This window comes from Equus quagga, chromosome 2, assembly GCF_021613505.1.
Source record: "Equus quagga isolate Etosha38 chromosome 2, UCLA_HA_Equagga_1.0, whole genome shotgun sequence".
In the NCBI taxonomy this organism is placed as follows: domain Eukaryota; kingdom Metazoa; phylum Chordata; class Mammalia; order Perissodactyla; family Equidae; genus Equus; species Equus quagga.
In genome coordinates, this window is record NC_060268.1 from 11,329,842 (window position 1) to 11,401,930 (window position 72,089).

Genomic DNA, 72,089 nt, shown 5'->3' on the forward strand with positions numbered 1-72,089 from the left:
CTGGGGAAATAGGCATACGCTTCTGTTGTTATTATGATGTATGAGAAAGTAGGCTTCATTCTGTCTCACTTCGGCTGGTGCTGCTGCACCTGCGTAATACAAGAGCTGTCACTGTGGGAACCCAAGCTGCTAGAACCCATAATGATCAAATGCTTAAACCAAAGCCCCGTGTTGAACCTCTCACCTAAGATCGTTGACTCTGGGAGCTGCTCTCCTTCACGCACCTTGAATGAAAATATCCATGATCTCATATCGCCTCAAAATACATCTCGACAAGTCTGTTTCCTGACTTTTACCCTCGCCACTATGATCACCCTCCAGATTCCTCTAAGGAACAGGTTGCTATGGCAACACTCACCACCCACACTCGACAGTCAAATTTCATTTCTCAGATACAACTATTAGAAAATAAACGGTCCGTGTAACATTCTTTGTGTTGATTTCCCTGTTCACTTGTGAAGTCTCCTGTCTGCCTGAGTCTTTCATAAATGTAATAAAAACGCCTTTTTAACCGTTTGAACAACAATTTGTTAATTCAGACAAAAACACTATTCGGGTTCTTAAGTGTTTTAAAAATAGCTTTCTGTCAACATAAGGTAAAAAAAAGCACAGTCATAAACTACTTCAGTCCCAGATTTTGTTTAGTCAAACTGTTTCTTATTTTGTAATAGGAACATGAAATGAACTGTAGCATATTCTTTGCTAAAAAGAAACTTTCCTCTTTTAATTTTATACCCCAGGCAAAAATGATTTATTCAACTGTTTCTGAAACAAGAAGAGGGATGGAGAATTTCTACTTCTTTTCAAGAGGTAGAAATCCCACCGAATCCATCCTCATTCCTCCAATCTAAGATAAAGTAGTAACACATGATATGCATACTGGCAGTGGCCAATACCAAACATTTCTAGGATACTTTTCTAGGTGGATTGTCAAGGAAAACCTAGTCCAGGCCCCAACAGTGGGATAGCACGTGTCAATAGCAACCATGTCCATTCCTTTCCATGCCTGACTCCCCAGCCTTCTCCTGGTAATTCCTTAATAGAGCTGTGGTTACGGTTGAGTCTCCCCAATCGTGGAGGCCTGGCAATGGAGGAAAGGAGGAAGCCCCAGTCCATCAAGTCCATCTCTCCACCCTGTTGGGAGATAGAGATGAACAAACAGAAACCCGCCTTCGACCTTCCCTCCATTCTCCCACCTTTCCCCACCTCTGACCTCCTCCCACCCTCTTCCTCCATCTCTGACAATGCCCTTTACTATACTGGTGACTGTTAATCAAAGTCAAAACAGCATTTAACAAGAATATATATGGATATAATAATGCCATGAGTTTAAGAAAAAAAGTAAAGCTAAGAAAGATTTAGAATCATGATCTTGTCAGAACTTTTCAGAATAAAAATATCTACATTTAGGAATTTTGATCCAGTCCCATTAAAAAGTAGTCCATATAATAGGTGATTTTCATTTTTCCAAAGCAATAGGCCCCTTTTTGCATTTTAACTTTATTAGGAAATTTCACTTGCTTCATTTAACACAATAAAGACTTATTTATAAAGGTGGACAAAGGAGACAAGGACAACTTGCAGGAGCATATAAATTAGAAGGCATTTAAAATCTGGCCCTATAAGATTATAAATACGGTATGTAAGAATAAATATGCTGATTTAGCCTCACTCTGCGTTGAGTAAAAGATGCACTCTGACTTTCAAAGGAAGATGCACTTTTTTAATTCAGAGAAAATGGCTTAGGGATTGTTCCCAAAATTCTAAATATCAGACAAGTCCTTCCTGCCATGCTGACATTTTCTATTAAAAGTGAGTAAATATTACAGCCCAAAATCAATGAAGTAATTCCTCTTGGAGACGCAGTGTAGGTAGGTGGTAGGGAGGTGTTGGGTATGTATCAGGAAAAGGGACATCACAGTAAGCAGCATGGGGCCCTACATGGAGCAACTACGCAAAATGAGATAGTTCCCTGTGGTGGACAGTCTGGCTTGCCAGTAATGGAGATTAGTGGGTGGTTTGACTATAATTGGGAAGGAATGGAAAGACATATCTTATTAAAAGTTGTTCCAAGTGGATTTTACTGTTTCTTTTTCTCATATCTAAGGCATTCTACTCCCTGGTAATTATACTCTTAAGCAAGTTAAGTAGCAGTTTAAAGAGAGAAGATTTAAATATAATGCAAAGGAAAAATATTACTTCCTCATGTTTGGGATGGGAAGAAGTTGAAGCCATTTCCTGAGAAGCAGTTGGACATCCACAAAGCAGAGGGAATTCCCTGATGGTGGAATCCGGACCAAACCAAGCATGAGCTCAGGAGCATCTGGACTGCGATCCTCATGAGTCTCAGGTGGAGACAGTTGTTGCCAAATTCAGTCCTTTCTCATGTTTGGCTTTCTTCATTTAAGACCAGAATATTTGAAATTATTAGAAGGTATTAATACAAAATACCCCTGATGACTATTCAGGACACAGCGTGGAAATTCACCAACAGCTTTGCAGGCTTGGAAGTAGGACCTCAGAGCACGTTAGTGGAAAGAGGAAAGAAAGGGATTCTCCTCTCATCTCTTCTCATGGAGCCTGTGTTTTCCAGACTCTTCTCCTTGTGTCCAGTACTAATAAGAGAGACCTCCACTTGAGTTCCTTTGAAAGCATACACAGTTTAAAGCTGTGATCGTATTTAACTTGTCTGCTTTATACTTAAAGAACTAAAAGATTTACACCTTGAGACTATTTTCTGTCCAATTGCTTTGAAAGGAGAGCACATGGGTGCGGTGAACTCGGGGAGCAGTATCTGAAGTAATGAGTGGATGATTTAGTGTGGGGTTAACGCTGCCCTCACAAAAACGACCTCCAGTGTGTACAGACCAAGGGCTCAAAACGAAGAAAGCTATTGCCCACAGGGACCCAAATATTCTGATTAGTCAAATAAAGCAGGTGTTTATTATTTTAATTATGAAAAGGCAAATCACGGTTCCAGCCAGCCACGAGCGATAACGCAGGACACCCATGGACTTAATTTATTAGCTGTTGAAATTAATCAAACAGCCTGTTTATTGCTATTCTATTGCTGTTGCTGTTCTGGAGGGTGTAGATATCGTCCCATTACAAAGTATTACTGGCTTAAGAAATGTAGTTGGGAAGCCGGAACTATCACACAGAAAACTAGGCAAATAATACAAAGCAGTGTGTTCACAGAGCAAAGGCTTTAGTTTTGTGGGAGGGAAATAAGAAGCCATGCAGAGTTTTTTAATTTGGGAGCAAGAAGAGTGGGGAGGGTGGGGAGTGGAAGGTGACGTCAGCGGCTGTGTGCTTTACAATAACCTCAGAGCGTATGGAGGGCAGAGCGTGCTGGGCGGGGCAGGGGGAGCTGCAGGGTGGAGGCGAGACGCCGGTGTGGAGGCCAGTACAAGAGTCTATGTGACTTAGGGCAGAGGTGGCGGGAGCAGAAAGAGCACAAAGGATATAGTCAAGAGACACGTCTAGGGTGGAACCACAGGAAAGAGTGGCCAATTGTTCATGGAAGAGAGGAAGAGAAAGATTCAAGGGTATTTGCAGTTTCTCCTTTGGGGAGAGATCTCAACCGGAAGTAGGCCATTTATGTCATTTTGGCATGAGACAATGGAACTTCAGTCTGAAGACAGGGTCCTTTTGGTGTTAGAAAACCCATGAACTTCTGTGACTGTAGGTCACACTTCTGACAGGACTCAACTGACTGCAGGTGAAATTTGCATAAAAGCGAAAAGCAGGTGCTGCCTGCAGTGTTTCCCCCCACCAACACCCCTGAGAAGGGAGCTCCGACGTTCACGGGGGCTCGCAGACTCCGCTCTGAGCTACCACTCTCGCTGTCTCCTGCAGCAGGATTTGATCCTGTTTCTACTCTCACACCACCTGCTCACCCTGGGGCCTCAGCTGGCATGATGCATCTTCACCCTTCCAGGACCAGTGAGGCTAAGTGTATGCTCTCTGTAATTCGAGTTTATAACTCCCTGTTATTTTCCTTCATAGCACTTCTCACACTTGGTAACTATCCATCTGTTAATTTACTTATGTCTTTCACTAGATCGTAAATGCCTTTAAAGCAAGGAGATGTTTCTATTTTATTTATCACTGTATTCCCAGTTTGGGTCTCAGTGCCAAGAACGTGGGAGGTGCCCAATAATACATGCTGAATGAATGAATGCTTGTTTATTCCTGAATGTTTATCCTTCATCTTTAAAGAAGGATAAGGCAGAGCTTATCCTGCAACATGAAGAGAAAGTCAGAGAAGGACGGGGCGCGGGGGGCAGGGGGGCCCTCACTGCTGGGCTGAGATTTCTAGGTGTAGCAAAGTCAGAGGATGTGTGTCCATCACTTAACAAAGGGGACGCAGTAGAGGCTTTTCTGACTTCTCTCAGTACAGAGAGGGAAAGAGGATTTCCCACTGTGCTGCGACGCCTTCTCTGGGCTGAAATCAGTTTCCACTAGGCTTCCTAGTCCTCAGGGCGCTCCAGGCGTGAGGGAAGAGGGATTTACGCATCCTTTTCCCTGAGATCTTCTGCTGGGTTTCCACGCCACTGGGCAGAAGACCCAGAGCACGTAAAAGGCACAGCCCACCTGCCCTCATGTCTCCCCCACTTCATCCTGAAGGCACGTTTAGACACCATTCCTGCAAGGCTGCCATCACCCCAGACCACCCCAGGTTGTAATGGCCGATGTCTTTCTCAACTCCTTCCTTGCCCTCCACCTCCATGTCCTGTGACTCAGGTGACCCTGTTACATAGAAGACCAGGAAAACTGCAGTTCCGCAGAGGACCCCTCAGCCAGCCTTCCAGTCAGCACAGGGCCAATCAGAGAGTGTGTGGAACGGTTATTATGAAACAATGACATGTTCACGAATACATTGAAAATTGTGAATTCCTACGCTAAATATGAAGGATTGAAAGAAAATTGCTAGAAATTATTCCGATCTGTCAATAATTGTAAAGCCAAACCCACAGTAAGACCATTCACAAAAGGTGTAATTTGGCAAAAATATAATACTGAAGGTCTTCAGTTTTTCACAGACAGAGGTGTGTGTTCTAGAACTGGAATGTAGCAGGCAGCACTTTCCCTCTCCCCACTGTAATAAATCATGTCCTATTATGTGAATTCAGTACAAAATGAAGAGGTAGCGTACCAAGAAAATATATGGCGTCCGATCGTATTGAATAGATTTGCCTAAATCACTGCTATTTTAAAACAAAAATTCATGCTAAATTCATGCTAAATCTGAAGGTCAAACAAAAATCTTCTGAATGTATTTGAAATGCTGTATTATAGTAAGCATAAATCACATCTCTGGAACAGCCAATATCAAGTCTCTTGTGCAGGGGGATGTGAATTTATCAGATACATAGGCCTTAAAATGGGCCAGATATTCAGTCTGGCTAATAATAATTTCAGGGTTCCCACTGCCCCCTACAAGGTAAATGCTAAGATAACTGCTGATTATCCCTAGTTCTTACAAACTGATAACAGATAATCCTAATAGCATTTGAATGTAAGTAGTTGTGACTTTTTTCCTCCCTCTTCCAGCTTTGTGAAGTGGAAATTCTACAGGCAACAGTGGAAAAGGCCCACTTTCATCTCAAGGCATGCCCTGATGATCAAGCACACTTACCACACAAATCCTCCAAGCCCGAACCACAGCATGAAACTCGCGCTGGGTCAGGCGCCACGGTGAGCTGTCCAGAAACCTAAATAAAAATGCTGCCTACTTTGTTGTTATTAGAATGTCTTAACAATAGTTTCTAAACTAGCACATACTTCAGATCAATTTGCTAGGAGACACACTAGCCAGTGGTCCCTGAACTGCTGGCTCCATGGGAAGATAATCTGATTTTTGACAAAAAGCTAGAAAATTCCATGTGTTCAATTACTAACATACAGCATTTTTACTAAATCACTGGTGCTTTATCATATTTGTGTGTACTATGTGTGTGCATGCCTACACAGGTGTGCATTGGCGTGTGTGTGTGTTCAGTGAACTATTATTTCTTGAGTGCTTACTATATATCAGCTACATCACTAGAGACCCAGGATAAATAGTGAAGAAGAGAGACACAGCCACTGCCCCCAAGAAAACACAGTCTAGTGGAGCAGAGCTTCTCAAACTTTCATGTGCATACAAATCGCCTGGGGATCTCGTTAGTATGCAAATGCTGATTCAGTGTGTCTGTGGTAATTCTGCATTTCTAATATACTCCCTTTTAATGCCAACGTTGCTGGCATTTGAGTAGCAAGGTGGTAGAGGACACGGACATTAAATCACACAAATAACTATATACTCACATTTGTGATAAGTGCTATGAAGAATAAAGTCCAAGAATCCATGAGATCAAATAAAGTAGGGAACCCGATCTATAGCTCAGGGCTAGGAGAGGGGGCGTTTAAGGTAACAGCTGAAGGATGGTGGGAATATGGCTGGCTGAGTTATTGAGACCAACTCTAGTGAATGCTACACACACCTTTGGTGTCCTTCTGCCTGAAGATGTTCTTCAGACACCAGAGTGTGCTTGACCTGTGCCCAGAGATTGCTAGAAGAGCCTAAGACCAAACGCCCTGCAGCTTCTTGCTTGGGGGACAGGAGTGTGTAAATAAATACCCCAGCTTTACCGCTCCTCAGTGGGACACACTTAGTTGGGTTTTATAGTCTGTCAGAGGGTTCCCAGCAGGACTGGGCCCTAGATGCCCATAGCTGTAATTCTTATATAACTTTGACTTTCCCCTCTTCCCTGTATCACATCCTACTCCTTGCCAATGACTCTGGTCTCACATCCAAATAAATTACTTGCTCCCAAATCCTTGTCTCAGAGTATGCTTTTGAGGGAACCCAAGTTAAGAAACCAACCCTCTCGGAGAGGACAACGAACAGTGATGAAATATACAAACACATGTACACATGCATGTATATATGTGCATGCACACATACATGCACACACACAAGCAGGTTGAAATCTATGGGGAAGAAAGAACAGAGAACCCTAAGGTGAGCACTGAGGCACTTTTGCCCTTGGAAATTTGCCACCAATCCTGATGATCTTGAATTTGTTTTCAGGACCTCAAGGGGAGAGAGGAACAAGAGTCTAAACCCAGCCCCACCCAAGGAGACCCTCCTACCAATCAGCTGAGCTACATCCTCAATGTCGGGGTAAACCAGAAAGGAGGGTAAACCTCTCCTAATCAAGACAAGTAGCCTTGAGGTTGAGCAGAGCAGGAAGGAAATTTCCCAAAGAAGCTGTAACCATAAGCTGGCCCTATTCTGTTTCTTGGTTTGGATGATGGCTTCAGGGTCGTTTAGAAGACCTGTACGTAACTGTTGGAGGCACTTTTCTATATGTACATTACACTTCACGATTTCCTAAAATGTAATTTAAAAAAATCTGACAGACAGGAATGGTTTAGGTAAAGAGAAATCATGTAAGAATTCTGTAGGTGTTTTGGAGGAAGAGAGAACAGGTCACTGTCGCTGGAGCATAATGAACCAGGGGGAGAATGGTGGAAGATTCATTCATACATTCATTTATACATTTGTGACAAGTACTCTTTTTATGGAGCTTATATTGAGTGGGAGACAGGCAAAAAACAAATAAATGAACAAGGTAATGTTGGAGAGTAATGATGGCTATGAAGAAAACAATAGGTTGATATCATAGAAAGAGCCATAGACTAAATATCAAAGAAGAGACTAGGGGTATAGGGTTGCTCGGTGGGGTAATGGAGATTGGATTACCTTGAAAGAGCTCACTGAGGTGCTGGCAATTGAACTCACACCAGAGGGACAAGAAGGTAAAATTGGAAAGGGGCGTAGGAGCCAGGGCCTCGTAGGTCTCAGTAAGGATTTTGAGCTTTATTTTAGGAGCAATCCAAAGTCATTAAAGGGATTTACACAGAAGAGAGGCATAATGAGACTAAGATTCTTAAAGATCATCCTGATGACTCTGAAGAGTAGATTCCATGGGGATCAGAATGATGCAGGCAGACCAGTGAGAAGACATATAATAGGGTTGACTAGGATGATCAAAAATGGAGACATAAAATTGAATCTATTCAAATTATACTGTAGACATAGAATTGAATATTCTTTACATATCCTTCTGGTACAGACTCTGCCCTCTCAAGGAAATCACTGGTCACTGGGTCCTATATTTTTGGCTACAGTGATTGAGCCAAGGACTTGCAAATTACTGAAGCTGGATCAATCAGTATCCTTTCCTGGGATTTTCCTAATGGAGATAGAGGAGAAGACTTTCCTTCTTTAGTAGAAGGTTATAAAGGTCTGACATGAGAACTGTCAGTGGTCTTGTTCAAGGTCATTTGGAGAAAGGCAAAGGAAACAGTAGAGGATGCAGCCTTGGAGAGAAGAGAAGGGGAAAGAGATTGAGACATATCTTGGTGTGATAGAATCTCCTGGCTGCTGTGGTTTGGCAGTACTCCATTTGACTATTGGAACTACCCCAGAATTTTTCCCATTAAATGAATCATATAATTCCTTTGCATGTAGCTGGTTTGAGTTGGATTTCTGTCAATTACACCTGAAAAAACCTGACCAGTACAAGAGGTGAGGGAGCTGGAGGTGAGCATCTTGGAAGATAGATGTGCCGTTTACTAAAATGACAAAGGCAAGATGAGAAGCTGGCTCAAGAGGGAAGAACCAAAATTCTGTCTAGGAAATGAGAATTTGAAATACCTATGAGACATCCAAGTGGGAATATTAAGTAGATGGTGGACACATGAATTTAGAGCTCAGTCAAAAAGAATGGAGTGTGGCAGTAAGTTTGGGCATCACTGGCATAGAGATGCTATCCAAGACTGTGGGATGAGACGAGATGAGATTACACGAGGGAAAGGCTATTCAGTGGGAAGAAAAGAGGAGCCATGGCTAGGGCCTGAAGAACTTCAAGATTTATGGACTTGAGGGGTGTGTGTGTGTGTGTGTGTGTGTGTGTGCACTTGCGTGTGTGTAACTATGACTTTAACGAGACTGACTTTCAAGCGTGGCTCATAAACCAGCTCTGTAGGCAATTTTGAAAAAATACCTGAGTAGCAGGATAAACATTTATACTTTAGAACTTGTTAGGCATTTGGATTGTAACAAGGCTTTTACGTGCGTGAGTCATTCCTTCATTATTTCTTGACTATAGACTTGGCAATGGGGAAGTGGGCAGATTCCATAATGGCCAGCAGAGAATAATTTTTTCTATTACCTTCCTTGTACCCAGGAATATGGTCAGCCCTGCCTCTGTTTAGAGAGCAGTTTGTATGACGGAGCTGAAAGTTTAATGTTTTTTAAAGTTTCTTATTTCTGTACCTAGTCATGCTGTTCACTAAAGCAGAAGAGGACTCTAATTGTGACATACATTTCTGAAGTGACTGACTGTACGTAAACGTGTGCAGATGGCTTAAATACAACGCCACCTGAAAGAAGTCTTTATCTTTTCGGGTGTATATGAATTTTTTAGGTTATGAGCCTATATGATCTGTTGGATTAGGAGTCAGACCATATATCCTGATTGGGACTTGTACATAATGAGAATTTAGAAGTTGTGTTTTCAGCAAATAAAGTTACCAGATTTTATCACTCATTAAGCGCCCCATGGACACTTGAGAAATAGAATTTAAAATGCTGTCAGTTAAAAGTATAAAGACATTCATCATTGATCATTTAGTTAGGATCCGATATAGTTCTAAAAGGCTATGAATCTTCACAATTCTTAGTCTCTAGCTTAGATCAGTTTCTGAATGCTATGTTCTCCTAATGGAATATTGCCTTCTATTCAATTTCCTCTGAAGTATTTTCATGTATCTTAAGTGAACTCAGAAATATGCTAAGACCCAGATGATTTCTTTCAACAATAATAGAATTTATTCAGTGAAGATCAACAACTTTATAAATTTATGAGATTACTTGGAATGTGATTAGTGAAATTTTGTCTTTCTCCATCTTTGTTTCTGATATTTTAAATTAATATTTCAATTGAAAATGTTGGATTAAACTCACTTTCCTTATATGTTCTCTATGGTTCTTTGGATGCCCTTGTATAAATAAATGAACAAATTAATATCTTACATGATTCTTACGAATACACAGATTGTCTGAAAAGTCTAGAAACATAGGGAAAGTATTTTATTTATTATGCTTCTTCAGATTAATAATTGGCTTAAATTTAGAAAGTGTTTAAATTTAAATTTAAATGTGTTACCTGCAAAAGAACGTATGGATCAAAGGAAAATTTATTGACAAAGGTTTTTGAAAATGTAACTAACATTTTTTTTTTTTTTTGAGGAAGATTAGCCCTCAGCTAACATCTGTTGCCAATCCTCCTCTTTTTGCTGAGGAAGACTGGCCCTGAGCTAACATCTGTGCCCATCTTCCTCTACTTTACATGTGGGATGCCTACCACAGCATGGCGTGCCAAGCAGCACCATGTCTGCACCTGGGATCCAAACTGGCGAACCCTGGGCCGTTGAGAAGCTGAACGTGCGCACTTAGCTGCTGCGCCACCAGGCCGGCCCCCTAACATCTTGATTTTATTTTTATTTTACATTTTGGAACTCAGCTGCTCAGTCAGATTAATTGTAATTTTTGGTTCATGTCATTCTCTCATCATATGTCCACGTGTAGAGCTCTTATTTACTTTGTTAATTATTTAATTATTTATTTTTAATACTGAAATAATCACCTACAAAGCTACTATCCAAAGAGAAAGCTGAGACTCTAACCACAGGCCACATCAAATCTCCTGTCTGCCCACCAGGCCAACCGCCTTCTCCCTTCCACCCAAAGGATCTGTCACCCCGAAACACGTTCTTAATATGTTCCATCACTCAGAATCTTATTGTTCCTTTTATCTTGTATTGTAACCATTTTTTTCCTGAAAAGTACACAAATATATACTTAGTAATTTTTAAAAGTTTTTACGAAAGGAATGTCAGGCTCTGTATAATCTTTTGGAACGTTTGTCACCTAACGTTGTATTGATAAGATTAATTCATAGTGTTACTTGTGGCTACACTGCGTTCATTTTACTTGCTATACTATATTCAGGGAGTGAATGTACCGTAGTTTATTTATGTACTCTCTGTTGCTGGCCATTTGGTTCATTCTGTTTTTTGTTAATATGAACAGTACTGCTATAAACATCTTCCTTTTACATATCTTTTCTTGTACATGTGCAAGAGTTTCTCTCGAATATACACCTGTGCACGGAAGGACCAGTGTATAGAGTACATAAATCTTTGATTTTAGGAAAAAAATGGCAAGCTTTTCTAAAGTTGTTGCTCTCATCTATCACATATAAAAGAGCCTGCGGATCCACGCTTGGTGTTATAGGAATTTTAAATATTTGGAATCCAATGGAGGTGAAATGGTATCTTATTATGCTCTTAATTAATACTGTTTAAAAATAAAAAATTAATCGTTTTTAGTTTTTTCAAGTATGCTATACACTTCAAAATATGTTAGTGTATGTAGATCAACACAAAGCAATTACAAAATGATATATGTCTTACTTGAAGCTGATTTTTTTTCTGACTCTTCTTTCCCATCACTGCAGACATGGCCAGGACTGTGACAGGACGTCATTGTGGCCACTGTGTTCTCTTCTAATATCCTGCCTCTCCAGGCAAAACGCCAAGGGGTGAGGTCATAAAATATTTACTACAAGCTTTCCAGTCATTCATTTTTTCTTGCACTAGAAACCTCCCCTCATTCCCTACTGATTTTAAACATATCTAAGAGATTTCCATTGACTACTTAGGTTTGTAAAATGTTAAAACAGCAGTGTTGCGTGGGCACATTTACAAACACACAGTCATTATATTGCAAAGGTTTTACACCTTAAAGGATTACACAGAGCTGGCCCAAGTGATTAAGTATTTTTAAAATCTTTCAACTGGATTTCTAGATTTTCATGTTTCTTTCTCATAAGACATTAAGTTAATTTAAATGCAAAGTCATGTTTAAGGTGATTCTCGGACATCTGAAATGAAGGACTAATGAATGTCCTTTAAATTGGGGAACAGCAAGGGTAGAAGAGAAATTCCGCTGCAAAACTCCACAGTCAGCCAAAGCAAGGTATGTGTGCCCCTGCCTCATGGTGTTCACAGTCCTTTGTGAAGATACTTGGAATCTCCAAGAGGAGAAGAAGAGTGACAGCAGTGGTAAAACTGAGGTGAGAGTGTGAGATGTGGTCTTGGAACCTCCCTCCTCAGCCCCCCTCCTGAACCTGAACAGCCCCATCCGGTACAACACCATGAGTTACAACTGTGGTGTGCATTATTCATGGAAGGGCAAGCTTCATTCTGATTACAGATATTCAAAAGCATCGGGCACAGTTAAGAGGACTTAGGTGAAACTCTTCATGTATTTCTGATTGCAATATTTGGCAGCTGTGAGCTAAGACAGATAATCTATTTCCTAAAATTATGTGGAATTGTATGTGTTGCTAAAAAGAAAATCCTTTCATAGATAGGGCAGTGTCGAACTTTTCCTTCCTTTACTCATCTTTAATTTCTCCCCACTTCCAACTGAGTGGAAGTGTTTTTATTAAAACAAAACATCAAACATCAGTTGGCACTCTGAAGAAACAGGCTCACCCATCTTTTAAGTTGTGTTTTTTTTACCTTATACAATATGCATTATAATGTAATAAATATTTTAATTTCCTAAGGATATTGAACTTAGTATCCCTTAAAGGAGACTTTTACAACTTACTGCTACAAATATTGGCACTTAATCAAAGGAGAAAATGATATTAAAATAGTTCAAGGATAAAATCACCCATGGGGTAGTTCTCAAACATTAATAAGGCCATGAGTTCATTTATCTATAACCTATAAGCTAGAAGAAGTTATGAACCAATATAGTGGTAAGGAAACCCACCAAGCTAACAGTTAAGATCTACAGTCATTATTTTTCATTTAGGCCTAGAAATACATTTCCTTTCCTGAATGAGCCAATCAGGCCATTTCAGAGAAACAAATGGAAGCGAAAAATAAACTTTTTATTTTTTTTTTTTGCAGAGGAAGATTGTCCCCTGAGCTAACATCTGTGCCCATCTTCCTCTATTTTGCATGTGGGATGCTGACATTGCATGGTTTGATGATTGGTGCATAGGTCCATGCCTGGGATCTGAACCATTGAAGCCCAGGCGGAAGCAGAGCACGAGAACTTAACCGCTGTGCCGGGAGGCCCCAAAAATAAACCTTTAAGGCAAGCGCTGAAGAAGAAGCAGGATTTTCCATTTAAGACATCCACAAGAAACTCCGCGTCCTTTGATTAGCAATTAGCACGCTGGACTCTCCTTTGACAGAGGAGAGAAGTGAGGCTTCGGCCTGTGAACCGGTGCTCCCCTGGGGCGAAGGGAGAAGCTTCGGTTCTCAGGAGCTGTTCCCCGCAGTCCCAGGCCGCTGGGAGGCCGGAGGCGTCCGCCCCGTCGTGAGGCAGACCCGCTCCGGCCACTGCACGAGGACGGTGTGGGCCGGCGGCCAGCTCCCCTCCGCGATCCTCCCGTCCCTGTGCGCCCGCCGCGTGTTTGGGGATCCGAGGTCCTGGAACCCCCTAAGCGGGGAAACGATGCACTCTTCCCGGGGACGACTTTCTGCCTTCTCTCCTGCTCCGAGCAGGGCCTTCGACTGCTTCCCCGGGCCCGGCGCCCGCCGTGTCCCTGACCCCAGAACCAATCCGGGCTGCAGGGGCCTGGCGGAGCGCCGGACGCGCTTCCTGTCGCGGCCTAAGGAAGCCGTTTGCCTCCAGGACCTTGGTGGGGATTCCGGGAGGTCGAGGGGCCGGGCTGGAGAGGGGCGGGGAGGGGGAGAGCCAGCTGTAGGGGCGGTGACCGAGCTCTCGGGACAGCTCGCGCCCTCGGCGGGACAGATCCAAGTTGGGAGCGGCCTTGCGCGCGGGACTCCAGGATGAGGCCGGCGCTCGCCCTGTGCCTCCTCTGGCAGGCGTTCTGGCCCCGGCCGGGCCGCGGCGAGCACCCCACCGCTGACCGCGCGGGCTGCGTGGCCTCAGGGGCCTGCTACAGCCTGCACCACGCCACCATCAAGCGGCTGGCGGCCGAGGAGGCCTGCAGCCTGCGCGGCGGGGCGCTCAGCACGGTGCGCGGGGGCGCCGAACTCCGCGCGGTGCTCGCGCTCCTGCGCGCGGGCCCGGGGCCCGGAGGGGGCTCCAAAGACCTTCTCTTCTGGGTGGCGCTGGAGCGCGGGCGATCCCGCTGCACCCTGGAGAGCAAGCCGTTGCGAGGTTTCTCCTGGTTGTCCCCCGACGTCGGCGAGTCCGAAAGCGACACGCTGCCATGGGTGGAGGAGCCCCAACGCTCCTGCACCGCTCGGAGTTGCGCGGGACTCCAGGCCGCCGGGGGAGTCGAGCCCGCGGGCTGGAAGGAGATGCGATGCCACACGCGCGCCAACGGCTACCTGTGCAAATACCAGTTTGAGGGCTTGTGCCCCGCGCCGCGCCCCGGGGCCGCCTCTGACTTGAGCTACCGCGCGCCCTTCCAGCTGCACAGCGCCGCGCTGGACTTCAGTCCCCCCGGCACCAAGGTGAGTGCGCTCTGCCCCGGGCAGCTCTCGGTCACCGCCACCTGCATCGCGGACGAGGTCGGCGCGCGCTGGGACGGGATACCCTCCGGGGCCGTGCTCTGTCCCTGCCCCGGGAGGTACCTCCGTGCTGGCAAATGCGCGGAGCTTCCTAACTGCCTCGACGACTCGGGAGGCTTCGCCTGCGAGTGTGCTCCGGGCTTCGTGCTGGGGAAAGACGGACGCTCTTGTGTAACCAGTAGGGAAGGACAGCCGGCCTCTGGGGGGACCGAGGTGCCCACCAGTCACCCGCCGGCCACTGCAGCTAGCCCCGTGCCGAAGAGAACGTGGTCACCCAGGGTCCATGAGAACCCAGCAGAGGTACCCCATACCCCTGGACGAGGCGGTTCAGCAACATCTATTCCCGAGATTCCTCGGTGGGGAGCACAGAGCACGCTATCTACCCTTCAAACGTCCCCTCAAGTCAAGTCAAAGGCCGCCATAACCTCTTCGGGAAGCGTAATGCCCAAGTTTAATTCCACCTCTTCCTCTGCCATTCCCCAGCCTTCCCAGCCTTTCGACTCCTCCTCCACCGTGGTCTTCTTACTTGTGAGCATAGCGGTGGTAGTGTTGGTGATCTTGACCATGACAATGCTGGGGCTTTTCAAACTCTGCTTCCACAAGAGCCCTTCCTCCCGGCCGAGAAAGGGCCGTTTGGCCCCACCGGGCGTGGAGAGTGATGCTGAGGCCGCTGCTCTGCGCTCCACTTCTGCCCATTGCACAGACAACGGGGTGAAGGTCGGGGACCGTGGTCTGCGGGACAGAGCGGAGCGCGCCTCGCTGACGGCGTCTTCTCTTGGCTCCAGTGATACGTAGGGAAAAGGGACAAGGAGCACTTCTTGTGAGCAGAGTTTTTCACTTTCAGAGAAAAGAGAAAAGAGGAACTTATTTGTGAGACTGACGATTACTGCAGAAATTCCCCTTCCCCTAAATTCCCTCTACTGGGCTGAGGAGCTAAATCTAAACTAGCCACGCCTTCCCTGAAGATGGAAGAGGTGCAAGTGCCTTAGGGTGGTACTGAGGGCCGGGATCCCACGGGGGAGAGGTATTTTCTTGTGTTTATTGTGGGGGAGTTGGCAAAGTGGTTGAACTTTTTAAGACACTGGAAGCAAATAGGAAACTGAATACGATTTTTAAAATTTTATTTTTTACCAAAGTGGGAAGGAAACCTTCTGTGCAGATTGTTCAGACTGGGAGTATATAGGTTTGAAATTCCCAGGCAAAAAATAAAGGATTGTTCAAAACCCAGACTCGGATATCATTGGTTTCTTGGAGGAGTAATTTAGGAAGAACAGCTGAGGGGCATGCTGGGAATAGCAACAAGAGGGCATCCTGCTTTTAGATTGAGGGGGAAATCTTTAAATCTGGTAATAAGGAGTAGATCTTTAAGAACTATTAACTTTTTCCTTGGTTCCTTATACTCTGCTTTCAAAATCACTGCTACTTGTCTGTTCTGTTGTAAACCAAAACTGTCGTGTTGCCAGAGTTGCTGGCTCTAGAAGCAGGTTATAGTTGACCATCAATTCAAGGGTTTTCTGTGCGTCCTTGCTCAAGGGGACCGATGATTTGTTTTCCTCTTCCAACATTTGTGCTCCCCAGTGCAATGACCTCTCCAACGAGAGAGACCTCTCTGAAACATCAGGATGCTGATCCTCACTTCTAATTATGGCGATGTTAATTTTCAATTAAAACGTTAATACTACATATTGATTTGAGATCTTCTGGGTGCATTAAAGCAAAAGTAACTGGATTTCCTCCAAAGTTGCTAAGGTCTTGTGTACTGTTTAATCCAAGGAAAATCTTGAATTCCAAACCATTTCCTTCTCCTGTTAATAAAAGTGCATGCAGTGACCGTACATGCCCATCTTGGAAGGATTACAACTTAACAATAGTCTGCATGGACAAAGGCATGGTAAACGGCTTTCCGTAAGAATTAATAGCATAAGAAATAAGTGGTAAATACAAATATCTTGTTATGACCCAGGGTATTAGAAAGTAATCTAAATGAAGCATTCCTCTAAAAAAAGATGACATAATAATAATCACTATCTAGTGGAATTGAGACCCCTAGAAAATATCCTACTTTTATTAGTCTGCTAGGAGTTTAAGTGTGAGAGAGTTGGTGCACGGAGAAAGATAGAGAAACAAGCTTAGTAACCAGGAAGAATGAAAACAGGAGAAAATTTACACTATATTTTCATAGAACCATTTTGATGTTCTTGAGTGTGCAATGTATAAAATACATATGAATGGTATTGCAACATTAAAGGAATAAAGTAATAGGTAACTTACTTCATAGACTAAGTATATGTCTAAATAGTTACATTTAAATAAAATCACAAATGAATTATTAGAGTTAACAACATTCAAAGGAATTTAAATAAAATCATTTCACAAGTAAAACTAAAATCAGGTAAGTAAATGGTTTACTCAATGTCCCCAATTGTCAGTGTGTCTCATTTCACCTCAGTTGTGTTGGTTTATCTTTCCTCTTTACTACATGACCTCTCGGTAAAGAAGGTAACTATTTGAACAGCATATATGGTACTTTTTTTGTAACTTGAAAAATAGCCTCATCTGTAACCGAAATGAAATGTAAATTATCTATAGCTAGAATTATATATAGAGAGAGAATCATCTATATCTGTGTGTGTGTGTGTGTGTGTACACATGCTTTGTCTTAAAGTAGGGCACCCTTGTATCATTCTTACAACACAACAGAGAATGCATCATTAACTCGTTACGCAACATGCCCCTGGTGGCGTTACAAATCTTGGGGTCCAAATGCCCTATGTAAAGAATAAGCTGTCAGCTTAATTACTCTAACATTATCCCCTATTATTTCCCCTTCTAAGTAGATCAGGAAAGAATTACAGAAAACAGTTTGTTTTCAAATTTGATTTCCTGACAGATAGCAATTGCAGAACAAGCTTCATATAATTTCCTTTGATTTATGGCTATGAAGTCTTCCATAAAATTTTGAAGCCATAGCAGAATCAAGCCAGCTAAGGATGGTCTCTTAAGAGCTACCTAAGGCTAGAGTCAGCGTTCCTTCTCTGTACTACTTCTCTACTATCACTTCTTCATTATTTCTCCAACCTCTTTGATGTTCATTCCTTTCTTACCTAAAAGTTTCTACCCCCACACTCATCTCATAGCTGCCTGTGGAGTCATTTCCTTACAAGGAAGACTTGGAACCAAATTTATGTCTTTCTCTCCAGCCTAAGACCTGCCATCGTTTTACACAGTCTTAAAGTCCTCATGGATGATTCTTCCAGTGCCTGGGCATTCCACCTCTTTGACTTCCTTACTTTCGATGACCTCCGCTTCATTTCAGCCATCTGTGCCAACAGCCGCACCTTCGCCTTCCAGATGATTCTGAAATTGTTCTGCATCTGAAATCACAAATTCAGACATTTGTGCATGTGTGCGCACACATGTTGAAACCGGTACTTTAATGAATTTTGCCCTTGGTTAGAAGTAAACCATTATCGTTCGAACTTTGAGATTCCTTCTTTCTTACAATATTAAGCCTTGCTGTGAATAGTAGCCTGACATGGTGTCATTCTTTTTCTTTTCTTATCCTGAAACGATTTCATGTATGCAGAAGTTGCAAGTACAGTAAAAATAACTTTGTTTTCCTGAATTGCTTAAGAGCAAATAGCCAGCCTAATGCCCCACCACCCCTAAATACTTTAGTGATTACTTCTAGGTTATCTAATTTTTTGGCGTACAATTATTCATAGTATCCCCATATAATTCTTCTTCATTTCCAAAAGGTTGGTAGTGATGTCTTCTCTTTCATTTCTAATTTCAGTCATTTAAGTATTTCCTCTTTTGGGGATGGAGCCACTCTAACCAAAGGTTCTGCCAATTTTGTTGATCTTTTCAAAGAACTAACTTTTGGATTCATCAATTTTTCCCTTTTGCATTTCTATTCTCTGCGTCATTTATTTCTCATCTAATCTTTATCGTTTCCATCCTTATCCTTATTTTGGGTGTACTCTGGTTTTCTAATTGTTTGGGGTGGAAAGTTAGATTATTGATTTGTGATCTTGCTTTTTTAATATAGGCATTTACAGCTATAAATTTCCCTCCAAGACTGCTTTAGTGGCATCCAATAAGTTGGGGCGTGTTGTATTTTCATTTTCATTCATCTCAGTATTTTCTAATTTCCCTTGTGATTTTTTTAAATACATTGGTAATTTAGGAGGGTGTTGCTTAATTTCCACATATTTGCAAACTTCCCTAAATTCCTTCTGTTTTTAATTTTTAATTCGATTCAATTGTGGTTAGAGAACATACTTTGTATGGTTTCAACTCTTTTAAACTTATGGAGTCTTGTTTTATGGTCTCTCCTGCAGCCTAGCATATCTTCTATCCTGGAGTTGTTTCACAGGTGCTTAGGAAGATTGTGTATTCTGCTGTTATTAGGTAGAGTGTGCAATAGAAGTCTGTTAAGGCTAGTTTGTTTATAGAGATTTTCAAGTCTTTTATTTCAGTTCAGTCTTTTCCTTAGTTGTTCTAGACATTATTGAAGAGGGCTGCTGAAGTCTCTAACTTTTATTGTTGAATGATCTGTTTCTACCTTCAGTTCTGCCAGGTTTTTAAAAATGTATTTTGGAGTTCTGTTGATAGGTGCATATATGTTTTGTAGGGACCTGAAATTGGCCACCCCAAGATATGTCTCTTTGGCATCAGGATTATTTGAGGCTGATTGCTTTTGACAGACTGGGACAGGGAAGGAGACTCTGAGGAACGGAACTTGCCCTTCGTTAGGACACATTTACATTTGTAAGGTAAATCTCTATCTGTAAAAGGTGCCTCCCTCTCTGTACCAGGAAGAAGAAAGGAGATTACCTTTTCTCTCTAGAAACTCTTAATCAATACCAAAGGCAAGGACTTAAAATATGCATTTTATTGTGTTTCTCTGGTAACCTCCTGTAACTAACTTCCCTCCCCCTCCCAACGTTGGCATTTCTTTAAGGATTAAGCATCTTTCCTTAGGCTAGGAACTGATTGCCTTGCTCGCCCAGCTTCAGACAATCGACTTGCCTCCTGCTACGCCCACCCAGATAGCGGACCACTACCTGCTGTGTCCATCAAGCGCTGTGCCGACAGGGCAATCTTGTGACTATTGTGGGAGGGACATGTCAATCACATGTGAAACACCCTGTTTGGGGGTATATAACCACTCTGTGCACCCCACTTCTTCTTCGGTGCCCTTTCTTCCTTCGGGAAGAAAGGCCCCGGGCCATGGTTCCTCATAAAGCTTTGTTTAATTTTCTCTTGCTATTCTGTCTCATGTGAATTTAATTCGTTCTCCGGCCAGACGAACCCACATTTGGGAAGAGGAAATGTCTTCCACCCCTACATTTACAATTATTATATCTCCTGATGTATGGGCTCTTTCATCACTATAAAATGTCCCTCCTTATCTCTAGTAATCATTTTGTTTTGAAGTCTACTTTGCATGATATTAGTACCACAACTTCAGCTGTCTTATGGTTGCTTTTTGCTTGATATATCTGACAAGTCTGTCTTCCCTGTCATGTGTGACCACTGAACAAACTCCAACTCTGCTCAGGTGGCTTAGTGGTCAGCTGCTGATTACACAGAGGTTTATATAATTGATTGGAGCAATAGATCTCCCACCCTTTGTGGAGGGACTCTGTGTGTGTTGAAGCAGGCCTTCACTGCTCAGGCAGTTTACAGTTCTACCTTAGGCTTCACTTCTTGCTTTCACAGCACCTCAGCATCTCCCGGAGTTGGAGAAAGTAGGACCTTTTTAGATCTTTCCTGGGCAAGTGCACAGCCTTACACGTGCATCTGCCTTCCCAGATTCCCAGGAATATGTTGGAGCTTTGCAAAGCCCCATATGGACATCTCTTTCCCCAAATCTCCCTTTGTAATTTTCTACAGTCTGGTTTGCCACAGTGTCATTGCCACCTGTATTAGTTTGTTATGGCTGCTATAACAAATTACTACAGACTGGGTAGTTTAAAACAACTGAAATTCATTCTCTGGCAGTTCTGGAGGTTAGAAGTCTGAAATCAAGGTGTTGTCAGGGCCTTGATCCCTCTGAAGTCTCTAGGAAAGAATCATTCATTCCCTCTTCCTGGCATCTGGTGGTTAATGCAATCCTTGGCATTTCTTGGCTTGCAGCTGTGTCACTCCAATCTCTGCCTCTGTTGTCATGGGGCCTTCTTACCTCTGTGTGTCTCTTATTTGTGTCTGTGTTCAAATTTTTTTCTTCTTATAAGGACACCAGTCACTGGCTTTAAGTCCCACCCTAATTCAGTGTGACCTCATTTTAACTTAATTACAACCACAACGATCCTATTTCCAGATAAGGTCACATTCACAGGTACTGGGAATTAGGACTTAAATACATGTTTTGGAGGACACAATTACAGATAGGTACACAGTGATAATTCTCGTTGGCTCTTTGAAAGTTCCAAATCTGTTCTGCCCCTTCCAGTGACTGCCCGGCGGATGGCTTTCATAGCTCCTCTGCTTGCAATTCTGCTGCTTTTCAAGGCTTCCTCCGGGCTGAGGAGTGGAGACAGGGAATAGGACAACAGGAGGAGCGGGAGCAGTGGTGACAGTCTCATTGTCTCCTCAAATCACACCAATTAATTTGCTTCCATGGGCTTGCTTTAGTGGCAACTTACTCCACCGGTGGTTCCTGAATCTACTTTATCATTGAAATCATCTGCAGTGATTATATTTATATTATATAATATAACATAATATAATATATATTTAAAAACCTAACTCTAGACCTGCTAAATCAGTCTTTGGAGGCTGGGCTGTGGAATCTCTCTCTATAGATAGGTTTTAACCTCTCCCAGGTGATTCTGATTATAAACAAAGTTTACAAACCATTCTATGCAACACACTCAAGACAAAAGTTTAATGTTCTCTTCTCTCTGTTCCCAGTATCTGGCAGTGTCTGGCGTGTAGCGGATGCTTAATCAAGCTGTGGAAATACAGTTTTATTTCAGCAAGTGTGGGAGGTGTGCTGAATTAATTGTCCTTGTTGTAGCCATGTCCTCTTGACTATTTCCCTATAGTCTTGTTCTTCCACTTCTAAAACACTTTTTGCTTAAGCTCATTAAAAATAGGATGAGGAAGAACAAATATAAAGCTATGTAAATGGTGGTGGGAGAGGTGACAGGGCGTGTGCCTCATTGAAAAGCATATTGTAGTGGTTAAGCGCTCTGGGGTGGGAGAAATTCTAAGCAGTTAACAGAAATTTTCTCTTTTCTACCTATTTCCCTGGAGGACCCCTCCCCCCTTGACTGAGCCAATGATATTTATATGCTCAAAAGAGGCTGTTTAGTCTAAGAGTGAAGAGTCAAATTGTTGTCTTTCAATTCCAAAATAGGTTCTTGATATTCACATCAGAGAGAAAATCTTGAAAGCCAAGGCATATTTTTTCCGGTCTTTTTTTTGTGTGTTTGTTTTTTTGCTTTTTTTAAAGATTGGCACCTAAGCTAACATCTGTTGCCAATTTTCTTTTTTTTTTTTCTTCTTCCTCTCCTCAAAGCCCCCCAGTACATAGTTGTAGATTCTAGTTGTAGTTCTTGCTGGTTGCACTATGTGGGATGCCACCTCAGCATGGCCTGATGAGCAGTGCTAGGTCTGTGCCCAGGATCCAAACCAGCGAAACCCTGGGCCGCCGAAGCAGAATGTGTGAACTTAACCACTCGGCCACAGGACTGGCCCCCTGTTTATTTTCATAAAATAAACTGCAGATACAGAAAGTCACGTAGAACAAGCACATAGTGAATTATTATAAGGGGGACATCCTTGTAAGCATCACCCCCCAGGGACAAGAAATAGAACTTCAGAAGACCCTCCAGGAGCCTTTCCTTGTGTCCCATCCCAATTACAACTACTTCTTCAATCCCACAGTAGCCTCATCTGGATATTTGTAGAAATCATTTTCTGGCTTTTTTATGGTTGTATTACCCAAGTGTTCATCCCTCGACACTGTATTTTAATATTACACAATTTATACTTTCTTTTTATTTATTTATTTCTTAATTTTTCTGTGTGAGGAAGATTGGCCCTAAGCTAACATCTGCTGCCAATTTTCCTCTTTTTGCTTGAGGAAGATTGTCACTGAGCTAACATCTGTACCAATCTTCCTCTACTTTATGTGGGATGCCACCACAGCATGGCTTGATGAGAGGTACTAGGGCCACACCTGGGATCTGAACCATGAACTCTGAGCTGTCAAAGCTGAGTGTGCGAACTTAACCACTATGCCACCGGGCTGGCCCCTTTTTTTATTTTAATGTTTTTAATTATAATTTTTCCATTTTGAAATCATTTCAAACTGACAAAAATGTTACAAAAATAGAACAATTCCTGAATACCCTTTACCAAGATTTTACAAATATAAAAAGATCTTACATAACTACAGTACTATTATCAAAATCAGGAAATTACCATTGGTATAATCCTATTATCAAATATACATATCTTATTCAAATTTCCTTGATTTTCCCACTAAAGATGGTTTTCTATTTTCACCATTTCTGCAACATTTATTATTTGGATTTCTATGTAAGGAAGAGCTTTCCTTCAACTTCATTTATTCATTTAACCATTCACCTATTTGTTCATTTGCTCATTGATTTTACTATCCAAATTGTCCCAGACTTGGCCAATGGCGGTCCTTTCTGGTTATCTCCTATCTCCTTCTGAAATAGCCACATCACTTTTTGAGCACTCCCTTCCTTTTTGGTATGGGCTCATCTTGTACATTCGCTGCCCCGGCTGTATCTAGCATCAGCCATTTCTCCAAGGAGCCCAGATTGCTTTAATTAGAGAGTAGTATCTAAAAATCAATATCTGAGTGCTAGATGTGCTTAATGACCTTGCTTTTAGGGCTTTTCAACAGACAGGGCTAGGAAATTTTATATCAGTGAATACATATACACATCTATATCCATTTCTATATAGTCCATGAGTTCATATTGATATTTACAACTTCAGTTTATACCCAGAATTAATTCCATTCTTCCCCCCTTTCCTTATTGGTAACCCCTTTTTCCAACAATAAAAAACATGGCATGTGTGTATATTTATGTGTGTGTGCGTGTGTTATACTTATTAATTCAATCTTAGAGTTCATGGAAAGTAGTTTCAGAGTTCCTAGTCCATATCCTCGTGAAAAAAAATCTACTGTTTAAAGTACAATGCTGTGTACAATTCTTTCTAGACTTTCGCCTTAGAGTATAATGATCATACTGTATCCAAAGTTCCTTAGGTAATTCTTCCCCTCCACCCCTTCGCTGTTTTCATGTTACTCATTTGGAGCACAGTTAACTTGTTTGCAGCCCATTTTTGGTCCCCCTCATCCTTATGGCTTTTATTTATATTTGTATGCTATTATTCTAAAATTATGAGAGCTGCATGAGTGTTTTCCTATTTTTGCCTTCTCTCTTCATGAAAGGTGGCATCCTATGGATACTCTTTTGTACTTTGCTTATTTCACTTATAAATATCTCTTGAAAATCACTCCATATCATTAGTTCATGTGATCTTCCTACCTCCCTTTGCACAGCGTGGTATTCCATCAGGGTGGATCATACTGGATGTACATACCATGTGTTTTTTAACTTAATATTTTCAAGTCTCTTGTAATCAATAGATATGCTCCCCTTCCATCCCATCCTTTGTCTTACAAGTTGTATGTTGATGAATTTGGAGTGTTTGCTTGCCCTGTCAAGCTTCCCACAGCCTCAGTTTTGCAGATTTCAAACTCATGGTACAGCTTAGCATTTTTCTCTGTCCCCTGTTTCCTGAAAGTTGGTACTTAGATTCAGTGGCTTGAACAGACTTATTAACTGTCTCTTTGACAAGACGATATGTAGCGGTATGTTTTGCAAGAACAGCACATAATGTCTGTTTTTTCTCCTTTTTTTTTTAAATGTTAGCAGTGACTGATGCTCAAAGCTTAGATAGATTAACTCACTGGGGTTACAAAGTGGTGCTATTCAAATTTTTTTTTCATTAATTACCTAGAAAATTTTATAAGGAGACACTTCTCCTCATTTATCAGTTGGTTATTGAATTATACATTTCATATAGGAAAGGCAGGATAAATACTTATTTCCTTATATTTACCTAGTCTTATAAATAAGAATTTTTCCTTATATTCTTCAAAAGATGATCATCATATTTTTTACTATTAATATAAATTCATAGAATTAAACATATTAGATGGATTTCAATTAATTGCCATTTATATCTTTATTGAAGCTCAAATTATCCTCTCTTTGGCCAATGGGAGCTTTCTAGTTTGGCTCCTGAGTCCTTTTGACGTGATCCTAGTATCCTTTAATAATTTCCTTGCCATCTGGTATTACAAGATTTTCCAGGTTCATTATGGATCTTTCCTGCCCCAGAGCTGGAATTAGCCATTTCTCCAAGTCCTGGTTTCTTTTAATAGAAGGTGATATTTCAAGACTACAATCTGGGCTCTATCCACTGCTTTAGAATTGGTCATTGTTTCTAGGCCTTTTCAGTGGATAGATTTAGAAAGTATAATAATTCCTAAAATAAGATAGAATTCTACCAGCAAGAGAGAGAGAAAATATGCAGAAGTGCAATAGAGGTAAACACAGGTGAGTGTCCCTAGTGGGCACTAGGACTTGCTCACCTTCACACTGAACATGAGCCCTGGGCGGGGAGGGGAGGGGTATGTGACAGAAACTGGACAGATTAGAGGATAATGAGGATAAAGGGAATCGATGCCTTATTCTCAGGGCATGGGCCAGGAAACTGAAAACCTCTCTGAGAAACCACAGTCAAACACGGCGCTGATATTGCAGAGCTGCAACATCTAAGGGAGGTATATAGGTGGATGGACCTGAGGGAGGCCTTGCACAATGGTGTCAGAGAGAAGCTAAGATTTCTTTTGCCTGAGAGTGGGCCTGTGGATCTTGTGACACCTTAGGTTGGAGTTATCATGACATTAAATAACCTGGATGAACCCAACACACAAAATTCAAAGGGGAACTTGTCCCTTACAGCCGCAGATTTGGACAGCCAAAAGCACTGGAGAGTGTATGTCCCACTGTAAACCAGGTGGACAGATCTAGTGGCCATGGACAATGGAACTAGGCTTCTATCCCCTAATGCCAGGTCAATAAGTAAACTTCCTCGAACTTAGATCATTCCTATGGAGAAGAGAAGAAGTAAGACGGAGGGATTCCTAGAGTAGCCAGTTAACCAGGAAGCACTAAGAAAAATCAGAAAGAACTGAACTTACCTTGATGTGGCAAGATTAAGTTTTCTGTCATCAGCAGGAATGAGGCTCAAGAACTGAGTTCTGTTACTGAGAAATAAAGAAATTTCTACTTGTGCACACTTTTTATTAGCTATTTTCTTAGAAAAAAATTTACGCGCTTTTAGCTTTGTCTGTAAAAGCGAGAATGTTAACTGCCAGATAAAGTCGTTATGAGAAAATGAGTGTAGAGACTTATTACAGTAACCTGGAGCAGAGTAAGCGCTCATCAGGTGCACTATGGCAGACTGAGGAGAAAAGCTATGAAATGCCCTTATCATGACATTCATAAACCACTCAGACCACACCCATTCAGGATTTTAGGAAGTCTTATTAATGTCATTATGAGAACTAGTGAACATAATTCAAGAGTCCTGAGAACCAGAAAACAAATTTAATGGTCCATAACTCTGGAAACAAAAAAGCATTTCATTGTGCCCAAGGATGGCAAACGCCGCCCCTAAGCTAACCATGCTTTCATTCTTCTTGCCAAGCATGCTAACTTATCACGTGATATGAGGATGTGACGGGAGTCAATAGTAAGACTCACTATTTGAAAAAGGGACCCCTTTCCAATTCCCAGATTTCTTCCTCTTTCAAGTGGCAGCACTGGGGGCATAAAGTTTCATCCAGCGGGTGCTGGATGGATGGATGCTTAAAGAGGCCAGAGAGCGTCTTTCACAAAGCCTTCAGTGGGAATATGTCCTTTAAGTGACCCACCTCAATAGATGAGTTCTTCTGGCACTACAGTATCACAGAGGGCAGTAATTGTGGTTTATTGCCTAGACCAGCTCCAGCTGCTCTGACTGTGCGGGGCTGTGACTGTGGGTCCATCGACAGTGTTAAGAGTGTCTGTTTGGCAGATGCCATTATTACCTATGCACTGAGCTTGGTTTAAAGCATTTTGCTTCCCACTACTCCCTCTGTCAACATATATAGAAAGCTCTTAAAAATGATAAACCATAAAAAAACTACTTTACATTCTTTTTGTAAGAACGTCGAGTATAAATTAAAAAGAACAAAACAAAATAATGCCATATTATTCTATGTTGTAATATCCACGAAGCACTTTTTTATGGGCCTATAATATCCACATAACAGCTTTTTATAGACAAAATATTTTTACGTGTACTATCTTGTTTTATTTATCCTCATAAAATCCCTGTGAAACTGAGGGAGGGATAGATCGCAGAAATCTGCAGCCGCTGTGACAGTTCTTCCCAAACTGGGGCCCGCGGAATTCCCGAGACGGTTATCATAGCAGATCGGTCAGGTTTTTCATTTTAACAAGAGGTCCTCCTCCTTGAAAAGGTAAGAAGCTAAGGAGTTTTATGCGGATTAAGATTTCTATGTTCCTAAGGCTGAGCCACTTTGGACTGCACGTTTCAGGTTTAGGGGAAAGCCAAGTCAGAATTCAAACGTCTTCTTCAGGCTTCTCCTGTATTTGGCAGGTGACTGAAGAGATATGGCCTGATGCCAGGAAATCCTCGCTCTCAGATGTTAGCGCTTTCCTCTGCACCCCCTCACCCCACCTTTACACATCTTCTTCTTTTTCTCTATTTCAGGTCTCAGGCTGGGCAGGGGTGGGATGGCTAACCCTTCTGTTTATGTTCTTAACACTCTCCTCCATAATTTGAGACTTTGTCCCATTTTTACCTTCATTTGTCCTCTCTGCACTGGTCTTCCCTTTGGACTATAGGTCCCTAAAGTCTGCCCCCGCCTAAACCACCACCACAAACAGAAATTCCATCACCCTGCTTTTCCCCTTCACGCTGCATCTCTCTCTTCCCAGTGATCTACCCCAGCCTGCCATCGGATTTACCTTCCTCATATCCCACTCCATCATTCAACTCCACTGCTCCAAAGGGCTTCCCCGTTACATGAGGTCCACACTCCGAAGCCTGGCTCAGGCCCTCTGAGACCTTCTCAGGTTAGTACACAGTCCTCTCATGTTGTAGCCTGTGTTTGTGCCAAACTGAATTACTCAGTGTTGCCTTATTGTTGCTCCGTCATTTTAACACGCAATCCTAGCTGGAATGCCACCCATTACCATGTGGCGTGCCAATATGTGTCCGTCCTACAAGTCCTGGTTTAAATGCTATCTCCTCCAAGATGTTGTCCCGAGGTACCTCAAACTCAAACCAGTTCTCTGAAGTCCCTCATCACTTTCTTTGAATCTCCCTTATTATAACGACTGATGTATGTTTTTTTCATCTCCTCTACACCATTGCATGCCATTGAAGTGAGGAATTATACTTTACGCGTGTTGTAAAAAACAAATTGCCTTTATGCTGCAAGCTATCAATAGATGTTTTTCTAAATAAATTATAATTAGGTGGAAATGATAATAAATTTGTTTAAATGAATATTAATTTTTATCCTGAATAATCACATTTTGTAATTTTCAGTCCTTGAATATATTTAGGAACTATATTATGCGTGATTACTAAAGCTCTCCTGTATACTTTATACAGCTTTCACTTCATGATATATACATAGTAGGACAAATATGAAACAAAGTTCTTGACTCTGTACCCTGGAAGTCCAACTGACTTTGCACCCACACATACCCTCCCACACATAGTCTTCCTCCCCAGACCATCTCTTTTTTACAAACGCATTCCTAAAGAAGACATCTAGATGGAATCTGTTTCTCTCAAAATCCCTCCTACACCTGCCCCCTTCTCTTGCCCTACTCAAGGTCCTTCTCTCTGGAGACCAGCGTCAGATGTCTGACAGCTCGAAGCAGCAGTTGCCTATTCTGAGGTGCCATTGTTTGAAGGAGTAAAAGTGGGGGCAAGTCCAAGGCAGACAGTGAGCCCTAAGCTGAATGACACATGGCAATGGACTCTGTCCCTGGGAATGGAACTGCCTGGTAGAAGGACCTATCCAACAGGACAGTCCCTTGTCCCATCGCTGTAACTCAAGGAGAACAGGGGTCTCTCGGCACACTGGCTTCTCTACTCAGTAGTCTGTGGAACTAGGATCTCTAGTGGTTCCAGCCAGCAGCACCAATCCAGACTCTATTACCCAAAAAATCTGTTATCCCATGGGTAGAAAAAAAGGAGAAAATGCAAATTAAATTAAAAATAATTTACACATCTATGGTTCTTTTGCCCTCATCTAAAACTTCCACTTTTACCATTCTCTTCTTGATAGCCCACTTATATCATCTTTTCATCATCCTTATGTCCTTGTTTCTTGAACCCAAAGAAAGACCTACAGACTGAAATGGGAAGCCAGTGAGGAGAATGCTGGACAGATATTTCCAGGCTCCAAAGCTGAAGGTAGGCCTCGACTCTCACTGAGTTTGCCTCTGGACTATGTGCCAGGTTTGTGGGTGGCAAGTGAGGTGGGAGTAGCTCTAAGGGTCCACAATCAGGCCTTCCTCTCCAGGCCACTAGGCTAGTATCTTCCCAAATGAGCTATTTTCAAAGTATTAGCTGACCCCAAATACCTCTTGCTTCTGCAAGAGGCAAGAATGATAAAATGAAGAGCACATAGTTCCCTGCATCTCACTTACCACAATTTTGGTGAGTTAATTAAGGTGTATGCAGTCACCATCTATATCACCTTTAATATATAGGTCCCATGAGGGCAGAGACCACATCTGCCCGATGTTCTTTTCCACATCTACCTGCACAGCGTCTGGCACATAAATGGTACTAAGTCCTTATTGAATAAATGGAGGAATGGGTAGGTGGTTCAAAACTTGGCTAAGGGGCACAGTTGGTGGGTGGAAACACATTTGCTGATCTTTTCTGAATACACACACACTTGACTGTATGCACACATGTACGCAGACACACACGTCTTTCACCTCTGAGCTCTATAGGAGCTGCCTGTGTGCCTCTCCTGTACACCTCTGTTCTTCCCAGCCAGGCCATTCTTCCTGGGATGCATTCCTTTTACCACTTTCTATCCCTTCAGTCATCCTCTACCCTACCCTTCTTTTAGATGGTCTGGAACTTTCTCTCCTTTATCATGTATTGGCATGTACAGATGGTCCAGGGTCCTCAGTGACAGGGGAAGGGTGCACGGGAGGGCAAAGGCCCACTTGACAATTGTATTGAGGACCAGTCCTGTTTGCCTTAACACACACAGGAAAAGTGAAAGCTGAGCAGAGGTCTGTTCAGGTCTGCATGTCCACAGAAAGTGGCTTCCAAGGCTTCATCTTCACTACTGACAACACCTGCGCTCCAGGCCTCAGCTGCCTGCTCAGCATCCCCACAGAGTTCCTCCTGCCCCCGCAAATGCAGCGTGCCTCAGATTAAACTCATCACAGACTCCTTCTGTAACATTTATCTCTTTAATGCTGCAACTCTCATTCCAGAGTTTCAGGCTAGAACCCTCAATTGCTTTTCCTCTTTTCTTTTTCTTTTTGCACGTAAAGAGTCACCCTAAGCTAACATCTGTTGCCAATCCTCCTCCGTTTTTTTTTCCCTCCCCAAAGCCCCAGTGCATGGCTGTATATCCTAGTTGTAAGTCCTGCTAGTTCTTCCATGTGAGCCGCCATCACAGCACGGTAACTGACAGACAGGTGGTGTGGTTCTGCGAGCGGGAAGTGAACCCAGGCTGCCAAAGTAGTGGGCATGCCATCCACTGAGCATTAACCACTAGGCCATCAAGGCTGGCTCTCAATTGTTCTTTTTCAATCCATTTTTGTTTTCCTTAACCCTTATATTCTGTGTCACCAATTTCTATCGATCCTCCCTTTGAAACGTCCATTAGATTTTCCCCTTTGTATTGAGGTCCACCATTGCCATCTCAACCTAGATTTTCATTACTATAGTCTTCACTAAGTTATCTTTTTTAATTTTAACATTTATATCCAAATCCACTGAGCAAATCAGTCTGATCTTTCTACAGCTTCATTTAAAAAACAGATGAACAACTTTTGCTTCTCATTTCTAACACAAGAAAACCCAAAAATTCATGACTGACTTCTCAAAATCGGGTCCCATCCTAGATACTGGTCCAAACTTATGTCCCAAGATTCCTCAAGACACCCGTGTCGGGCCACTTGCCTCATGGTTCTTCACAAAAACAACAAAAACATATTAAGCACCTACTTTGTGCCCGGCTCAGTGGTTGGCAGTGGACATAAGGCAGAATCCAAGACACGCGTGATCCCTGTCCTCATGCATCCTACAATCTACCTTAGATTTTCTCCCTTCTCTTATCTGCCAATAGTGCTCTGCCACTTAACATTTAATCACGTGCCATCATATTACTGACTTATTCATGTATTCAACCCAGGCTTATTTACTAACTATGGAATCTGGGTGGGGTGCTGTGCTAGGCAGGTGGAAGCTTCAAGCTCTGGAAGTTGAAGATTCTGCTGCCATTATATTCCCATCGTCTAGCACAGTGCGTAGGTGAGTAGTCCACAACCCTTTCTAAATAAGTGAATCACATAATAAAAGGTTAGAAACATTGACCTATCAGAATTTAGAGGAGAGAGGAATCAGAATGTTGAGGAGTTTGCAGAGGGCTGTGCTTTAGAGGATGTGTGGGATGTGCAGACTGAGAGGTGGGAGGAGGGCATTCTGAGCAAGTGCAACTTCGAGGCGAGGAGGTGAGGCTCACTGCTCCCCCCAACTATCTGCTCCCCTCTGTTTCCATAGTAATGGAGTATAAACCGCCCAGCTAGCCCTTGAACCAGGATTGTCCATACCACTATGTTCTCAATGATAAAATGGGGGCAGAAATAATGTGTACAATGTCCCCATCATCTGCTGTAATAGTCAGCGTAGGAGCGGTTATGTTGTGGAATCAACAACACAAGGTCATTTCTTGCTCACAGAAATCTGCTGCAAGCCCAAAGGACTTCTTTGCATTCACTCAGGATTCCCGCATGTTACCACCTTGAAGCGCTCCACATTGACATGTGTTTTGTGGTCACAATGATGAGGGAAGTGAGAGCTGGAGAGTCTAGCACCAGCAATGAACACTCCCACGCACAAGTGACTCCTGCCACACTGGCGCCTGTTACTTTGTTCAAAACAATGGCTGTGCCGAACTACCAAGAGTGAAGAAGCGTAACCCTCTGTGTGCCCACGAACAGAAAAGAACTGGATATTAGTGCATATTGTTATCTATTACACTTACATAAAACGAAATTGTGTATCAAAGACTTAATCCCTACTTTCTGAAGCTGAAACACATTATGTGGCATCGACCAGTCTGTGGCCATAAAAATGAGGACAACCCTCTAGGGGATGGTGGAAGCACAAGATGAAAGGGACCTGAGTCCCTGAATGATTTTGTGGAGCAGAGCCACTGCATCAGCCCGGAACTCCCACCTCTGACTATTGTGGTATTGCGGGAGAAAGAAAGAAACTTCTATCAGGGTAAGGCCCCTGTGTCTTGAAGTCTCTCTTTCTGTAGCTTAGTCTATACTCCAACTAAGAGAGGAAAAATCTAGAGAGACACTGGTCTTGACTGGAGTTAGGGCTTGTGTAGGGAGCAGTGCTGAAGCCTTCAAATAGACAAAAGGAATGTCAAGACACATCTGGTTGTTTCCGATCCGATAATAAGCTTAGAACTAGTAGGAACCAAAACACAGAAATCATTTTTTTCCTGGTCTCTTCAAGATCTAGCATATTTCTATATCCAAAGGGTGTTCTTTTGTAGATAGTTGTTGGCTGATTAATAAGAGAAGAAGAAACAAAAATATGAGAAATCAAAACTCTATATCAAGCTATACGACAGACACAAGACTCTCTGAAATATAGCAGACAGCCCCAAACAGAGAAGGACATATACCACCTTGGCACAGAAAACAGTGGTAGAAGGCCAGTTTCCTAATGGAAAAGGAGGTGATACTTAGGTGAAAACACCCGCTGATCCATCGCTCCTCCAAATGCACGGCGTGAAGCAGCTTTATCCTTTGCCATCACTAGAGAAAAGGAGCGGGACTACATGGGAGGGGCTTGTATATTTTGCTCTTTAAGTTTTATTTTATTTATATTATTTCTTTTGTTTTTTGCTTAACTTGGAACAATAGAGAAGGATTCAGGATTCTCAACCAAGAGGTATATTTCATTTGCTTTTTCATTTGGAGTAATTTTTCTCTCCATAGTCATACTCAATAATTTTTTATACTCCACTTGACTGTGGAAAAGGTTGAGATGTTGGTCCAGTAGAAACACTACATTTCAGTATTACAGAATAGCCATAATAAAGCAGAATACAGTTCTCTTCTTAGCCACAATTAACTGAAATGCACATCAACCAGAAGAGGGTTAGTACTCTGATCTCGTATCCAGATAAGTGTCAGACTGAAATGATAGCTTTTAAGAGCCTGCCTGAAACGATGTAAAATAAAACAAAAAATTAGAGAATTGACAAAACAGTTTGAGGAAAAGTAAAAATAAACATGTTGACGATAAGAATGCATTTATAACCTGACTAATTTATGATGAGGTATTTACGTTTATCTCATTAATCTGATCATTACCCAATTTTCCTATTAAGTTGGCTCTATAAACATTGATTTCATTAGCCTCAAAACATGTTCATAGTGAACTCATTGTAAATATCTTTAACCAAAGGCAGCGTGGGGAGAGCATGGCTCCGAGTTCTGACGCAGTGGGTCAGGGAGGAGCTGATTGTAGTAGAGGCAGTTCCGGGAGCCAAGAGGGAAGTTGTGGAGGAACTGGCTGAGGTACGTGCATGACACGTGGGAAAGCAGAGCTGAAGCTCAGGAAGATCTGAATTCTAGTCCGTAACTCTGACAGTGACCAACTGTAGGGCTTTGGTGTTGAGACACAAGAGGACTAAACTCACCCAGTTATGAACCAACTGTATTGGCAGAGGAATCAGAAAATTATTTCCTTTTAAACTATAAAAACTAGATTTGAGAAGAGAGCTTAAGTGTGCAGACACCACGCCCTGCAAATGTTGACCCCGGAATTAGACAAACCTAGCCCGCTCGCCCCAGTCAGAAGCGCCTGTGGGGCAGAGTCCAACCCTGAAAACCTGGGGCAAGCAGGAGCAGGGCAGAACGTGGATGTCCTGCGACAGATCCCCAAGTGAAAGAGGGGCTGAGGGATGAACCCTCAGGCCTCGTTCCTCTCCCAAACTCAGGGTCCTCTAACGCACTCCACCTCCAAGGGGGAAGTAAGGGGCCAGGAGGGTAGAGGGAGCATTCCTTCGTCAGGGACTTGAGAGGAGTAGAGCAGCGATCCCTCCCAGGGAGGTCACTTCAGCTTTGTAGACCTCAGAGTTTCCGATCTGTAAACTGTTATCTCCAGGATACCTTTTAGCTCAAATAGTTAGGATTTTAAAATGCCTCTTTCGGGCAGGACTGGTGAAGAGAGGACAGCGCTCCTGGGGGTCACTTAGAATGGGGACGATGTTCCTGAGCTAAGTGGAAATGAACTCGATGCCACTGCATGATTTTATTCTATCACATTTCAACAAATATTTATTGAGTACCTTCTACGTGACAGTGAACAGAGTGTTAGACAAAACAGATCAGGTCCCCACCTGCCTGCCCAGCGCTTACACTCTAGTGAGGAGAGACATTAAGTAAACAAGCTCAAGAATGTGCAGTTGCCAGATGCAATGAGGGCTTTAAAGCAAGAAAACCTGGAGGGGAGGGGAGTTGTAGGGAGAGGGAGGGAACAAACTTCCAGGCAGAGGGAACAGCATGTGCAAAAGCCCAGAGGCTGAAATGAACCTAGCATATTTGAGACATTAAAAGAAGACTCTGGCTGGAGTTTAGTGAGTAATGGGCATGAGCGATAAGAGTTGAATATAGAGGCAGGGAGGCATTATAGAATATGCAGGCAGGGCATTATAGAATATACCCAAAACTTTGGATTTTATTACAAGTGAATGTAAACCCAGTGAAGAGTTTTAAATTAAGGAAAGATATGAGCTAATTTATGATGGTAGAAAATTACTCAGCTATGTGAGAATAGATTCGGGGCCATGGAGGATCGATACCCCCATGAGGCAAGGTAAGCCATGTAGACAAAGCCACAGAAGAAAAGGGAAAATGTGTCCTTTAGTTCTCTGGAACGCAGCCCCAGAGCTCCTGTGTCACAGTCATCAGTGATAAGAGCTCCTGACACTTCAGTGGGTCATTAGAACCAATATGGTTAAAAACTGATGGCTGCGTGGGATGATGTTAACCTGTCATTTTGTATATTAATGTTAACACTATTTAGTGCTCAGTTCAGAGGAAAAGAAGTGAATTTTTATCCAATAATTTCCCAAATACGATTTATTCCAAATAGATGTTTACACTGTTCACCAAAATGGCATTCCTTATGCTCCGCCCACTTCCAGCTTTCAGAAAGACACATCTGCAATCTGGATTCTCAGGTCAAATTTTGTCAGGAAGCTCCACTCCAGTTCATTTCCCCCAGAACCCAACTGGCTTCTGACCAACTAATAAGTGAACTAATTTGTGTTCACGGTGGTGCTGGGCGCAGTGGGGTCTCCGTGGTGAGTTTTCATCCTGGACGGGGCCTGCTTACGCGATCATGATGACAATATCCGTGCCCTCCCTACCAAAAAATATTTCCCACGCCTTAGTGTCTGGGCTCCCTAAAATATTTGCTTTCTCTGTATTTTTATGCAAAGGCTCTTTGACAGGAGGAGATGTGAGAGCAGTGTGTATTGGGCAAGTAAAACCAAATTGGCAGTCTGAAGTGTGCGTGTGCTCAAACAAAGTCCCTTTGTCTTGGTAAAGAAGGGGAAGAATGGTTAGGGAGAAGAATGGTTTCATCTTGCTGGTGTGTTTCAAACCTCCCATTACTTTTATAAGCAATAGCTGGAGGTAATGCCTTTCACCACAACAGTTGTCCCCAAATTACTATCAAGTCATCAATGGCAAAAAGTGCCTGTAAAATACAAAAGCAAAGAAACAAACAAAAATGAGAGACTGTGTTGACTGCCCCGGGAGCTCTCCCTGAAGGAAGCCCCACTAGTTACCTAACTAGTTACCTCCTAAAAAACAGGTAACTTGATAATAGGCCCTAGGGAGCTGTGGGTGGGAGAATCACCTGTGATCATTCACAGTGTTGGGACCACCCACACGTAACCACCTACTCCATTCACTCTACTCGTTCAACCAGTACTTACTGAGTGCCTCCTATGGCCCAGGCCTCATCAGTCAAGAAAAAAAAAAATTTTCTGAAAAAGACAGAAATACAACTCAAAATAACTTCAGCAAAAAAGGAATTTATGAGTTCGTATAACTCAAAAGTACAGGATAAAAAATCTAGCTTCAGGTGACATTAGAGAAAAAGCTCCAAGGGTTTCTTGTGGGATCCAGTCTTGGCTCTGTTTCCTTCAATGCTCACTTCATTCTCATGAGTAGCTCTCCTTGGAGGGGAGGCATCCCCTGGCAGATCCAGGCTCACCGTATAGCAACCAAAGTGGAAGTTGAGCTTTCCCTTCTCCACAGTTTGAACAAAATCCACCCAAATGACTCTAATTAGACCACCATGTGCAGATCTGAACCAGTCATTGACTGATGGGGGCTGGCCAGTGATTTGTGCTACTTTTACCAGTGGAATCTGAGTAATGTTCCAACCTGCATGAGGCAAAAGGGGCTGAGTTGGGGATCGGACGCATACAAAGAGTGGGTAGGGTAATTCCCTAACGACACTGTAACTGGAAGAAAGTGGGTAGTGAAGCAGTAGCTATCCACTGAGTATTTAAACAGCACTGGCCGCTGCACCAGGTGCAGAACAGCCTTGCCCTCACAGTCTGTGCGCGGGAGGAGGATGGTTCCACCGTACAACACTGGAAGTGCTGTAATTAGGGTGACCCCGTATTCTAGTTAGCCAGGACAGTCATAGTTTATGCTGATGTCCTAGTGTAATTATTAGCAATGCATCCTCTTACTCTCCAAAGTGCCTTGGTTTGGACAGTACATCATATGGCTACCCTAACAATAACTGATATATGTTCAAATGCACATAGAAGGAAAGGAGAGGGAACGACTAACTGAAAGAGGTGAACGGTGTTGACTGGAAAGGCTTCATGAAGAAGGCGAGAGTTTATCTGAATATTGAAGGATGTGTTGAAATCTTCCAAGTGACTGAAGAAGCCAAGAGCGTCCAAGCATCAGGACAGTATGAGCAGTCAGTTGGTGTACAGGAATTGCCCTCACACTTTTGTGATCCAACAGGCACAAAAGTGTGCAGAGGAAAGGGATGGGCAAAGGGCGGGAAAGTGGGCTGGGTGAGCAGCTCTAATCCAAAGATGAAACGCCACGCTGAAATGGTTCACCTCACCTACAGAGTCTAGAAGAAAGGTAAAGACTTCCACGGTTTAGAGAAATTTTAGAAAACAGACAAAACTCTGCCTTTTATTTCTGGTCCCACGGAATGCTCTGAAGTATGTCGAAACTTAGAAGTGAATTTAGAAGCTTGTTTCACCTCACTAAGATTCCCAGCACCTGCTGCTGAAGATGTAACCCAGACTCGAAGATGAAAAATGTCCTCTGTCAGGCACAGACAGATGTTACTGGTTTGGATCATATGTCATCTGTGACTGAAGTAATCATGAACGCGAAATGAAAAAACAAACAGTTGTGTCGTATAATATGCTTTCTGCTTATCCTCCTTGTGAGATGCATTATACCACAAGACAGACAGAAGCAGATCTATCACAGGGTGTCAACAGAGCCAATACATTTGTCAAAGGAACTGGAAGAAGTGTGAGTCGTAAGCTGTTCCCGTAAATTGTACCCCAGATATGCTGATTATTTTGCATTATTAGCTTCACACAGCCAAAGGGAAGTTTTGTTCTTTAGTGTTAAATTATTATGTTTGCAGTTTGAGAGGGAAAAGAAAGTGTAAGCTTGCAGTCTTATTACCTATGAGAATATGGCTTCTTCCAAGTGTAAGTTTTTCTCCTCATTATATCACAATTCTCCATCCCCCTGCAGTGCAATACCCTAAGATGTCAAAGTGTATTTCACACAAGGCAAGTCTGAAAATGAATAATGGAGTTGAGTGTATTATAATTTCAAATGCTTTATGTATAATAGCTAATTATTCTCCGGAGTGCCTCTGTGAGTGGTGAGGTAAAACATCTTTGTGTAACAGAATAAAAATGAAACAGGAGGATTAAACTCCAGTGAATCCTATTCCTTTCTAGCTGTGGCCATTGATGGAACAGATATTCTGTTGTCCACACCATACCACTTAATTAGATGTAAAGAGAATAACTTAGTCGTTAAAACAGATAATCTTTGGGGTTTGATGGTGAGATTGGTGTCCGTCTGTTCTCTTCGTACTTCTGTTTGACTTCTCCTCCCTCTCTGAAACTTTCAGACATCTTTGCAGCTCATATCAGATTATACCACCTCTCTTGTAGCTGGCGTCTACTAACCTCCTGGTCCCCTCCCTTTATTCATAGAAGATTTTGGTATGTGAATCTCTATCATCTTCTCTACTCCTGTATCGAGCATTTTTATTGGTGGCTTCAATATCCTTGTGAAAAACTCACCCTTCACGTGGCTTCACAGTTCCTTGGCATCCCTGAACTTCAGTGTCCTTTTTCCCTATCTTCCAACAGCCCAACAGCTACTCACTCCTGCAGGTATAGCCTTGACCTTGTCATCACTGACAACCCTGCACCTCCCCCCATTGTCTGTCCTATCCAGTTCTTTAACCTTACTGCCCGTCATTCTCTCATTCCCACTCCAGCTGTGCTTTGGTCATACCAAGTTCTCTAAATCCTCAGTCTTTACTCTTGTTCATTCATGATCTCTCTCATGTTTTCTTTGTTCCTTATTCAGTTGCTGTTTCATATTACATCATTATATCTATGTACTTAACTCTCTTGCCCTTTTTTTCCTCCACTTTACTTTCCCCCAAATACTCTAACTCTAGTTATCCCACTATCTTATTTCACATTGGCAGCTGAACAAGCCTGGAGAGAAGCATGTGCTTCTGCTGACTGACTCCAATCTGAACTCATGACTGGTAATCCTAACTGGTTATTCAGCACTGCTTGTTTATTTTTATATTTTAATATATGCTCATTTTCCACTCCCAAAAATGAGAACGTGTCACGATTCCCATCTCTCCTCAAACTGCCAATATCCATCCAAAGATGCAAATCACCCTCTGGGCACCCATTTCCTCATGCCTCCCATGGGAGGTGACCATGCCTGCTTCCACCAAAGCTGGGACTCGGGCGCATGCCTGAGAGCCCATAATTTTCCTACTCCAGGACTCTCTTTCTCAAATGTTCCTCGTTTTCATCAGTTTATCCCTCTGAACTTAATTATTCCCACTAGCATAAACATGTTCTCTTGATTTCTTCCTCCAGCTGCTGAAATATTTCTCAGCTTGCTTTGTGGAGAAGAACATTTCAAAGTGGTGACTGAGGTTGCTGTCTCCATTTCCTCTCCCTTCGTTCCTCAGGCCACTCCAGCTGGCCTTTATCCCCTACTTCTCTGAAACTGTGCTATGTTAGGTCAGGAACAACCCACGTTCTGTCGGACTTAAGGGTCGCTGCATTGTCCTTATCTTACTAGACTCCTCCAAAGCATTTGACACAGGTGACCACTCCTCCTTATAGAAACACTTTCCTCTCTTGGTTTTCCTCCTTCCTCATTGGTAATTCTCCTTTTCCTCCTCGTCTGCAGCTCAGTTCCCTCCTGGAATACATCATTCCCATGATTCCCATGTTAGGTCCTCAGCCAGGAGTGCCTTTTCCCTCGATCTGTGAAACAAACATTTATTTCTCAATATCTTCTCATTTTCATGCCAAAATATTGCTGACTGTGAGATTATTTATTTATACTATAAACAGAACAAATGATATTCTACCCTAAAAAACAAAGACTGCGCTTTTCTGGCCAATATGGATGATGACTCATACTTGTTTCATAAAAAGGCAAACCCCAGGGTAAAAGGAAACACATTTTTAAGGAAATTTTCTCATAACACTTCAGTTGTGCAAAGTATTATTAACCAATATTACTTGCCAAGGGATGTTAACCCTCATGCAAGCATTAGTCCTGTGATGAAATAAAACGACTACGATGTTTTCAAGCAAGTAATTTAAGAATCTGCAACTGTGAATTTGCTATCTAAAATTTGTAATTATTGTAAAAGAAATAAAACGTTGTTGGGGGCAAGCAATTGAAACAAAGATGTAGCACCAGTCTATTTACAAAGCCACGTTATTACATCTTTGATTTTTAGGAATATTATTTGAGTTTTTAACTTACTGGACATAATATTAAAATACATGTTTTCTAACTCAGAAATAACCTTCAAGTGATGATAAAATATGATAGTAAATGAGAATAAATAGGTATGAATTTATTTAAAAAAATTGTTCCTAGTACTAAAAACTTCTACTGTGTATTACTAAAGACTATGATAAATAAATTAAGTGAAATTGGGCTCTTAAACATTGGTTTTCCTTCTCTAATACTTTTGACCAGAAGAAAAAGGTTTTGCTATTCCTAAAGAGTTCTTTGCAAAATGTCCTGTATTTCACATTATTGGTCAATGTTTATTTTTCTAGTTTAATGCAGCTTATGGGAAACAAATGAAACACTACATTAGTCTGAGTTATTCTTGGGTGTTGAGCCTCTACACTTTTACACGTAGGCTAAATATTGCTCTGATAGATTAAATGTGGACCTTACACTCTCCCTTTATAGTCTTATCTGTCATTTTATTTTTTTCTAAGTCATTAGCCCTCCATTTCATCCTTTTTATCGTGGCCTTAAATATCCACTGAGACCCTATGATTTCTCATCTGAACGCTAATAAACCACTCCTTTGAAGCTGCTGCAACATCAGCTCCACAGCCAGACGGTCATAATAAGGATGATGGAGATAATAATAGTCATTGTCATCATCACCATCCTAATCCCGCTGGTCACAACCACAACTTCCTCAGGCCTCAGCAAAGTCTCTGTTCCTTATAACGTTTAGTGAACCGAAATATCCAAGAAACAAAGTCTCTTTTTGCTCAGGGATCTCAAAGCACTGTGTGAACTTGATTTTTATATTGAATATGATCACCACATGACATTGCTAGAAAAAGATGCACAGGAAGAGGTTAAGGTTAAGCATGTTATACACTATTTAATTTTAAATAACTGGTGGAGCATGAACCAAGGCCCAAGGGAGTATTCAAGGATATAGAAATGAAAGCTATAGACGCTGATGCATTCACAGTCTGGTTGCCTTGAAGAGAAGGGTCTGCAGGAAGAATATCAAAGAGGGAGAACTTCAGAAAGAAGATTTTCCATCACCCTTGAAAATGACGCTGGTAAAACAGGGGTTGGCAGCAACACTCTTATACTTGGGAGATTTATAGAAGGCTTCTGAAGAGCCGTGAAGGGTGCCAGGGAACTCTGAGGATGGCATGGTGCAAGTTGAAGGGCTGAAGAAGGTCCCATACTGCAAAAAATACCTCCACCACTCATAGACTAATCACTGCACTCAAAATTCCTTAATCTGTAACTGAGTTTCCCCAGACATGAGTTAGTGAAACCACTGATGTCAGATTCCCATGGAAACCTTGATTCCAAATGATGCCTCATTTTTAAGAGTTTCTTAAGCTGAGTATTAGCAATCTATATTTTTAAAAGACTTCTCAGGAGTGTTTGATGTCCAGCCAGGTTGGGGAGCCATTGTTATCTCCCATTAAAAAGCCAACACACTTAGGATAAGGAATTAATAACTTGTACTTTAGAAAAATTAGTTGATATCTGAGAGTGAGGTGCTCTTGTGGGGAAGATTCCAGAAGACCAAAAACAAGGAGAGAGACACTCAATAGGTAAACAATGGCCCCAATACTAGCATTAATGACTTCAAGGCTTTCCTTGTCTTAATACATTCATCAATTTAATGTAATAATATTTTGCTGAATGCTGAGAAGATTCACCATGTGCCAAGCATTGTTCTAAGTACCTTACAAATATTGATGTATTTAATCTTCGTAACAACCCTATGATGTAGGTACTACTATTTTCCCCATTTTACAGGTGAACTAAAGCTAAAGGTGAAGATAGGAAGTCACTTCCCCAAGGTTACACTATTAAGGGGCTGAGTACCACGGTTCCTGCTCCTGACCACTATGTACTGCCACCTCTCAGTTGGAGGGCTAGGCCCTGAGGACTCACAGACAAATGGCCCTTAGGGAATTGATAGACTAAAGGAAAGCACCATGGAACTCAGGTTCCTGCCATCTGTGCTTTAGGAAGAGAGAGCAAGAACTGAGTCTTACCCCAGCAAATCCTGGTTGACCGTCTATCCTCCTTGGTGCTGCTCATCATCTTTGCAAGGACCCATCACTAGGCTTGCCAAATGCTTCCCTTTGATCTTACCTGCGCTTTCGTCATAAAAATGATAAGAAAATGTGAGTCTATATTCAGTTTATGGTGGAGTCCATTTTATTTTATTTTGAAATGGGCTGTAACCGGATGTTGGTTGTGATGATGCTGGAGATTCTCACTTTGGAGAAGATATTGCTGTAGCGAAAGGATAAACCCTCAGAGGAATTGATGCTGTCATCAATTTTATTCTCATGGATCCATTCTTGGTTCACAAATTAGATGAGAGATGCAGCTGCAGGTGAGACAGCCCTCATTTGGAAGAAATACCAGGCAGACCCCAGCTTTAAAGTGTCCACAGCTGTTCAAAATTGTGCTTTGCATATTTACCTCTGTTTTGCATGCTACTCCTTCTGCTCATGGATGCAGTGAGATAATTTACAAGAAGAATTTTAAAAGAAAATAAGTTTTTTTTAATGGTTTTATAATATCAGTTTTCAGTATTCAGGAAGGATGATTTTTTTTTCTGAGTTTCTCATCTTTCCTCCCCAGACTCTATTCAGTTGAATAATTCAGTGGATTCTATTTAATTGGTATCCTGATAAATGGCAAGACCTCTTAATTGGGAAGAGTGCCACATAAGATTTACTTTAACGCTCTTCAATTACTTTACACTATTGTTACAGCAGAACAACTTACCAGTTTAAATAGAGTGGGAAAAAAATCCTAACTTGTTACTAACGACCTAAAATATGTTTATAGTAGTTTGTAGGACTGAATTAATGTTACTGATCTAGAATTTTGCCTTTTGAAACTTAAGAATTTTGTCCTATTCTATTGGCCATTGACGTTGTAGTATCAGATAATTATTTTAATGTTTCTTAATTATTTCATTCCTGGTAATTAGAACATGTTTTCTGTCTCTTCATAAGTGAAAAGGAAACCGTTTCTGGGTTTCAGTGTTCTTGAACTATTGCTATCTCTATGACAGTTATGTAAATGAAAAGGATTATTAAAGTGTGTAAAAAATGCTGAAAGGATTCATTCACCACTTTGGTATCATTATGGAACAGAAATTATTTTTATTCTCACTTTTCAGTTAAGAGGTATGAGGCAGGAGTATCCACTCATAAGAACCTGCCCACGGTGACAGAGCCAGTGATTTTCCAGGCCAGGATCCTAAAGCGTGCATTCTGATTCCCATCCCAACCACTTAAGCCCCGTGCTATGGCATCGCCCTCATTGGAGCAAGGGGTTTGTACGGTGCACCCTTAGATGCACTAAAGGGAGTTCCTGGCACGAGCACATTGACATAGACATGAAACTGGTGCTTCTCATAGGCAATCTGATGTCTCTGTGGGAAACGTTAAAGCTACTTTAGTACTTACCAATAACCGATTTCATTTTTCTCCTTTAGGTACAGACCACTATTAGAGTAGTACATTTGACATTTCGTTTGTGGTCACCGTGATTTATAAACCTTGAGGCGGTACTCAAACTTTTCACATTTCTATGTAGTTCGTTGAATGGAATCTGTGTGCCATTTATAAGGACTTTGATATGAGAGAAGGATCATGATTCTTGGAGTCAATAGGTCTGATTTTTAGTCCTGGTTCTACCAAGTGCCATGCTGGACAAATTCTCTCTCTCTCTCTTCCCTTGCCTATAAGAGAAATAAAGATTTCTAGTTCATATGAATTTTGGGGAAGACTAAATGAGATAGCATGTAAAGCAAGTAGCAAAATGTGTCACTTACAACGTAGGTACTGAATAAATGTTACTTCTCTTTCCTTCTCTGCCTGCCCTGCTGCTATATTTTAAACTCTGGTTACTGACAGTTTTACGTAACTGCTATGAAATCTGAGGGGAACTGAAACTGTCAGTCTAATTCATGGTTATCTTCACAATGGTATTTCAGGCCCCAAATCTGTGGTACAGATATATTTGTAAGCCACAGTAAAACAGTAGGAACTTTATTTGGTGATTCTTTTACTAATCATTGATACCTATCTCTGGCTGTAGTGGGCTACCTTATTTCTGTTATTTAAAACTGTATTTAAAGCAAAATTTCCCCCAACTGCTGATGATAAAGCAGAGTGTGCAAACTTAACCACTCCACCACTGGGTCAGCCCCCATCACCTTATTTTTAGATATATTTAAGCAATGTCATTAATCTAATGAGAATATAATAAATTGTTACTATTCTGGATGGATGTCTATTCTCATTTTAAAGATGTAGGATCCGATGCACAGAGTGATACATTTTCTCGAGGTCATATGGAATCTGTCAGTAATATTTGTGAGATATTTTGAATTTCTCAGATAAATATCATTAGTGCTCTTTATCATAGAAAAAATATATTCTATGAATAAAAATATATTTTGCTCAACTTTCAGATGTGCTTACATGCAAAGAAATGAAGCAAAGTTTTGTATATTTAAAGTCAATCTAACACCATCCACTTAATTATGTGACTAAATCAAGTAGAAGCATCTTAAAACATGAATTACTTTAATTCTCTACTTCCTCTTGCAGGTATACTACTAATAATTAATAATAATAATAGAATCTGTCATCTATTGAATTATGTATACATATCTGGCTCCTGGATCTGTGCGAGGCAGTTGTAGATGATTCTAGATGATTCTTATCTATTTTTATTTTTGCCACATAACATACCATTCATTATACACTTTGGGTAATTGTCTCTCATTTTTCTTCTTGGGATCCACCCTACCACAACTCCCACTTCTGGGTGGAGTTGACACGCCCAGTCCAGGGGTAGAGTATATCTCCCCAGGCCTTGCTAATAGCTTCAGGGGAAGACACTGTCAAGGTCTGGAATTTGATTTTACTTTACTTTACTTACAAGCTAATAAGTTAGTCTGCTGCTGCTTCATAGATGCTGGCAGAAGCACAAGATTTCTGATCAGAGACAAAGGGCTTTATTACCTATCCTACAGCCAGTAAGCAGCATGATTTGCATTAGTTCCTTTTGCCCCAGATTCCCATGGGGGTGATGCAGTTGAGCCCAGGTGGATGCTGTGCAGCAGTGGGTCTTTTTCACAGCTGAGGGATGCTGATCTTGGGGAAACCACCACTTTATAGCAAGCAGTAATCAAGCCTTCTCTGTCCGTGAAACAGATAGTACCTGATTGCTCAAGATTGCTTGCTGCAAACACAGCCTTGAGAAATAATCCAGGTAAAGAGCAGTCAGGGCCTCATGGGACTGGCAAACAGCAAGATGTATGGAGGGCGAGAGATCCATGGAGGGATGGCTCCCAGCAGATAAAAGATCTCAGACAGTCCAATTAGAGAGGATCATTTTTACTCTTTCTTCTAAAATTTGAACCTGGAAAAATGTCACGTTTCTGTTTCTGCACCTGTCTTGTAATTATCAAGGAATAGCCAATCTGAAAATGGAGCCAACAAGGCAAAAGTCAGAGCCGAGAAAAGGAGACTGAAGCAAAGGTCGACCTGAGTTACAGGTCAACTAGACCCTAAAGCCAGCTCTTCCTCAAGACTTTTCAGTTATACGAGCTAATTACATTTTCCTTCACTCACAGCTGAAAGAGCACTGACTGATTTGGCATTTGACATACACTGTCTCGCCGCAATAGGCCTATAAAGGAGGTATTATTATCCTGACTTCACTGAGCAAAATGTGCATCATGGAGATTAACTTGCCCAGTATCACACACTGAATAAAGCAGAGCCACGTCTGCTGATGGCCAACTCCAGGCTCTTAACACTTACAGCCTTAGTTCTCAAACCTTAGCGCACTTTAGAAAGGCCAAAACCCACCCCAGACCTAATGAATCAAAATCTCTGCGGCGGAGCATAGAGAATACGCCTTTCTAAGTTCTTGGGTGAATCTGATGCGGGGCTCATGGACCACTTGTTAAGAAATATTTGCCTCAGAAAAAGACGTGCTTTCAAGGATGGTGCTGCCTGCTGTTCTGATGCTGTGTCCTTATTAAAAAACTTTGCTTCTGGAAGATAACACTTGAAGCTTTGTCACCGATGTAGACCACAAATCAGAGGCAATCCGTTTCTGAGAACTCTGTTGGGAGAAGTGGGAAAAGTCAGAAAGCAAAGGGTCCCAAGCTGCGGGAGAAGAGTGGGAAACAGGAACTTACAGGGAAAACGGAGTCTTCAAGTTTTATTTCCACAATTATTACCTGAGATGTTCCTTTTTGTTTAATTAACTAGGGTGTGTGTGTGTAAGTTCAGATTCCCCAGAGTTTATACGTGGGGAGACTCGAGAGTCTTTTGAAAAAGACGTACAGACATCTGCTTGATTTGCTAGTTACGGTGGCTTATTGGACATGAGGAGAGTGTTTAATTATTGACCTCGAATAGACATTTTGCCACTGCTAATAATATTAGCTAGATTAACAAATTGTTCAAGGGTCTTAGAGACAGAAAGAACACAGTGAGAGCTATTGTCCATCAATATTTGGACAGCCTTTCCCAGAACAGTCATGTGAGTTCACATGCTATTGTGAAATATTTTCCTGCTTGTCTATCGTGTCTTAGATTTCTCTCTCTCTCTCTTTAAAATCAAGTGGAGTATTAGTTGTCTTTTGACACAGGTATTATTATTGTGAAAGTCAGAGCTATTTCTATACATGATATCCTACAGTGTCTCCATAACGTGTCCTCCTCCAGGTGGACCCTAATACATAGTAAGTCTTTCTTAAGTTTTTAAAGCTGCAAGTACTTGAGGTCTTCGTCTCTGTGCACATAGACGATGAGAAAGTGTGTCGCGCTGAACTGACTGCAGACATATAATGTGTTAGCTGATGGCATTTCCTACTTCTTGTTTCCCTTTACACATCTCAAAATTGGAGACTCGAATCAATCTGGCTTAAGACACATTTGTTTTTAGAGTTTTAAGATCATTATTATTCCAAAGAATTTTGGTAGCATGCCTGTAGTCTGTCTTAAATGAGTGTAATATTTCCAGCTTTTGGCTGCTAAGATTGAGTTTTAATATATGTTTTGACAATAATTGAGTTCATCATCAAAGTGAACATTTTACCAAAAGACTTTCTAAAGATTATGTCTCCTTTTTAAATGATGCTCTACTCTACCCAACATTTGCCGAGCAGGTATTTTGGTATTTTACTTTGAATTGGTTACTTCGGTTCAGAGGCCTCCTCAGCTATGTCAATCGTTGTAGAAACACCTTCCTTTTATTTATAGCTGAAATCAGAAGCTGGACTGTATCTGATTGTCTTAACACAGTCCTTTCATGAGTGTATTTAGTATAATATGCTGTCTCCAGATATTTAACAAAATAATAAATGATCACTTACAACATTATTTCTGTACCTGCCTTCCCCTCGGAAACCCAAGTCACAATGTTGAACCTGTTTGCCTTCTTTTAAAGCCAACAAACTGAACGTGTTGAATGAAAAGCCAGATATCCAGCTGAATATGTGGAAGAAGTTCTCATTAGCTCAAAGGTGTATGGCACAACAAACAAGCAGCATAGATTTTGCAATACTTTATGTTTTAAGCCCACACCATTGTAAGGATTATGTGAGGGTCTATGAATCATCTCAGTTGAGAGTACCTAACCTCTCTGAAGCGGTACATTGGAACAAGGAAGGGAGTGAACAAATTCCGCAAAAGACAACCCTGCTACAAAAATGTTTTTTAGAAGACTGATATAAATATGACTTCTCTATGATTTGTTTAAAATAAGTTGGAAATGTATCACAATTTTTTAAAAAATGCTTCTTCCATAATATTCTCCAGTAGAATTCCTTGCTTTTTTTCTCAGCCAAAACCATACATTCAGCATTTTGTACAACAGTCAGGGTTAAATTGGATGAGGCATCAAAGGTTTCCAAACATGATCCTTTTTGGGGGACTGTGTGTGAAGATGGCCTGGGAAAGTCCACCCTGGGAACACAGAGGTCACCTGTAAGAGAGATTATAGCGCACAGACATGAAACTGGTACATTGCAACTTCCCGCTTAAATCAGTTTCATTGTTGTCTCTCACCCTGAGAGAGGCTCAGCACCTTAGGACAGGGCAGGGCTTGTCTCATCTTGTAGGCAGTGCACAAAGGCTTGGCAATCCAGTGAGGAGGTGGGAATGGGGGGGGCGTCACAAAGATTAGCTAAATCCTTTTTTCCTGCTTCAGCACATCAAAGGCTAAGACTGAAAGACTCAACTCCAATATTTTCCCTTTAGTGTAAAGAGGATGTGGGTGTGTGGAATGTTCCTGAGAAGTGAGGTGGACAAAGGTAGGGAGAGATGCAAAAGACCTGAGACAAAGCCACAGAAAAAGATACCAGACAGAGGAGATCCTGAGAGTCACCTGTTTAGAGCCATGGAGATTCCTTCTAGCAGCTGAGCTAAGAGGCTCACCGTGGGCAGCCTGGGGCAGGGTGGGTGGAGGCTGGGGTAGAGCACCTGGCTGTATAAGGGCTGGGAAGGCTATGAGAGGGCTGCAGCCCACAGGAGCTGAGATGCAGCCTTCACCAAGCTAAGAGGCTCCAGAAGCTGCAGATTTCAACAAAGTGAAACTCTGAAGCATCCTGATGGATAACCGGCCTGGCACCAGAGAGCAAGGGGCAGAGAGGGCCCCTTTCCCAAGGACCCCACCTCATCCTCTCCTCCGCTAGGATGCATAAAGCTTCTTCCCAATATTGACTCTCAACAATTTTAGGGATGACGAAAGAGGAAGAGGAGGTTAGCCAAGAGACTGTCTGACTTATTTAAATGAAATTTTCTGAAAATGGCTACATATGTAAATTATCAGCCCAATTGGATGTTTGAACATTTATTTAATTTTTCCTTCTGGCTAACCAGGCAGAATAGGCTTGGAATAATGTTCAGATTAAAACCAAAATAACAAATTATGTTTTCTCTGCACATCTAAGTTATGAGTTCAATTTGCCATCTTGCTACAGCTTTTAAAAGTAATCAAAGAAAAAAAAGACAAAAGTCCAGCTATCCTTAGCCATATTGAGATAACGTATAGAACTTTTTTTTTTAATGTATATAACTTTAAAGCCTAGAGCTACAGGGCATGTGCAGGCATTTGAAACCCCCATCCTCCACTTTGTTCTGGAATCACTCCTGTTGTCTTCTTGGAAAATATTCCTTTCCACTCATTTTGCTGTGAAAATGAAACTGCTCTAAAAGGTATTCTGTTAAACAAAAACCAAAAAAACTCCTCTAATGCCTTCTTAAATTCTTTCAGGGATGGAACCGGCCCTCCTTGAAGAAAGCATAAAATAATGTCTTTGTTCTTTTATGCTGAAATCTGATTTTTCTATTTCTTTTATCCATTGCCCTCTGGAACACTTTTAGGCAATCTCCTCCACATCGCTTTTTTTCCCCTTCCCTTCCATTATCTTCCTCTGGGATGTAAATCAGCAATTACTTAGCTCCCACAACAAAGTCTGAGGTCATAAATGAGGGCAGACAGTAATTTAATCTGTGAGAGATTGAGATGTTATCTAGTTAGTTTGGTGACAACAGCAAACCACAGAGAGTGCAACCAGAGGCACTGCTTCCTATTCATACAGGGTCAAAGTTTTTTTTTTTCTCCGACTCTGAACTAACAGACTTCTCTTTTTAAAAAAATAAAGTATAATCTCAATCTTGGCAAAATTTCCAAAGGTAACCTGAAACCTTGCTTCTTAAAATCTAAATGAAACATAAAGCAAGACATCGTGTGTGTATTTTCAAGCAATCCATTGAAAGTCAAATGGCAAAGTCAGACAACGTGCAACAACATAATACATTTGTTTATTTAGTTAATATTACAATGGTAACAGGTTAAAAGCACTAGACTTGTCTCCTCTTATGAGGGTGATTTTAATTTGTAAATTTCACTGTTCTTAACCATTAAAAATCTATTTTGCAAAGGAATAATAATACATATTATTATTAAGGGACAGATCTAAACTTTGTGATTGATGACCAAAAGCATATGTGTTCATTAAACAAAACATTAGGGACATTTTAACTCTTGGTTACTGCTTTCAGGAAAGCACAATGTTCTTGAAGCAAATAGACACGAAATATCTTTTTCCATAGTGATTTCAACCATTGCGTATCATGTCAGCGAGAGAACCTGAGAACCCCAGAGTTAGTGTCTCCCAATGATTGTAATACACTCTGGTTTACTGAAATAATCAGCCAACGCGCATGTATTTTGTGCCTACTGTGTACAAGCCAGTATACAAAGCAAGACAGAAAATACAAAGAAGTCAAATTATTGGTCCTTGCCCAGCTCAGGCTTCCAATGTAGTTGGTAAGATTAAACATAGACACAAATTACTCTACTTTCAACGTCCTCAAAAGAAGTGACGATGGTAACTAGATCATATGTTAGAATCACCTATGCTGGAACCTAGATTAAGCAGGGGCATAAGCAGGGACATCCTCAGCACTGATTAAAGTCTGTCTGAATCAGATTTCTCACTTCCGGGTTTGAGGGCTGCTTGAACCCTTTATTTGAAAACCTGAAAGTGTTCTGAAAGCCAGCCTCGCACCCGTCCCTGTCAGTGGCTGCATTTGGCAATTATTTCAGGGACTCATGACAACAGAGCACGATAAACAAATATGTATAATACGGTGATGCTGAAAGCTAGGAGTTCGGGACTGTCCACTCTGCAGGGGAGGAGGCAATCCCACCTTATTTATTTATTATGACAAACAAGGGACTACATAAGAAAAGTATGAAAAACTCTCCAAACTTCACTGGACCCAAGCCAAACTAGAAAGGCTGGAGGAAAGGAGAAGAAAAGATGGCCCAGCAAAGAGGCGAGGTTTTGAGGGGGCGTCGGGGAGAGAGCCTCCCCGCACGCCACCTCCACCCCCACCCCCAGTGTCCTGAAGAAAGGCCCTGGGCTAGCCGAGTAGCGGAAAGAAAAGCAGAAACGCGTGTCCAAACACCACAAATAAATAAATAAATATGTTAAACGAGAAAATAACTTAGTAGGCACCGCTGGAAAGGCAGCTCCCCTTAGGCGCCCGGCAGGCCGCCCTCTCCAGCCTGCGGGCGGCGGCGACGCGGTCGGGATTGGCCGGGGACCCGAAAGCGCCCCCCGAGGTCCCTGCCCGAGTGCCGCGTCTTCTAGGTAAATCGGAGCAGGAAACCGAGTCTGTCGTCACTCTCAGATCTGCACCCCGGAAGCCTCGGCGAGGGAGAAAGCCCGGGGTGTCCGCGGCCACGCTGCTGCCGCCGGGAAAGCGCGCCCCGCCCCGCCCGGCCGAGCGCAGACCGCTGTCCCGGGAGCGCCCGGCGCTTGGTCTTTGAAACCAAAAGCGCCGGTTGTGACCCCCTGGGAGGGTGGCTTCCATTGCAACCCCTTCTCACCCAAACCCCGGAATCTTCTAAAAACCCCTCGGTCGCTTGTTCTCAGCTCCTTTCGCTCCAAAGGGAGATTTGAATGGGGGCTGCAGAATGCCTGGGGTTCGAAGCGCGGGAGTGATTTTTCTAAGCCACTCGCTCGGCTCTGGGTGGAGCGGGAGTGCTGGAGGGGGTCGGGCAAGGGTGCTTCACCGAGGAGGAGAAAAGACCAGCTGCTTCGTTCTTTCTCAAGTCCGACTTCCCTTCAAGTAGGGCTGAGCAGAGGGAGAGCACTGGTTCTCCAGACTCCGCTAGGGGCACCAGGCAGAACAAGGCGAGGGGCGGGGCACGGCAGGGCGAGGCTAAGGGGAAGCCGGGGACTCACCCCGAGGGAAACCCGTGGCGGTAACCGTGGCTCAGCTTAAACAGAAATTACGGCTGGAGAAACTGAAGGTCAGGCTGAGTTGGCGACGTTGATGAGTTCCTGATCTGCACCGGCGGGACCCGCGGAAGGAAAGATCGAAGTTACAGAGTGGGGAGCACGGAGGGGTGCAGAAGGGCAAGCGCAGTAGAGGGAGGAGCGAAAGCAGGAGACAGAAGAGAAAGGGGCCCGCAAGCCTTCCCAGTGTATAAGCAAAGTGCCCAGTTCCACCTTTGTTGCGCGCCTTTCCCAGGTCTCTCCACCCAGAGCGCACAGTGTCCTAGCCCCACTTTGCCCCACAGCACCCTGAGGCACCGGATACTTTCACCTCTCGCACCCGGTCTCCCTTTCCCTTCATCTTCCCCCTCCCTTGGCTCAGGGCCCCTGGAAGGCCCAGGCTCAGAGCGTGGTGATCCGCGATGTGCAGGTGCCATTACGGAAGACGCCTCCAGACTCCAGGTTCTCCGGCTGGAAGTCCTCCACGCTGTAGGCGCGGCTCTTGAGGGCCGTGGCATAGTAGTCGACCGGCTCCTCCACAGCGTTGTCCATCCAGCTGAGACACAGGATGCGCTGGAAAGAGCGCTTGAAGTTGTCCGAAAGGAAGCCGTAGAGGATGGGGTTGGCGCAGCTGTTCGCGTAGCCGAGGATCACCGACAGCTGGCTCACCGTGGCGTCGTCTTGCTCTGCGAACACGTTGACCAGCTGTACGACATAGAAAGGCATCCAACAGATGACAAACACCATCACCACCATCATCACCATCAGGGTGATCTTGCGCTCCGAGCGCTTGCGCTGCTGCCAGCCGGCCTTGAGGGCCACCATGCGCATTTTGGCGATGATGAGCACGTAGCACAGGCAGATGGCCCCGACTGGCAGCAGGAAGCCCATGAGAAATGTGTACAACACGAAGCCCACCAGCCAGCGCTGGGCAGGCTCCGGCATGAGCATGTTGCAGGCCACCGTGCCATCACTGTTGGCCGCGGTGCGCGAGAAGACCACGATGGGCAGGATGACGAGTAGCGATAGCACCCACACGCCCAGATTCACCACCTTGGCCACGGTGGGCCGGCGGTAGCGCGCTGCCTTGATGGGGTGCACCACGGCCACGTAGCGGTCCACGCTAAGCACAGTCAGACAGTAGATGCTGGTGAACATGTTGACTGCGTCCACGCTGAGCACAAGGCGGCAGAGCAACGCGCCGAAGGGCCAGTGGCGAAGCAACGTGGAGGTGACCAGGAAGGGCACGCTGAGCATGAGCAGCTCATCGGCGATGGCCAGGTTGAGGATGTAGATGTTGGTGGCCGTCTTCATCTTGGCGTAGCGCAGGATCACGTAGATGACCATGGAGTTCCCACACAGCCCCACCAGGCACACCACGGAGTAGATGAAAGAGATGAGGATGGCGCTGCCCTGGCCCTCGCTCAAGGTCCCGTTCTGGGACGCATTCCGCCCCGGCTCCTCCATGCCGTCCGCAGCTCCGGCCCCGGGGCCCCTGCTGCCGCCTCCTTCGCCGCAGCTGCCCGGGCTGGGGCTAGGAGAGGAGGGAGAGGAGGCGGTGCCATTGGGGAACATCTCGGCTGATGGGGCCGATGAGGCTGGGGCGCTCTCTTCGCGCCCCCGCTGCTTGCGCCCTCACTTGGCACCCCGGCTGCCGGCTCGCACCTCACTGCCGCCGGGTGCTTCGGGGGAGCGCGCAGCGGCTGCAGGGAGCGCGGCTCCAACCCACACCGGCGGGGCGCATCGCCCAGAGGCTGCCTGCGCCCAGCCGCTTGCCGCTCCGGGGCGCCTGGGCACACGCGAGCGTGGAGAGGGGAGGCTGGGAGGCTGGAGCCCCGCGCGGCACAGCCATTAACTAGCACGGTCCTGGGCTGGTGAATGATTAATAGGTACCACCAGCACGTCAGCAGCTACGAAAAGGGAGGAGGGGGGAGAAAAAGAGGGAGGAAGGCGATATGGGTGCTTTATCACCCCTCGCCCAATGTTTTTCCTTCCCAGTCCTGCGCTAGGATCAACTCGAGCAGCTGTTTCCGGGGTTCCCCTGCAGCACCCTTTACCCGCCGCTCAGGGGGACCCGGGGCGTTTCTCCGCCTTCCTGGAGGATGGGTGGGAACCAAAGATCTGGATCCCGTCCCATCCCACCCGGCTCTTATCCAAAGCAAAGAATGAAGCAGACCCCAGGCACAGATGTCTGGAGTTCATCTCAGTTTCCCTCAGTTGCTGCCCTGCCCTAAGGGACCCCAACTCCGCTCTGGTCCAATCGTCCCGGGCCCTAAACCTCCCGCCCCTGTCCCTGCCGGCCGTGCCCCTCAGACACGCCGCGGAAGCTCCCGGTCCTCCTTACCCAGGGCACGCTACCTCCAGACCGACGCGTAGATGGCGCGTGCAAAGTGCCCGGGAGGTCTGGTAGCGCGGTGACGTTCTTTGCAGGGTCCAACTCCTTTCTTGGGGCCGGACCCCGCACGGGCGCCCACGCAGCTACTCTTGGAGTCACGCAAACTGACCCTAAGCCGCGAGCGTTAGGAGGAAAGACCACAGCCGCGCAGGAGGGGCTTCTGCGTTACCACGCCGCGGGCAGCTCTTCTCGGGCGGGAGCGTTCAAGGGCCTGAGTAAACCATTGCGAATCTCTTAATAAAGCTTGTCGGGCCCAGAGCCCCCTGCGTCTCCCGGAGGAATATCGACTGCAGAAAGGCGGACGCGCGGCTGGGAGCGCGGAAGGAGCCTGGGCGCCCTCCCCACCGTGCCCGGCGCGGTATTGGAAATCCATCTAGGTGTTCACGGGAGGAGGACACGGCTGCGCCGCCTGGAAAGGCCCCGCCCGCGTCCCTGCTGTACTTTGTACCCGGGAGAGTTGGCGGGTCCCGGGGGGAGGCGAGTGTAAAGGCCTGGGCGAGCCGAGATGCCAACTCCTCTAAACCCACGGAGGGCTGGCCTTACAGCTGGCCAGACCTGTCTCCAGGAACAGCAGGACCACATTCGAGTCCTTCCGTGAAATACCAGGCTTTCAGCCTTTGCTGAGGCCCCTGCACGTGTGACCCAGCTCTATTTCACGTGCCCTAAATCTTTAAGACACAGAAATCGATGTAGACACTCCTAAAGTTTCTTCACTTCATTTAGGAATTGAACGGTTTCTGTGTAAACAAAAGAACGGATGGTCGATTACCATGATTTTTAAGGACCTCCCCGACTCCTCAGGGTCCCTAGTCTAGGCTCCCTTGGGTTTTCCAGTCCAACGAAGGATCACTCCATCAGTTCCCCCGGTCCTTTTCAAGATCCCTTCAAGTCTTTATCTGGAACATGCGGGTTCCCAGGAAGACCTCCCCGAAGCAGACCAGAGCTGGGCCTCTTTCAAGCTTTAGCTTTGTCTCCAGTTTCTAGTTAGTTCCTGTTTCCTCCCAACTAGGCGGCACCCACTGTGCGATGTCTCAGCTTCTCTTCCCGTCACTACAGTTTACACTGCGGAGAGGCAAACTTCAAGAGAAACTAAACTCCTCGCTGAGGTTATTTGTACCAGACAGCCCAGAAGGCAGAAATGGATGCAGAAACTGAAAAAAAAAATTCCTATTGCCCTCTTGCTTTATCTGAGTAATCATGTGCGTATATGTGTTTTAATTCTCAAAACTAAGCGCTCCTGAAAGGAAAAGAATAACTTTCGTAGTGTGTTGATTATAGCAATCAGAGATTACATACACCATGACAGAATCTCACAGGAATATGTGTAATGGACACTGAATTATTGATGAGAAATGTGCTAGGAAGGAATTTGAAATTTCATAAGGCCCAAGCTGTGTAATCCATTGCTTTATCTGAACAAATTACTTCATCTAAAGTGGGAGGTGGAATTCATGGCTAGTTGTATTTCATTTTCCTTAAAAGTACAGCACGTGTGGAGAAAAAAAAATGAATGTTCATAAAAAAAAAAAAGGCTTTTTTTCTTGGAGATGCTTTTTACTAGCCAAGCCTCAAAATGGTTCAGATGCCTTTTTGCCAGTCACTGACTAAAGACACCTGGCTATTCCACAGGGGGCTGACATTTCAATAGGCATCCTTTAGACAACTTGACGTGGATCCTGCTTGCTGCAGGGAGTGGGTGATGGGAGCCGGTAAGGCTCAGCTCTGTTGTCCGGAATCTCCTGAGTTCGCTTTGCAGCCCATCTTAGGGAAATCTACCAGTGTAGTGGTCGCCTCATCTACAAAAGAAGAAAATGTTAGCTCTGACATGAGCATGCTTTTTTTTGTTTCTGAAGTGGTTTCTATGAGGAATTATTTATCCATAAAAAGAGATTGACAATGAGATACCACGTTACACCCACTAGGGTGGCTATAATAGTTTTTTTAAAAAAGGAAAACAACAAATGTTGGCAAGCATGTGGAGAAATTGGAAGCCTTCTATGTTGCTGGTGGGAGTGAAAAACGATGCAGCAGCCTCGGAATGTTTGACGATGCCTCAAAAAGTTAAACATAGAACTGCCATGTGACCTGGCAATTCCACTCCTGGGTATTTACCCCCCAAAACTGAGAACAGGTGTTTCAACAAAAACTTGTGCACGAATGTTCATAGCAGCACTATTCGTAATATCCAAAAAGTCAAACAAGTCAAATATCCATCAACTGATGAATGGATAAACAAAATGTGGTCTATCCTCTCAAATAGATTATTCACCCACAAAAGGGAATGAAGTATGGATACACGCCACACTGTAGATGAACCGTGAAAACATTATGCAAAGTGAAAGAAGCCGGACACAAAGGGCATGTGTTGCATGATTCCATTTATATGAAATATCCGGAAAAGGCAGATCCACAGAGATAATTATCAGCAGAGTAGGGGTTGGCAGGGGAGGGGTCGAGCATAGAGGGAATGGGGAATGACTGTCTAATGGGAATGGAGTTTCTTTTTTGGGTTATGAGAAAGTTCTGGAATTAGACAATGGAAGTGGCTGCACAGCACTGTGAATGTACTAAAAGCCACTGAATTGAACATTTTAAAAATTGTTAAAATTATGAATTTTATGTCACGTAAATTTTACTTCAGTAAAAGGAGAGGTTGTGGTGGACAGGAGCCATGCAGTTGTGTATTTCTTAACATGGTACCTGTGGGCTACTCCGTGTACAGACAGAAACAGTTGAGCAAAAGCCGGCGTTTCTGGGCTCAACAACGTGTGATGGGGTTGCAGCTGCTGTTAAATTATGTTCAGAGCAGGAGCCCAGGTAGGAACCTGCCTTCCCCTCAGACCCCAGTTTAATGTAAACATTTCCTTATGAAACAGGAACCCTAGTGTAGGCATGGGAGTGTGATAATGTGTAAAGAACAAGGCCCATGAGTCAGGACTCCACAATCTCCATGTCTTATTTAAAACCTTTTCTTTTTTTTTTTTAATTCATGTATCCAAATCCTTGGAAAACCTCAGGATAAGTTTGTTATCTCCATGACAGTTACTGGCCCTCCAGGTCTCCCTTCTTTGGTAACTATCTTTCCTATGCCTCTGTGATAGGACAGAAGAAAAAAGATGGCTTCCAAGAAGGGGAGAATGAAAAGTCCTCATTTAGGAAGTTGCTTATTCTTTTTTTTTTTTTTTTTTTGAGGAAGATTAGCCCTGGGCTAACATCTGCTGCCAATCCTCCTCTTTTTGCTGAGGAAGACTGGCCCTGAGCTCACATCTGTGCCCATCTTCCTCTACTTTCTATGTGGGATGCCTACCACAGCATGGTATGCCAAGTGGTGCCACCTCCGCACCCGGGATCCGAACCGGCGAACCCCGGGCAGCCAAAGCAGAACGTGCGAAATTAACCACTGCACCACTGGGCCGGCCCTCAAGTTGCGGGTTCTTAAGTAGGCTTATTTTCTTCCCCCATCTCAATGCCCTCTGACAAGCTCCACTCGCCTGTGCTATCACGTAAGGTGCGCACTCCGAGTACTGTATTTATCACACTGTGCTGTGACTTTTTTGTATACTTGTCTGTCACCCTTCCTAAATCAGTAAGTTGGTTGAGAACAGAGGCTATATTTTATTTATCTCCATATCCCCAGCACACAGCACAGTTCCTGGACCAACACCTCCTTGCTTTATTTTTCCAAGGCATCCCATAGATAGTACCTTCTTTTCTTCTAACCCATAAGACGTAGATGCAAAGAAATGAACTTTGAGCCTCTTAAAAGAAAAGCTTTAACATCCATGTCACATCTCCATCTATAATAATTTCTTACTCATTTAAATCATTTCAAATCATTTCAATTTGCATGTCCTATATCAACAATTATCATGCTGATGACTCATTCATTGATCATTCTTGGTCTTAGATTTCTTGGCAGAGGAAGGGCTCTGGAAAATGGGTAGTACATACTTTAGTAGCTAATGATGGTTATTTAAATAGTATCATGCAGTGTGAAAGCCATTATACGTGGAAGATCATTTCTTTTTAATTGCAATCCTGAGTCAGTTGGTTTGGTGGAATAATAATTATCAGGAGCTCAGACTCTGCTTCTGTCACAATCGTTACTAATGTGGTTTTTCCACTTGGAGCCTGTGGTGATCCTCCAATGAGCTCCTCTGCCCCGTGCCAGTGGTAAGGGGCTGGCTGGGGCCAGGGAGTAAAGGGAACACTTCCTGGAACACAGTCTGCACCATCATCATCAGCAGCACTGTGTTTACAAACACTGGTCTGGGCAGATGGGCCCAAGCTGGGTATAAGGGGCGAGCACCACACAATATGTCCCACAGCAGAGTCAAGTGTCACTTAAGGACCGTCTGCCACGAGGCAGATAAAATTATGACAGTCTAATAAGAAAGTTGCCAGAGTACAAAGGGAGCTATAAGGCTGAGGACAATCCTGGACCTCGTACCCCAGGGATGCCCCGTCACCTCACGGTGTCCCTGGTAGCCCGTGGCTTACTTTATCACTGATCTCAGGAAACTTGCCCTAGCCCACCGCTATTGTCTCTTCTCTGAAAGAGCACAGCACAGTCTTTTTTGTGCTTTCAAGAAAGACACACAGGGTGCAACCACTCACATTTTCTCCTATAGATTCTCTACTGCTAAATAATATTTCTAAAAACAAGAATTTGACCCACACAGGAAAGTATTCATTATTATGGATCGATAAACAAAAATAGAACAAAACTAGCCCCGTGTTACCTGTATTATTTGAATAATCCTTACCAGCGATACAGTTTTCTATAATGTGCTCTCTGTAAGTCAAGGATCTCAAGACCGATTACATTAGTTTCAAACAATTTTGTCAAAATCTTTTTTGGCTTTTTTTTTAAGCGGAAACTATGAAAAATACTTTCAAAGTCACAAAACGATATTTTTGTTTTTTTTTTTTTTTGATGCCTCTATTGATGTTTGGTTTTGAGCAGAGTTTAAACACTTACAGCAAATCACCCATTCCTTGAGAAAGGGCTGTTCCTTTGGAGAGGGTTGTAGCTGTCAGTCAGCTTCACCAGCTAAGGGACAGTCCAGAGATCACAAAGGGCTGAGTGTGGGAAGGAAAGCCAGTTGGGTAGATGAAAGCTATGTGGCCATCTTTTATTTTTAAGATATACAAACTTTTATTTTTGATTAAAAAACAAAAAGACATGTAATTAGAGAACGGTTTAAATCCCTGTAGCCATCATAACACCTGCCATCCTGATCCAGCCACTTTGTGCGCATTTTAAGGATGTCGAGGCAGGAGCCTAGCCACGTGCTCCATCGGCCGCAACACTGCTTTGTTCAGATGACATGAAGCAACTTACAGTATCCATCTTTTCTTCTTTGCACGTTTAAGGTAGAATTGGCCAGTGTGGTTCTGTGTTGGACTCATCATTGACTTCTGCTGGGAGTAGGAAGAAGGGGGTGACGTCTGCGAGCTCTGGGCTTGGGACCACTGAGAGCGGTCCAGGAAGGGAATGCCTGGGTCACCTGTCACTCTCTCCTCCTGAGGGCAGGCTGCCTCACGCTGACCAGCACTAGGCCTTGCCTCTCTTCTTTTTTCTCTACGCAGCACAAAATGGTCTTTTACCTTGTCCTTGCGGAAGCAGCCTGTGTGACAGCCTAACCCGTTCCTGTCAGATGAGGGAAGTAAGATGATAGCACAGGCCAGATGGGGCCACCTGGCCTGATTAGGAAGTCACCATTCTTTGTTGACTGCCTGGCTGAGCCAAAATTTCACTCTTTACACAATTAACCAAAGCATTGGTTTCTGAGTACTATAGCCTATTATTTTTTAAAGAATTCTTCATGGAAGTAAAATTCAGACTATAGTAGAATAGATAATTCTGTAGCTGTACTGTACATGGTCATATTTTTGCCCCCACTTCTTAGTGAAAAGGACCTGAAAATTAATAGCAGAATTCCGCTCTGTACGAATAATTCTTGGTTTTAATAAAAAAAGAATGATCTATTCATTAATTTACCAAATATTTATTGAGGACCCTCTGGGTGTTGGGCGCTTTTCTAGGCACTGGAGGCACAGTGGCCAAGATTCACTAGTTTCCTGTGAAATTCTAATGGGGCAGAAAGAGCGAACGAGGCACGTGGTACTGTAATTGCAGTTAGCGGTAAGTTCTAAGAAGGAGGTAGGGATGTGGGGCCAGAGAGCGCTGGGAGGTGGGCGTGTTGGGCCTGGGTTAGATGGAAAGGGGAGGGATGGAGCTGATGCTTGAGCAGCCCTGACTGGCGCGAAGACGCGGAGCCCAGGCCTGGGGAGGCTTCTTCCAGCAGCATCTGTGATTCTGCCCCAGGGATGCTGCTGAGGTAGGGCCGGCCACCCTTAAGCTACACCCCAGCATCCCGCTCTTTTTTTTTCCTCCTAAACTCATAATAATTTAGAGAACATCTTTAGATCTCATCCAGATGTCTCTTTGAACCTGGTGGACCCACTGCTTGTTTCCGTTGAGATTTCCGGGCCCTAGGAAAGCAGATTCAGTAAGCAGTAACCTTTGCAGAGTAAGCCTCAGTGAGGTCCTCCTGGGGGCTGTGCTCCGTGAGACGCTGGCCTCAGTTCACACACAAGGAAGAGAAAAGCCAGGAGGTCAACGTGTGAGAGAGCCAAACCTAAAACGGAGAAACCTTTAACAAGGCACTCCTTCTTTTTCTCAGCAAATTGGGAAAAACTGCTGTTCTTCTTGAGCAGTGAGGCCAGACTGTGCCTGCTCTGGACTATGTGTCAGAGAAGAGCATGGGAGCCCCTAAGCTTGTCCAGGAGAATGGGTGCTAACAGGCTGCTGGTGTTCCCAATGCCAAGATTCAAAAAACAAACAAAATCAAGGAGCTGCTTCAGAGCAGAAATGTGTGCATATGAGTATATTTGACGGTAGGTACTAGAGGGCAGAAGGAAGGCTAGTTGGGGAAGACGCTTGGGTGGGGAGGGACCACTTCAGGCACGTGGTAGGACAAATGGGCTTGGGGTTAACTTCCATAATCACACTTTATATGCAGTTGTCTCCTACAACAATTCTGGGTTTAAAAAAATCTGGTTTTCAATTATCATGTTTCTCTCATTGGTGGTAGTGCAAAATTCACATGGGAATTAACAAAGACTCAGTTGTAAATAATTAACGATTCATTTTTAATCAGTACCTTCTAGAGAGCATAGACCCTGTCACGCCCTGCTCAGGGGCCCCAAGCCCACTTCTGGCAGATGCAGACACCTCAAGGCTGAGCGGGTACCTGAGAGGTGACTGTTTGCAGGAGGATGAGGCAGATGAGGCACGAGCTTGGCCATGGGGGCCGCGGTATCCATGCTCATGTGCGGGAGGCTGCTCACAGGGCAGGACAGAGCCGGGGGTGCAAGTCGAAGTGGATGAGCTGCCGGTGGGGCCAATTCCAGTGCAGAGCTGGTGAGGAATGCTGGAGTCTGAATTCAAATCCGGTCAGATCATAATGACGGCAGTATGACGGGACATATTTTATTGAACAGATGCTAAGCTAGATTTATAACGGTCAAGGTAAGCCAACCAAACGAAACAGCTGGGTCTTTGGGAGAACTTTCAGCACAGATGTTCGACCCAGGCCACTGAGAAGGTGGAGAAAAGATGCTGCACCAACCACTGTATCCTTTGCTGCCTGTCCCCTTGGCCCTTCCCCATTCCATAATAAAATTTGGCTCCTCCTCTAGGCAAAAAGAAAAATATTATATAAATAACAGTTGATGCAAACAAGTAACAGCACAAAATGGGGTTCAGGCCCTTGGAGGAATAGGTGGGAGAAGGTGTTACGGAAGTGTGGTTGGCTTGTGTGACATCTGGGCCGCAAAAGTGCCAGTAAACAATGGCCTCTTACACCTTAACAGTGAAAAACTGGATTGGGCAAAGGAGGCAGTAAATATATTATCTTGTATTTAATACAATATAATAGTAATTAAACACTAAAAATGGTGTCACCGATGAATTTTTATTGACACGGAAAGACATTCAAAACATTGCTAAGTGTGAAAAGTCTATTTCAAAATTATATGAACCCATTAAATGGGTGCATATGCACCTACCCGCCCACACACAGCCCCCCCCGCAAAAGAGCATATATACGCATGGGGCGGAAAGGATGGTTACTAAGACGTTACCAGTGGGTATCATGAGGCAGTTGGATTATGGATGCTTTCGTCTTTCTTTTGTATATAGACATTTTCTACTTTTTCAGCCATGAGTGCATACTGCTTTTTAAATACTGTAAAAATAATAAAAGCTTTTTTTTTTAATTTAAGAAAAGATTCCTGGCCATAAAGTGCCTACCTGGTCTGTTAAGTGGAGCATTCACTGATTTATTTCCTCCTTAATTATGTTTACTTTCAGAAAAATTCTAATAAATTTATTCTAGAAATTAACATATTATGGTGCGAATTAAATAGCAAATAAAATGTACCCAGCAGAAGGTGGTAGAAGGAACTGAGACAGGAGCTGGAGCAGTCTGTTGTCTTCCAGGTGGTCCCTCCAGCCCCATGGCCGAGTGGGCTCCCCAGTGTGCTGGCGTCCGCTGTGCTGTGCTCACCTCTTGGAACTGCCATGGTACTATGGTAATGTAAACCACGGGATGTTGTTTACATGGTGTAGTTGTCTAATGACAAACTTTTGGGTTTAACTCACATATTTTCCATGTACTTAACCTTGTGCATGTTATTTGACCCGCCTGTGCCTCAGTTTCCTCTTTCATAAAGTGAAGATAATAGAGCATCTACCTGATAGGGTTGTTGAAAGGATTAAATATTTTCAAAGTGATTAGAACAGGTTCTGGCATGTGGTAAGCTCTATAAGCATTTAGCTATATAAACTAATTTCTAAAGTATGGATTACAATGTAACATTATTTTTGAATCAAAGAAACTTCAGAAATTCGTTTTTGCCTCTCGCTCAGGAACTTAATACTAGCTTTTAGTACATGTTGTACATTCAGCTAAAATAACTCTAAAATGTTAATCAGTTCTATCAGCATCGTACCAGAGTCAATCCAGTCTGTTCACATGCTGAGGACTGAAGGTACTCCTGTATTCATGGACTCAACCCAACTGTTTGAATGGGACACAGGCGCCCTCTGAGTTTGCTACAACTTTTCTTTTTGTCTCGGTTTCCAACCAGACCCCTGAGCTCCCAAGCTGGTAACTGTAGTTGGACAATGTACCCACATTCTAAAGAGGGGTGCTAGTCCACCCCTCAGGCCGTCGCCCGCCTGCAGTCTGTACATAAGAGGAGGATAGAGACTGTTTCCTTAGGGAGGGTTTTCAGAGTGCCGTGCACTTTTCCTCCCATGGAAGGCGGGTTCTTACCCCGTCAGTAAAGCGTGGGGGCTTCTATAAAACCACTTGGAGAGCTTGTCAGGTGTCCCCTGGCCTTGGTAAGTCACAGAGATTGGTGCCTGATTCTTACTTGGAAAATTTAAAGGTGAGCAAGAGAGCGGCTGGACCTAGATGACAGAGTGAAGAGAAAAGTCTACGGGCGGAGAAAGCTGTCTCCCAGTGAGAGTGGAGCAGAAGCTGTGTTTCCCATGAGCTGGAGTGAACTCCACAGCAGGCAGAGAGCGGGGAGCTCCTTGACATACCCACTCTGCCTGACACAGTGAGATGACCTGAGCAGGAAGTTTGTGTGCCAGAGGAGGAGCTGAGTGGGGAACATGGCCAGCTGGCAGTGGATATCGGGCAGGCCAGCAAAGGGCACAGTGGGAGCACTCGAGTAAGGAGTGGGGGCAATGCTGGAGAGCCCTCCAAAGAACTCCACAAGAGAAAGAGCCCCTCCCGGAGGACACCAGTGCACGATTATAACTACAAGAGTCGAGGAAGAACTTTCCTGTCTAAGACTCTTCCCTTCCCCTGCCGGAGCCAGAGGCAGAGAAAGGAGTGAAGGAGAAGTGGGAAATTAGTGTGAAGAAACAGTCAAGAATCCAACCGTTCCCTCTTCCCTACTGTAGGATCTAAGCATGGGTTAGGCTGGAGCCCATGCAGGGACAAGGAGCTTTATATTGAATAGGAAATTAAAGTTTCAATTGAGAAAACATCACTTTTTATAATGTTTGAAAATGAGGCTGTTAATGTCTGAAAGTGAACGAAGAAGCTCTGGAGTCCCTGTGTGCTAAGACTTTCCTCTTAGAGTTCTGTCATCTTTCACCCTGCCAAGCACACTATGAGAATGCTTCTACTTACTGCCCTCATTTTGCAGGGGAAGAAACCAAGGCACAGAGAAGTTAAATAACGTGCTAAAGTCACACAGCTGAAAAAAGTCAAAGCTCGGATTTGGCTGGTACTCTAGCCCAAGGCCTGTGCTCTTAAGCACCATCCATGCTGCTGTGGTCTTCTCTCTCACTGAACTCACTCAATTAAAGGGTGGTTTTGATGTCAAGAAATTACACAAACAGCAAACTTGTCGTTTTTGTGATTTATGTTTTCCTCAGTGAATCCAACAATTACTTCAGCATTCTCCTTCATTTACGTTGCCTAATCATTTGAGTAACCCCTTTGCCCCCCATTAGAAATTTAGAATTATATGTTCTGAAAAAATTTAGCCTTAATAAAATATTATTGCAAAGAATTGAAGACTGATGGGCCATTGGTATATCGGCGCCGACGAAATGAGTTTTCCATGAACTGCTGAGCACCGTTTCTCAGTTCTGCACAGGTGATGACCAGCGCTGCGGGCAGCCTAACACCTTCTCTGGTGTGCATAGTTCTGTGTAGTGTTTCAGCTTTGTTCCCGTCTTGTTGTCCCGCCTCGCTTTTGCCCCACCTCAAGCAAGCGTGGGTCAGCAGAGTCCCTAGGTAGAGGGGGAAGGATGAAGAGCTGCTCTGAAATTTGTACTCACTCCGCGAAGTTACAGCCAAAATGTATTCCCAGGAAAGAGAGAAGGATTGCTGCTGAATCAAAATCAATTTTAAAAAATAAATTCCTCTTCCCTAGGGCAAGTGCATGCACATTTCAAGTGGTCCCGGGCTTTGCACTTAGGCCTTCATTGATTTGACTGACAGCTGTAATAAGGATGAGAATATACAGATGCCAGCTGCATTAGAGGGGGGCACACTCTTTCCTAATTGAAACACGATGCCTCTCTTCACTAAACAATTAAGTGGGAAATTAGCATTTTTAGTCCCTAAAGATGCCTTAATTCACTAGAGGGTAGTCACATAAGAGAAAAAATCGTAAAACAATACTCGCACTGTGCATGAGACTAAAGTAAACCAAAACGATTCTACTTTAGTGTTAGAATTTTTTGTTTTTTGGTGGTAAGTGTTTAGGTAATTACAATGTTTTCCCCTCTAAACTTAGAGATGAAAAGATCTGATTTTCATACCTGCAAAATATTAGCATCTATTTATTTTCTTGGAAAATTCTATCCAATTCTATTTGTGAAAACACATGCTCTTAAAATCCACCAGGGGGAGATTTTAACATTGAGAACTTCAGCAGAGAAAAGTTTTCAATTTGATACAGTTGTCTTTCGGTTGACAGCTGAAACAACTTAAATTTTGAACTAAGCCTTCATGATAAGGTTTACATCTTGGTAAAGCTACCCGAGATATTCCAGCTATATTAAAACCAGGACTGAGTGGCTAGGGAGAACGGAGGAAATATTGCTCAGTATTGTCAGAGAATGCGCGTGTTACTGAGTGTGTCTGGGTGTGGATGAGATGAGACCTTGTGTCTCCAGAGGGAGAATCAGATGACAGACTAATCTCAGGCCAGTGCCACTTTGTACACTGTCGATAATTCCTGGTTTCTACTGATGCATAACGCCTTGATTTGGTTCCTTGGGGCATACTCTAAGCAATATATATATATATATACACCTATATACGTATATCTTTCTGATACATATATTGTTTTTCCCACACAGTACAATATACAAACTAAGCAAATCAATCATATTCTTTAAGATACTGTGTATTTTTTTTTTTTAGATTTGAATTAATGTTTTATCCCTTTATTCCCCCAGCTCAGTAGGCAAGAAAACATTTGGTTCTTGCCTCGGCTTTGGCATGTGACTGGCTTCCTGGCTTTGAGACAGAATAACACTGCAATTCTCTGTAAGAATGATGAAAGAAGAAATAAAAAATGTACATAAGGGATTTTTTTTTTAAAAGATTTTATTTTTTTTTTCCTTTTTCTCCCCAAAGCCCCCGGTACATAGTTGTGTATTCTTCGTTGTGGGTCCTTCTAGTTGTGGCATGTGGGACGCTGCCTCAGCATGGTTTGATGAGCAGTGCCATGTCCGCACCAACGAAACACTGGGCCGCCTGCAGCGGAGCGCGCGAACTTAACCACTCGGCCACGGGGCCAGCCCCTACATAAGGGATATTTTTGAGACGACTTTTATTTGGGAAGCTATGACATTACTGTAGAAATCTTTGAATAACTAACACCGCTGTGGGCCATCAAATCACCTGTCCCTATCAAGCAGTAAGAACCTGACACCATCAAAACTCCAGGGGAGGGGCCGGCCCCGGGGCCGAGTGGTTAAGACAGCGCGCTCTGCTTTGGTGGCCCAGGGTTTCGCCAGTTCGGATCCTGTGCGCCGACATGGCATCGCTCATCAGGCCATGCTGAGGAAGCGTCCTGCATGCCACAACTAGAAAGACCCACAGCTATAAAATATACAACTATGTACTGGGGGGATTTGGGGAGAAGAAGCAGAAAAAAAAAGGAAGATTGGCAACAGTTGTTAGCTCAGGTGCCAATCTTTAAAAAAAAAAAAAAACTCTGGCAAAATTTTAAAAGGAGACAATCTCTAGAAAGGGTCCTGCAATAGGATTTGAGATGCAATGCCTTCTCCAAAGTTTGATGGCCTCCACTATCGCAGGGAGGTGTTCCTAATTAATGCGCGACAGAACATCTGCAGTTTTATGTGTGGTTTTTTTTCTAAAATTGAGAAACATGATAAAAAGACCACTGGGGCTAGCACAGCAACTTCCCTTTCTGCCATTGTCAAGGGTGATTTTCTGTATAAATCAGTCAGTCATTTCTGCCAATAAATGGACTTTTTCATACTCTCAAGTGATATATATATATATATCTTTCTGATATATATATCATTTTTCCCTTACAGTACAATATACAAACCAAACAAACCAAGCATATTCTTTAAGATACTGTATATATATATAATTAGATTTGAACTAATGTTTTATCCTTTATTTCCTCAGCTCAGTAGGCAACAAAACATTTGGTTCTTGCCTCAGTGTGGTATGTGACTGGCTTCCTGGCTTTTATTCTATAAAGCCTATGCTCACTGAGGAAATATGGTTTGAGAAGAAATATTCCTCCCAAATAAAAAGAGCTCCCTGGAGACATGACGAGGCTGGGGCGAGCGAGAGGTTTGTGGGTTCCAGGATAGAGGACATCTGGGCTTTGCTCCCTGGCAAAGCTCCACGAAGATGGCAGCGCCTGGAAGTTCATCGGTCACGCACTGCAGCGAGGAGGCTCGAGTTTAGAGCGAGGACGCCCAGTCTCTCCCAGGAGTCCTGCACCTGAACTAGGGGCGGGAGCAGCAGAGGGGTGGACCCTGAAAGCTGGCCCGTGGATGGTTGAGCTGCGACTGATGTAGACAAATGACCAATGTCCAGAAGAGTCTCCAGAACTTCAGCACTGCTGAGAAATACCCTTGGAGCTTGGCACAATCCTGGAAGAAAGGAAGCACCAGGAATGGCAGGGGAAATCTCTCACCAACTTCAGAAAAATCCATGCCCTAAACACAAGCATCTGCTCTTCCAAATAGCTCATTTCCTTGTCCCGCCCGACATGTTCTTCAGTCTTCAGAACTCCCAAACTTCAGCCCCTCATAACTTCAGCTTTTCCTACTTCACTAGGCTCAGGATTCATCACTTCAGATACTTTCTTGTGCGTCCTCTCAGCTTTCCTGCTTCCTTGTTCATCTTCTGCAATTGCCCAGCAAAATCCCAACCCCTGACCAACCCACTGGCCTGTTCTCCATGTCTAAGCTCACGCTGCTGAGTGGCAGGTAGAGAAATTCCACAATACCATGGAATTGTCACTGCTAAAAATCACTTTTCATCTCAAATTGGGTGCATGACCCTGCCTGACCAGCCTTTGATCTATCCCTACACAGTCCTTTTTCCTACTCTCTACAACTGCTACTTCAAATCAGAGCCGTTCAGGTCCCCCGCTTTGGTCTGTCTCTCCCTCACTCTCAGTGGTTGGACCTCTGCTCTTATTTCGCAGAAAAAATAGAGTTCACCCATGAGGCAGAAACTCCCTCACTTCGATCCACTCTGCTCCCAAAGCTTATTAGCAGCCAAACTCGTCTTTCTTTGCTTCCCTCTCATCTTGGTGGAAAACATATTCCTTTCTAAGGTAAAGTCCCCCACGCTTTGCTTGGAATTGCTTGCCCTCCAGCTTTCCCGGGGAACACCCTTCATAAATTATCCCCCTTCCCTCTTCTACAGACTTTGCCTTCCTCTTCCTCTTTCTCCTTAGCATCAGCAAGTATCTCATCTGCTAATGTTAATTGCTCTCAGATATTTGGCACCGTGCCAAGGATTTTACCTTATTCAATTGTATTAATTTTTGTTTAATTAAATTAAATCTTGTTTAATTTTCTTAAGCATTTAAGTCAGGGGCAATAATACCTCCATTTAACATATGAGGAAACGGAGGCATAGAAAGATTTTTTTTTTTATAACTTGCCCAGCATCTCACAGCTAGTAAATAACAGATTTCAGTTCAGTTATCTCTGTTCCATTAGGCGCAATATCAATTAAACACCCCCCCCCACACACAAGCACATATGCTTTTTAAACGTGGTCCTTCTCACCTTTTTTGTTGTTGTTGTTAGAAAACCTCCATTGACCCTCTCTGCTCCATTATTTATCATCTGTCTCCTTCCTTCCACTCAGGGTCAATCCTCTAGAAGGAACAATACAATTAGCTCCTACCTCAATTTCCATCATCAAACTGCTCTTGTTAAGGTCATCACTGTTCTCTTTTTTAGTATAATGAAAGCATTTCGGACCTTATATCACAGACTTTCCACCTGCATATGGCAATGTCAGTATTCTCTCCTTAATGATTTCTGCCACCTTTGTTTCCTTGTCAATTTTCCTCTTACCTCTCTGCATGTACTTAAGTTGATGTTCTCTGGGGTAGAACTATCTTCTCACTCTGTCCACTCTCCAAGAGCAAGCTCATGCATCATCACAGCTGCAACTTTGCCTTCAGGCTGATGACTCACATATCTGCATCCCTACTAGAGCCTTTCCTGGGTACCAGCTACCTCCCAGACACCTTGGCTTAGGCGGTCTAAATGCATATCCAGCTCAACATTTTCAAAACTGTATCACCACCTTCTCCTCAAATCTCTTCATATTACTTATACATTTATTCAACTAAACTGTATTGACCAGTTAGTATACGCCAGGCACTGTTCTAAGGTCATAGCAGTGAGCAAAAAGACAAAAAAAAAAAAGGAAATCTGCTTTATGTAATCTGCATCCTAGTGGGAAATGTTGTTTTTCTATCTGTAGCCAGGATTTAATCAGGGAAATAGAACCTCTATTAGTATTATGGACTAAGGGGATTATTACAGCAATAATTCCTTATACAATGGTGGGAGGAGCTGGGAATGGAAGAGTCTGAAGGAGAGGTTTAGAAGAAGTTGGAAATGTTAGTAAGCCAGGCCCATCCAATTGCCAGAGTAGGAACTTAACTGGTGGATCAGTGTAGGGCAGCTGTTGCCCTTCTCTCCTTGCAGCTAACTTTCAGGACCTTCAGACAGTGATGGCTGCTGCACTTCTGCCCACTTTACCCTGAGAACACACAGAGACGGTCCCAACTCCGCTAACTTGACACCACTCAATACCACGACATTCTCATAAGTAATGTATAGCTAATTTTGTCATTGGTGTTTTAAATCTACTCTGGAAATCTCTGTGTCTTTTAACAAGTGAGGAAGGGGAGAAGAGGAGATATCCAGGAGACACATCTCAAAGGAGGGTGTGTTTTTCAGATAAACATGGAGGAATACCAGAGTATGAGAGTGACAATGGGAGCCCTGAGAGAATGAGGTGCCCTGGGGAGAGAAATTCAGGGTCTCCAGCCAGTTTCAGTCATGGTAAGAGTAGTGGGATGAATAGCATCCCCCCAAAACTGATGTCTGCCCAGAACCTCAGAAGGTGACCTTATTGGGAATTAGAGTCTTTGCAGATGTAATTAGTTGAGGACCTCAAGATGAAATCATCCCAGATTTAGGGCTGGTGCTAAATCCAGTGACTGGCGTCCTCATTGGAAGAATGCGAGGACACAGAGAGACACACAGGCAAGAAGGCCATGTGAAGGCAGAGGCCGAGACTGGAGTGATGCTTCCAAGAGCCAAGGACCACAAGAAACCAGCAGACGCTGGAAAAGGCAGGGGAGGATTCTCCCCAGAAGGCTTCGGAGTTAGCATGGCAGAAGAACACCTTAATTTCACACTTCTGGCCTCAACAACTGTGAGAGAATAACTTTCTGTGGTTTTAAGGCACCAGGTTATAGCAGCTTGTTACAGCAGCCCTAAGAAACTAATAAAGTAAGAGTATTCTGCGAAGGTATTGCACTTGTGTGAAGAGGGTGAATTTTTTTAAACCTTTCTTTTATTTGTTTGTATTTTATATAAAATACCTGCTTATGCTGTTTTAATAAATCCATTTTCTCCTTAGAGCAGCCAGAGAGGATTCTGTTGTCAGCACTCAGAGCGCTGCCAATACAGAAGAAGGAGTCAAGTGAATAGGAGACGGTGCAAAGAGATTGTCTGCAAGAGGCTGTTTAATTCATGAAATCCCCGTCATGCTCGTTAAATAATGTTAGACCATGAACTTAAAACCAACCGACTCTATCTTTCCAATGCTAACATTTTCTTCCACAGTACTAAAATAACTCTCCAGTTTAAATTTGCTGATTGTGTGTGCTCTGTGTAGATTAGGGAAGAAGTGCCACCAAGGAAAGACCAGCAGGAAAGGCCAAGCAAACTAAGTGTGTCCTCTCGGGAAGAGCATGTCCCAAGCCTCATTTAGTTCCTGGGTTGTGTCAGGTGACAGGGAGCCAGGGAGGCACAGAGGGACAGAACCTCAGAAAGAGAAGAGGCTTTAAAAACCATCTAGTCCATGAGGCGGGCCCAGTGGTGCAGCAGTTAAGTTCACACGTTCCGCTTCTTGGAGGCCTGGGGTTTGCCAGTTCGGATCCCAGGTGCAGACATGGCACCGCTTGGCACACCATGCTGTGGTAGGCATCCCACATATAAAGTAAAGGAAGATGGGTGCGGATGTTAGCTCAGGGCTAATCTTCCTCAAAAAATAAACAGAAACAAAAACAAAACCACCTAGTCCAATCACCAAATGGTTATGTGATCCTCTTTACAACATCCCTGGAAAGACGTGTTCAAACTATCCCTGAGCCCCTGCAGTGACAGAGGACTCATTACCTCCCGAAGCAGCCATTGCATTTTAGGACCCTCTAATTGGGACAAAATTTCTCCAGATGATTTGAAATCTGGTACTTTTGATGATATCTGAATTTTGCAGTCCGGGGCTCCGAAGAACCACATTTGTCTTCCTGAATGACAGCACTTCTTGTGTTTGAACCCAACTATCATTTCCACTCCAAGTCTTCCCCTTCCCGGGTTTGAGGCTCCATTTTCTTTGACTGACATGATTTCATTTCCTCTCCCCTTTTCAGGTTCCACTCCTCTGGCTGTCCTCCAATTGGAGTGATA

The 72,089-nt window shown here is 43.4% G+C and overlaps 2 protein-coding genes and 1 long non-coding RNA gene across 4 annotated transcripts; 2 read left to right on the forward strand and 1 right to left on the reverse strand.

Moving 5' to 3' along the window:
• The first annotated feature begins 13,825 nt into the window (after positions 1–13,825).
• Positions 13,826–15,852, forward strand: CLEC14A (C-type lectin domain containing 14A). The gene has a single exon (XM_046653803.1). The coding sequence runs from the start codon at positions 13,936–13,938 to the stop codon at positions 15,418–15,420; it is 1,485 nt and encodes a 494-aa protein (XP_046509759.1). The 5' UTR covers positions 13,826–13,935; the 3' UTR covers positions 15,421–15,852.
• Positions 15,853–27,244: 11,392 nt separating this feature from the next.
• On the forward strand, positions 27,245–30,300 carry LOC124231732 (uncharacterized). The gene is made up of 3 exons (XR_006886661.1): positions 27,245–27,839; positions 29,123–29,196; positions 30,014–30,300. It is a non-coding gene; the product is annotated as an uncharacterized LOC124231732 (long non-coding RNA).
• Positions 30,301–49,995: 19,695 nt separating this feature from the next.
• On the reverse strand, positions 49,996–55,148 carry SSTR1 (somatostatin receptor 1). 2 transcript variants are annotated; one of them, XM_046651972.1, is made up of 2 exons: positions 54,272–55,148; positions 49,996–53,461 (listed from the first exon to the last, which is right to left on the reverse strand). In XM_046651972.1, the coding sequence occupies exon 2, from the start codon at positions 53,392–53,394 to the stop codon at positions 52,330–52,332; it is 1,065 nt and encodes a 354-aa protein (XP_046507928.1). In that variant the 5' UTR covers positions 53,395–53,461; positions 54,272–55,148; the 3' UTR covers positions 49,996–52,329. The 2 variants fall into 2 exon arrangements, with proteins under 2 accessions (XP_046507928.1, XP_046507927.1); XM_046651971.1 differs by having other exon boundaries at positions 49,996–53,837.
• Between the last annotated feature and the right edge of the window lie 16,941 nt (positions 55,149–72,089).

What these genes read in the sequence shown, in the direction of transcription:
- CLEC14A (XM_046653803.1), top strand. Translation starts at nt 13,936, where the DNA reads ATGAGGCCGGCGCTCGCCCTGTGCCTCCTCTGGCAGGCGTTCTGGCCC.
- SSTR1 (XM_046651971.1), bottom strand. Translation starts at nt 53,502, where the DNA reads ATGTTCCCCAATGGCACCGCCTCCTCTCCCTCCTCTCCTAGCCCCAGC.